We start from the raw sequence: 72,089 nt of genomic DNA on the forward strand, positions 1-72,089 counted from the left end.
AAGTTTGCCCAGAAGAGATCCTACAGCCAAGCGGTACGGAGAGGGTGGGTACCGCAAATAGTGTCGATCTGAACTCAGGTCCAAGTAGAGGACCTAGTGTCGGCATTGCAGCCCTCACGTAGAGAGCCGGGAGGTGCACAATGTGCATCTCCCATTTGAGGCCTCGAAGTCTCCGCTGCTGCTGGTACTAGCCAGCGTAGCGCGGGGACCACACAAACCTTACTAATGGTGCTAATCTGTTCAGATTATATTCCGCCTCATGAACATGTAACCCTCCAAAAACTCCATGACTTAACAGCGCAGCTACCAGAACCATTCCTTTAATTTCGTGATTTTAATGCTCCCTGTACAATCTGGGGCAGTGACAAAACAAACAGAGGGCAAGTCATAGAAGATTTCATCCTATCAACCAACACGTCTTTTAAACTCTGGTTCGCCTACGCATTTTCCACAAACCTCACAAAAGTTGAGTTGCCTTGATTTAGACTTATGCTCACCATGCATTTTTATTGATTTTAAATGGGAATTCTACGACGCCTCATATGAAAGTGGTGAATTCCCCGCCATCGCCAAAAGGACATCCATCATTCCTACCATAAGCTCTAAACCGCACCGCCGGAGGCTACAACATGCGGATTGGCCTCTGTTTAGAGCACACAGGAAATGGATGAAAAACTCACAGCGCTGCTAATCGCAGCGGCAGAAAAAGCAATACCACGATAATCGAACATTGTGCGAAAGAAACTAAACCCTTGGTGGACACCAGAACGTGCACAGGCAAAGAAACAGCAAAATAAGGCATGGGGTAACTTTCAAAGATACCCAACCTACACTAGCTTGATAATCTTCAAAGAGGCCAAGGCGAAAGGACGTTATGTCCGGAGGCAGGCGGTAATGTCCTCATGGCAAAATATGTGTCCTCAATCAACCACACCCAAAACGTTGTGGGGTCTTGTGAAGAAGTTTAGGGGTCATTATTCACCATACGATATTCATTTACTCACAGCTGCAGGCATACAAACACTGCAAGAGCAAGGTCGCATACAAGGCGAACACTTTTACAATATTTCAAGCTCAGCTGATTACCCCAATGCATTTTTGAAATACAAACAGTCCGCATAGAAATCGAGATTACCTATTCTAGGGTCATCACATGAGCCCTTCAATTCTCGCATAACGTTTCAGCAATTAAGCAGAATATTTTGTTCAGACAAAAAAAACGGCAGTTGGCCAGGACCGCATTATTCCATGCTTTCCCGCCTCTCACTTGCATAGCATGACAGCTCTACTGGAACTTTTCAACAAAATATCGGACACAGGCATTAAATCAGAATCGTGGAAAAACGCAATCATAATACCTTTCGTGAAAGCCGGGAAACCACCTACGCCTTCCAACAGCTGCCGGCCCGTCACCCTCACTACCCGTTTAACAAAATCCTATGAAGGCGTCGTAAATGCAAGGCTAACTTTCACCCTTGAAACAGAAAATCTGCTTAACATTCACCGAGCCGGTGACAAAAAGCATTGTTCAACAACAGACCATCTTGTCCGACTAGAACACGAAATACGAAACGCCTTTCTACTAAAGCAACAATGTCTGAGAGTCTTCTTTAACCGCAATAAGGTGTACGACACTACATGGATATTTAGCATATTGAGAGATTTGGCTGATATGGGGATCTGTGGGAAAATGCTGAAATGTCTAGCTGACTTTCTATCAAATGAAAACTTTCCATGTCCGTCTAGGAACAACGCCTTCACGTATATTCCTCCAAGAAAATCATGTGTCACAGGGATGCGTACTCAGCACAACTCTGTTGGTCGTGAAAATGAACTCTGTAAATAAAATATAACCTCCATCTTTGATGCATTGATTATATGTCGATAATCTTCAAATCCACAACGGTTTAATCATGATTATGGGCGTTAGTCGTCGCGATAGAGACATGCCGTCAACATGGGTGCATACACGTCAAAATGGTGCTGTAGCTGCCAAACACGAACAGACATTGCAAATCAGTTCTGCGGAATCCCGCAAGGTGGCGGAAGGGTTAAGAAAGGGAAAATAGACAACCACCCGTTTTGTAGCGCGAAGCCACAAGGAAAAAACACGAAGCCACAAGGTTTTCCTTGTGGCTTCGTGCTACAAAACGGGTGGTTGTCTATTTTCCCTTTCTTAACGAATAGACATTGTACAAGCTCTCATATATCACTGCACAATAAGCACTACTTCTGCGAAGACACGTTTCACTTTCGTAATATACCGATTCCTATGACGGAGGGATCAGCCATGTTTTTTTTTCTAAGATTATAACATTTTTTTGGCTGTACCGATTTACGAAGTGTCATTCTTACTATATCACCATATGTTGGCGTTACACAATCGTGCATTACAGTCAATAACTTCTTCCTTGCCCAGTAAAGAGTGGGCGGTTACATTTTAAACCAATTTCTAAATGCTCTAACATCAGAAAACAGCAATTCCCGGAAATTTATTTGCAGAAATTTGCAGAAATTTGCGCGCACACGCGCAACACGCAGCAAACTGGAGAATATTACGAGAAACCTTCGTCCACCAGTGGAGATAAATTGTGCGGATGAGCGTGACGACGATAGTGATTACAGATTTTTACGCGATAGCGCTAAAGAGCTCGTTTCGCAGAAATTCTGGTGTCGGCGACAGCGTCGTTGGTTGGGAGCGAAAAATCGGCGTCTTCCGTGAGTGCAAATTCAAGGTTATAGCAAGTACATCAATAGAAAAAAGATATTCGGTCTGAGTGATACTCAAACCCTGGTCTTCTGCGGAACCACGCCATTACTAAAAAATGATTCATCACAAAGCGCAATAAGTCCGAATGTTCTGTAGTGGGGGCAGTCTGGTTAACGCATGTAATATTACGTGGTAGAATCGTAGAGGATCGCACCAGGCGTCAGAACATGTGAATTGCGCAACGAGTGGGTGGTTTAGAGCTGCCCACCTATTTATTACAAAGTGTGAAACTGCGCAGTTGCGCATGGCACCTTACAGACGCGTAGTGGATACTTCGCCAATTTGGAAAAGCAATAATTATGGCACAGTGAGCACTTTGCAACTGTACTTGCAGTAGGCATTCTGGGATAGCCTTAAAGGGTGAATATTACGCGCACGAACGTTCCTTTGCTGGCGGCGCCCTTGAAGGCGATGCCCACGGGACCCGATTACGCTATCGTATTCTAGACTTAAATGCGAAACTCAAGCGTCCTCCAAGTAATATTTTTAGAAAAATGGCATATCAATTAAGCCCCTGTTGTCTTCTCAGACGAACTCTGGGGCGAAGTTGGCTAACATTGCCATTGTTACTTTTAACTTTAAACGACTAATTTTAAAATTGTTACATAATTTCTGAGTTATGAACTTGAGAGCTGCTCGTAAACAATTTGTCAGGTACGTACCACAATTTTTGGTAACCCAGTTCTCTAGCAGTAGTGGAATTGTACGCAGCCTTAGATGTCACAGAATCTACATGTACTGCAAACTTTATTCCAGCATGGAAGAGTGCGAGGTCTCTTGTGACCGGATATGCATTATGGTGCAAGGCACCATGGTCTGCTTGGGAACACTGCAACACCTCAAGGATAAGTTTGGCGAAGGCTGCAGCATCCAGTTCCTGCTTCGCGACAATGCAAAGTTCACGCCGGAGAAAGTAACAGAGGCTGTCGCCAAGGTATTCCCAGGCATGACGGTCACGAACAGCACACAAGTGAGTGCTTGCATTGCTTTAATATGGCTTATCAGTAACTGGAGTGCCCATGTGTCATGCCGTGGCGGCGACTGCACGGCGTTGCTGCAGTTCGTGGAGAAGATGATCTGCACATTGGAATAGCGCGGGTAGTCTGTGGGGAAGTAGATGCTGTTCTAACGATGCGGTATACTATTCAATGTTTCCATGCAAATTTCGCCTGCTCAGAACTATATTTAGCTAACTTGCATTTGCAGTGACGGACACGATGCCGACACTGTGAAGCCGTCCGCATGGCGCATTCACCATGCCGACTGGTCGGCAGATTCAGCCGTCTGGTCAGCCGTCTGGTCGGCAGAGTATTCAGCCTACTGGCCGGCAGACTGCCACTTAGAATGTTACTATCGTTTGGAGACGACTGCGAAGTGACCGATGACAGCGATCAGTGGTAGATTCATGGGCTTCAGTGCAGACGACACCGGCAAAGTCAGTCTACCAACCAATGCACGCATTCACACCACTAACAGTCACAGTGGCTCATTTCGTGGGGTAAACACCCTTCCCACATTCCAGTGTCTGTTTAAGAGTGCTAAGAACTTCGTGCTGAACAGAGTATGCGCAATTTCCCGCGCAGAGTTCTGGTACTCTGGCTGAACGACAGTGAACAAGCTCCTTTATCCCTGTGCAGTGATGCCTCTCGTAGGGTTTATTAGGACAGCACATATACGAAAGAAACAAGACACACGCGCTGAGACAGGTAGGCGCCTACCTGTCTCTACGTATGTGTATTGGAGGCGTTTTTTTTCGAAATGGGTCAAATCCATCCAAAGAGAATTTGAGAAAACGGCAAAAATTTGCTATCCAAACTAAATACAACGCTGTCAAAGCTATTCTATGATATGTTTTACATGTCGGCTAGGGGAAGTTTCTGGCCACAATCAATTAAAAAATATGCAGCGGATTTCACCATTATTAGCATGATAACTTTGGCTTTGGCTCATTTCGAATTGAGACATGGAATTCAATGCGGTATTCTTGAAAAAACTTTATTGAAATTCGGGAGTGGCACATTCTTGCTTCGTCGGCGTCGACATTGCTTCTGTTCACGATGTCGTCGACGTCTCGGGACCGATCTCTCGCCGATCTCTTCACTTCCACCAGAATCCACGATAATCCAGCTCCGAAAGGGCAAAAAAAAAAAAAACTTGCACAAACACCCAGAAAACAGGCAGAGTAGTCAGGCTAGGCGGGAAATCACACGGAGGCTTCCACGTTCGCCGAATCACGTGATCGCCGAAGCGCTCTACTATCGGCATACTGGATTTGGCTCATTTCGATCCATACAGCGCATGGATCTGGCTCAATTTCGTTTTGAAACGGAATCTGTGAGCACACGTAGCTGTTGGTATTTGACTCATTTCGTTCCGATCCCTCTTTTAGAGGAAAGTTAAGAGAATGTACTTGCCAATGGAGCAATATTTGAGCTAGTTTCGGTTTCTGGATTTAGCCCATTTCGAAAAAAAACGCCACATTGGTTCTTTATGTGCCTCGCAGACACATTATGATTATGGATGAGCAGCTCGCCCGAGCAGCAACAGTTCTGGTGCGTCTCGTATAGGGGCGATGGAAAAAAGCGCGAACAGCGGGACACGTTAGTGCTCCGCTGTTTGCATTCGTTTTCATCGCGCTCTTAGCTCGGTGGCAATAAAATGTCGATCGACTCGTTCTCGCATGCACCATGCATCGCTCATGTGCATTGTATTAACATCCAGGCCACACCCACTTGAAAGGAATGCGAAATGCGGAGCATGTAGATGCCGCACTGTTCGTGTTCCTTTCCTTGCTGGTAGTACATACATTATCTACAAAGATTAACAGAACTCCGAAATGGTTTACGCGATATTGTACAAACGCATTGAGCCGGTAAAGTAAGTCCTGAGAATTATTTGCAGAACAATTTAGGTAGTCTGCGTCAAGTGTGCAATTTCTTACAAAACTTTTACATTCGGATAGCCACAGATCGCAGCTGCCTAGCCAAACAAGTTTTCAATTCGCCGCTTACCTTAGAATTGTGGTGACCGATCTGATTTAATATATCCAGTATACGACACTGAACCTGCGGTTGGCAGCGAACATCGTCTGATTGTGTTACAACGTGCCCCGTGTCAACGTGAGCTTCGCGACAGTGTTTGTCTCAGGGTTAATTTCCTTTATCAGACACCATAAATTGACCTTACTGCGTTGAGTGCTCCAAACCTAGCGATTCGTGAGTTGTAAAGCTGAACCGTCGTGTAAGTCATGTAAGACGACTGGCGAGCGGAGGGGCTTCAGCTCGTCGGTGCAGTGAGCTTCGGGCTCTCGCTATCCGATCAATGCCAGGATCCACGCGTCATCTGCTGTAACTTCGCTCCTGAAGACACAATCACATTGCCCAAGTTTACGCTTATAGGTGGTCGTCCTCAATTACTTCTTGTGTGTCCGCAGACGTGGCGTTGGCACATTGGCGTAGAGAAGAATAAAATGGCAACGGCTTTTAGTGTCGCGGCACCTAGCGGAGAAGACTTCATCCACTCAGTGATGTGCTCCGTCTCCATTGAGCGCGCTGCCATAGTTAGTGATGGCTGCGCCCTCGCTTAAGGAGGAAAGGCAGTCTTAGAAGGAGCGTCACATATTTTTACCCGTAGCTGTCTTTATAAAATGTGGTAGAAGGACATATCAACTTATGGCGCGAATGAGTTAATAAAGCTGTAGCCTAGCGCTGACAAGATTTCAAAAAAGCCATTACAAGACCCCTTTAAAGTGCTCGTCAAACAATATTCATGCCACACCCTTCAATAGCTTTACAATGTGTTAGGGCTAGAGTGCACACACTCCCTCCACAAATTGAAGGCATCTTGCATCTGGGACTCACCTAACAAAAAGACCGCGGAGCGTTCACTACAGTGTAGGTCGGAACATTTTGACTGAACAAGAATAGAGCTTACACTGTATAGGCAAAACGGACATTCGTACACACAAACACAAACAAGTGGGTAACACTCAACATATAAAGAACACTTTCGGTATGCACTACGCAAAGAGGAAACAGTATGCATACCCATTATGTCTTGACCTCATCATTAGCGCCGGTCGGAACACCTTTGTTCAGCTGATGTAAGCACCAAATATCCATAGAACACTTGTAAATATCTCGTGGCCCTTAGGAAGACCATAGCCACGTCCACCTGGAGTCATTACACGCCAGATGTCCCAGCCATTTTGCAGACCGTTTCAAATACATTTGGATAAAGTTCTGCTCATTCACTTCATTGGAAACAGTTAACTGCTAGAATATTACGCAGAAAAAAAATCGGCAGACCCGTCGCCTTGTGGGAACCGGTTTTATGCGAAACAGTCAGCGAGTAGTTGTCTATGCTGCATTTTTTTGGCTTTGAACAAAGCGTTACGAGGCTGATCGACGTGTTTTTGTAAGTGTAGTGGTTGTGTGCACATCGTGGGCCTACCAAGTACGTCGACTACACTGGCATTTAAGGGGTAACTTACGGTAGACTTAACATCTGCACTAACGTTAAAGCAGAGACGTCAGTTTTATCGAAACGAAGTGCACTTTACGGTGTGATTATGGGAATATCATACTTAACTTTCGTTAACGTATTCCTCCGGGGTCTGGCAACGCTTGAATATAGCTTGCTGAATCCTATTATTATCTGGAATTTAACGTCCGAAAACCACGAAATGATTATGAGGGAAGGCGTAGTGGAGGAGCTCCGGAAACTTCTACCACCTGCAGGTCTTTAACGTGCACATAAATCTAAGTACACGGGCATCAAACTTTTTCGCTCCATCGAAAATGCAGCAGCCGCGGCCAGGACTCGATCCCGCGACCTTCAGGTCAACAGTCCAGCGCCATAACCACTAGACCACAGTGCCGAGACTTCCTGGATCATAGTGATACAAATGCAATGTTTATTAGACTGCTGTAAAAGTGTAGCCAACACTGGAGCACAAATGACGTTAGCCCGACATGATGCCTGTGTCATATGAGTACATGTGTAATGTTTCTTCATTTGTTATAAAATTACATAACCAGCACTACAACGACAATTGACATTGCAGCGATATTATGGCTGCAGAGGGTCTTTTTCCAAGGCAATTTCATGACCTGGCATGGCTCTGTCGTAGGCTACCTTACTGCCACGCAGCATGCTTAGGTTCAATTCCTGCAGGGATCCTGATTTTTATTCTTTGCATTAGTCGGGTAAACGCTGCCGATGTCAGTTTTTCTTAACGCCCTCGCATTTAAATTACCAATGTACGTTCTCGCCGTTCTTGGGTAGATATAAACTGTCAAGCACATGTTGTGCATACCCGCATACCACGGCGCGTCGTATACGGGTATGTGCCGCACGTGTCTGGCGGAAAAGGTTTGACAGCGTACGTGACAGGATTTTCGCGTTATTCCTGTCATGACCAGACAGTCATACTCTTCAAACACTCTTACCTAACCGTGCGAATTTTGGTCTACACCAAGTTAAGGAGGTGATTACGAGAGCACCCATACGTAGGCGGCTAGATAGATAAATACGTAGATAGAAACGCTGAAAGTGTCTTTCGTTCGCTAACAAATGCATCGCATTTAAAATGTTTGCGGTCCCATCGAAGCCTTTTGAATTTTTATATTAAGCAACGACGTTTGTATAAGGTGCTCCAAGTTGCATAATATTACTGCAATTTTTCTGCCTTATACATTTCCACAAATCTTGCTAAAATGGGCAGTGTTTGCGTTTTCCCCCCTATAATATTGCGCTATGTTGAACACCACAGTAGTACGCTTACTCTATGGAACAAATATTTTGTGTTGAAAGTATTTCCCGACCAACGAAATTTGTAAATCTTACAGAAAAAAATCCCAAGTCTGATTAACTCTTAATATAGCTCCACATCGAGAGCCAAATTACATCATGTGGTGCGCCAAATAAAAATAAGGTTTATAACTCTATCGAAAAGCCAGAAAACAGTGCTTACTGTGTAGTAAAGTTTATCGTTACAATTTGTTTATTTTAAAGGAGTACTGACACAAAAAATTTACGTCTTTTTTATTCTGTTGCAATGAGTTGCTAATGACCCACTTATTATGGCTGTAAACCTCGTTTGCTCGAGCTTGCGATGAGTAATTATTTGGAGACGGTCTTATGGCACCGAGTCGCAGATTCAGTTTCAAAGAGAACCAAATGAGGTGGGATCTAGAATGGTTTTCATGTAAACAAAGCTGGCCGCATGAGCACACAGACTCGCGTTGACATGACCACCGCGTGCACAACTCTTTTCAAAGAAGGCTCCCTGGGTGCTGCTATAATCCCCTCTGCAGGGGTATAGCGAGAATTTCTTTCTTAGGGGGCGGTTCAAACATACTTTAATGTATGCTCGTGCGTGCGTTTGTATGTGTGCGTGTACACATGCGCAAGCAAAATTGAAAATTTTCGTGGGGGAATTGAACCCCCCATCCCCCCCCCCCTCTTGGCTACGCCCCTGCCCTTCTGGGGTGTTGCAAATATACGTGACGCGCCATAGATGCACTGTAGAGTTAAGGACATCGGACTTTATACTCACGTGCAAGTGCATAACGGAAGTGCCCCATTTTTCCGTTGAAAACATCTGCTAGGAGAGAGCGATCACAAGGATCACGGCAGCCAACACAAACTCGTGATGCAAGCGGCCGTTGGTTCTCGGCATTAAAGCCGAGTTGGTGTCGATATCCTGTGGGTGGGCATTTCAGATGCAGTTGCGCGACACATATTACAAAATTACATTTTAATTCGTGCTACGCTATATTACCCGTTCCTCTGTAGTAGGTGATGCGTGCGTGCCCACGAAAATATAAACCACAAGTTTCTTGCCATCTGAGTATTGTGTCAATCGGAACTTCATTACAGGGACCCTGAAACCATTTTGGCTATTTTGTACGAACACATTGCGCCGGTAGGGCAAGTCCTAAGGATCATTTACAGACCGATTTAAGCTCTGTGCGTATAGTGTAGTTTACAACAAGGCTTTAGAGCTGCGAATCGCCACCGATCACAGCGGGTAAGCTAAACGCGTTTTCAAACCCCTCATTTCCAGTGCGTGTCGTACTGGAAGCGCGACGTCACGCAGGCAGCTGATCTGATTGGATATGTCCAGTGCACGTCACTGAACCTCCTGTGGGCAGCGAGCGTCGCCTGCCTCTGTTACAACGTGTTCCTTGTTTACGTGAGCTGAGCGACAGTGTTTATTACGAGGTGTCTTTTCTTGGACACAATGAATTGCCCTAGCCGTGTTGTGTACCACATATCTAGCAATCGGTGACTTGTAGAGCTGCGACATCGTGCAATGTTTGTGAGGAATCTGGCGAGCGGAATCCCTTCAGCTCGTCGCTGCAAAGAGCGTCGCGCTCTCGCTATCCGTTCAACGCCACGATCCACGTGTCTACGGCTGTAACTTCTCTCCTGAAGACACAACAACACTGCCCAAGTTTACGCTTATCGGTGATCGTTCTCGAATTCTTTTTGTTTGTCCGCAATCTTTTACACGTTGTCGCCGTACAGATAATAAAATAAGATCGGCTGGTAGTGTGGCGGCACCTGCCGGAGCAGATATCAACCACTCCGTGAGCTTCGTCTGTTGACAGACGGCGTGCTGCCGGGAAGCGAGTTTGTAATATGCAGAGCGCTCAACGCATGGCAACGGCAGCGGCGCGCTATTGGCTGCGCGCACACAGGGACGCCGCTGCGGAGTTCCGCCTAGCAACGGCCGCGCCGCGCTCTCCTACTCGGGGTGCCTTCCGTGGGAATTTTAAACGGTGAACGCGGCCGCTGGGCCCCGTAGAATTTTCGTCGCCGCTTGTGAAGTGCTAACTGCTCTCGCGTTGACCGAATACGCCGTCGTCGCCGTATGCTTCGACTGTGCTTTGTGCATTTTGTTTTGTTATAACGGTGAACACGTTCGCCCATGAACATTTGTGTTGTCGCCACTGTCTTTTGTGCCTTGGCGCTGCAGCAAGACGCGATCGGCCGTTGTGTTCCACTGTGCGTTTCTTTTTTTCTTTTTTTAACAGTGAACACGCTCGCCCTTGAATATCTGTGCTGTCTGCTGTGTCTTTTGAGCCATCGCGTTGTCGCAAGACATAATCGTTGTTGTGTTGGACTGATTGCTTTTGTTTTTTTTTTACGCTGAACACGCCTTCACGTGAATATATGTGTTGTCGCCAGTGTTTTTTGTGATCTCGCGTTGTCGCAAGACGTGATCACCGTGGGTTCACAAACACATCGTGGGTTGTAGACTTCGTGAAGTCAACATCAAGGTGTGAAAGGTAATACAAAAATGGTGTTTCATAACTTCAAAAATAACTTGCGGAATCTTCTGTGGTAATTTAACTTCATGCTTTGGGGATAATGTCCAATGATCAGCCGTTCTCAATTAGGTCGTATTATGTGTGCACTTGGCCCCCCTTATACGTGGCGTAAGCGGTTGGCGAAACAAAAGCGAAAAAGTGCCGCAGCCACATAAGTAATTGTGTTCTAGTTATTTTCCTATCTTATGGCGTACGTGTCATATATATCTATAGGGTAGGGAAATAATCAGAGCGCAATGTGAACCAGAGCTACATTACGGTTGGATCTCACGAAAGTATTCCACAAACCTGCACATTTCACTTAGGTCACCAACTTAAACCTAGGAGAAATATCATACAATTACATCCAATACTTCCTAACGAATAGGAAGGTTACCTTCAACATGGGAGAACTCGAGTCTGAGGTGAGGGGCATGGACAGTTTAGTTACACCTCAGGGCTCAATGATATTGCTCATGCTCTTAATCTCATTATGACAGGATTGTCAGAAAAAACGTGAAGACATCGAAGGAATCAATCGCTCCGTATACACGGATGATGTTGCCATATGGATCCCGCAAGGCAGTGATGGGTAAATAGAACAGAAGTTACAGGAAGTCGTAGATAAAGTGGAAGTCTACCTCACAGGCACTAGGCTTGAATTTTCACCAGAGAAATCAGAACTTTACAGGCCCATACTTAACAGGAGGTGGCCCAAGCGACAGATGAAGGAGAGAGAGTGCGAGGAGATACAGACTTGCACGAAAAGGTCCCCATCATTGAACAAGTGAGGGTCCTTGTACTCAACATTGAGTCGAAGCGAACTAACAGCAATACTCTTATAAAAATAGTGACTAAGGTCACTAAGGCAACTGGCTGATCAGGAAAATCACAAACAAGTATATCACGGAATGAAGGAGGCTAGCATTCTTAGTCTTAAATGGAAAAAGACAGAAAATGACAAAATCAATATTTTCGTAAGGAAAGCTTTTAAGCAGGCCCTAGGCTTGCCCGAAAGCACCAGCATAGAGAGAATAACGCACCTGGGCATGCATAACACCTTAGAAGGATTGACTGAAGCTCAGTTGTAAAGAATTGACAGCACCGCGACTAACAGAATATAGATAAATTACAAAGAATAACCAGCAAGGACCCAAGGTTGCATCGGCCAGAGATTGGGAGCCAGATTGACGTTGCAAATTTAAAAAAGAAATACAAACAAAATTCAATTAGGGCAGTAGAACGAGCACAGCTAAATACGACCTAATTGAGACGGCTCAAGTGCACACATAATACGACCTCATTGAGACGGCTCATCATTGGACATTATCCCCAAAGCACGAATTTAAGTCACCACAGAAGATGCCGCAAGTTAATTTTGAAGTTATGAAACACCATTTTTGTATTACCTTTCACACTTTGCTGTTGACTTCACGAAGTCTACAACCCACGATGTGTTTGTCTTCAAGCCGTAATCTTTTACACAGCTGCAGGCGTCTTGTTCATCAGTGATGTTCGCCCGAACCACGTCGCGAGTTTGTAATATGCAGAGCGCTCAACGCATGGCAACGGCAGCGGCACGTCAACGTCAGGCGATGAACTGTCATTGTCTTCAACGCATTCGATCGCGCGGCGCGCCGGCGTCTCACATGCGCTGCTTTCCGTGGTCATAGCCGTACAACACCGGCGTTGCAGGGCTGCGAAATGCGTTGGCAAGACCAGCCGCGAAAAAAAAATAATAAGAAAACACAAGGCACACTCGAACCCACGGTGATCACGTCTTGTGACAACGCGAGATCACAAAAAACACTGGCGACAACACATATATTCACGTGAAGGCGTGTTCAGCGTTAAAAACAAAAGCAATCAGTCCAACACAACAACGATTATGTCTTGCGACAACGCGATGGCTCAAAAGACACAGCAGACAGCACAGATATTCAAGGGCGAGCGTGTTCACTGTTAAAAAAAGAAAAAAAGAACCGCACAGTGGAACACAACGGCCGATCGCGTCTTGCTGCAGCGCCAAGGCGCAAAAGACAGTGGCGACAACACAAATGTTCATGGGCGAACGTGTTCACCGTTATAACAAAACAAAATGCACAAAGCCCAGTCGAACCATACGGCGACGACGGCGTATTCGGTCAACGCGAGAGCAGTAGCACTTCACAAGCGGCGACGAAAATTCTACGGGGCCCAGCGGCCGCGTTCACCGTTTAAAATTCCCGCGGAAGGCACCCCGAGAAGGAGAGCGCGGCGCGGCCGTTGCTAGGCGGAATTCCGCAGCGGCGTCCCTATGTGCGCGCAGCCAATAGCGCGCCGCTGCCGTTGCCATGCGTTGAGCGCTCTGCATATTACAAACTCGCCGACCCTCCGAGATAGCGCGCTACCTGTGGGCGCGCAATATCAGAGGCCATGACTGGGCCACCGTGGACTGGGCGAAGCTAGACCGTCCAGTGGGTTCATGAGAGCGCTGCGATCGCCGGCGATGCCAGCGTGTCTGTGAGCTGAGGGTGCAACGCAGTGGTGAGGAGGAGGGTATAGATATAATTGTCCGTAGCGGCTAGGTACACGATGTGTCGCTTAATTTCTGGTGTGAATAGTTTGGGGATGCTCTTGCCCAAACGCTTGCGAAACTTGAAAAACACCGTTTCAGGGTCCCTTTAAGCATGAAAATAACATTTGAAGCCCCCATTGACGACAATGGGGTATTTTAATGGGGAAGCTACCGTATAAAGAAATGGGAGGATAGCCGTCAGCATGAAACTGTAAACGTTTTCTTGCTGTACACAAAAAAATATGTAGTGCTAAATCTTTTCGTCTGCAAAGAGCTATTTATTTGTTTCAACACAAATATGACGTTGATTTTTTATTGGGGTACCACGCGGTGTACATGGCGTCTCATTATGAAGCAATCTGAAGACTTTCTCAAACCTGTTAATTTTCATCATAATATGTACGAGGTTTGGTGCTATAGCAAAATATTTTTTACGGGAAGTATTCCTTCCGTAGTATTGTAGAGCATCAAACATCTTAAGCTGACATATTTCCTTCATATGCAAGCCAACTTTGGTATCGGCATGAGAAAACTACTCTCAGAATGACTTTTCAGACGAAGTTCAAGGTCAAGAAGGGAGCCGACAGATGGATACATCGAGTGGGATAAGTTTCAAACAGGAGAAAGTGCCTCAGAGCAGGCTGGCCGGCATTTCGATAGGTGGACCTATCTTTGTCAAAGGCGCCTTGTCATCCTTGGCGTGTTAGTTTTAAAGGGTTAGTGTGGACGTCATGTCCAGCGGTGGCGCTTGTCGCTGTTGGTGATTCCAGCCTGGAAAGACAAAACTAGAGAGAGGAGTGTAGCCCTTGCCACATCATTTCAAGAAAGTTTGCGACGGCGCTCAGGGGTCACGGGAGTTGCAAAGAGGAAAAAGAAAAAAGAAAGAAAAAGGAGAGAAAAGAAAAAAAGGGGTAGGGTCTACCAAAGCGAAAGCCGTCAAAGGGCACTACAAAGAAAAGAGCGGAGTATGAAAGTTACCTAGGAAGGCCGCAGGGCGGCGCGGCTAGGAAAGAGCGGAGTATGCAAGCTACCTGGAAAAGCAGCAGAAGGGCGGCGCGTCTAGCCATCACAAAAGGCTGCAGAAGATGGTGGGGAAGGAACTACAGGCGGGGAAAGCGGGCGGCGTACTTTTAAAAACCCACAGGTCGAGTTTAAGTGATATTGAGAGGGGTGTCTGAAATAGAGGTGTGCACGGGCTCCGGGTAGCCCGAAAGCCCGAGCCCGACCCGGCCCGCGGGCCGGGCTCGGGCGGGCCGACGTATTTTCACCTCGGGTCCGGGCCGGGCTCGGGCAACTTGGAGTTTTATCGGGCCGGGCTCGGGCCCGGCGCAAAGCCCGACTCAAGCCCGAAATATAGAGAATGAGCGGGAATTGTTTTCCAGCACGCATGCAGCGCCTTTTACGGAACCGCACTTTACCGCTTTTCCTTTCCATTCGCTACTTTAAGCAGAAGGGGAGCAGGTAAAGCACTGCCTCTGTTGCACTCCGACAAACAGAGAACACCACCTGAGCTAGTGACGGCGTCACGGGACCGTTCGCGTTAGATTTAATAATAATAATATCTGGGGTTTAACGTCCCAAAACCACCATATGATTATGAGAGACGCCGTAGTGGAGGGCTCCGGAAATTTTGACCACCTGGGGTTCTTTAACGTGCACCTAAATCTAAGTACACGGGCCTCGAACATTTTCGCCTCCATCGAAAATGCAGCCGCCGCGGCCGGGATTCGATCCCGCGACCTTCGGGTCAGCAGTCGAGTGTCATAACCACTAGACCACCGTGGCGGGGTGCGTTAGATTTACGGCCAAATCCCATATTGAGTGAAAATGCACGTGACAGCGACGAGCGACCCGACGTAGATCGCCTTCGTGCAAGCTGACGCTTGCATGGGCATACGCCATACACGTGACGGCTTTGGCATGAGACCGCCTACTTGTATAGCAAAAGTGCCGCGCTGTCGCAGGTATGGTGCCATAGTCGCAGGTATGCAATGCAAATAAAATATTTGTTGCATGTTGGTACGTAAAACGTTTACCGTTGTCTCGCGGTATTTTTTATATCCACGTGAATGATTATTACGGTATTACGTTAATTATTACGTTAACCTTCAAAAAGCCGGGCCGGGCCGGGCCCGGGATTGTGTTTTCGTACGTCGGGCCGGGCGGGCTCGCAGCCCTTTGCCGTCGGGCTCGGGCGGGCCTTCGACAAAGTCAGCGGGCCCGGGCCGGGCTCGGGCTCGGAAATACGGCCCGTGCACAGCTCTAGTCTGAAAACCACGTGCTTAATGGGTGAGGTCATTGGCAGATATACGCATACAGTGTCATTGATGGCCTCAAAAGTTGGGCGGCTGTCCAGTAAGGAGAAGGGAAAAAAAGGAAAAACGGCCGTGGGAACAATCGGAATAATGCGCGGAGAACTTCCTGGGAAGGAATGCGGGGCAGGAGCTGTCGTAGAAGCGCGTAAATGGAAAAGGGAACCGTCGTCCGAAGGGTCTAGAAGGCGGAGGCTTCTTAAGAGTAGTATGTGTATATATAATATAATATGCCCCCTATACATACAGATTTATATATGTAAAATTGAAATAATTAAAAAAGGGAGAAAAAAGAACATTGTTGGTGTATTATGGAGGCTAGTAGGAATTTTATGTTGCGAATATAATATTGGTCAAGGTTATTTGAAGGCTGAGCGTACTTTATGCTTCCTAATATTTTGTGAAGATATAATGCTATGGCTTTTAGTGATTCCAAATTACCACGTGCTAGATTTATTCCTGATGGGTGTTGGGTTTGAAATTTGTGTATGAAATACGATTCCATGTATTTCCTCTCACGTGGTGACCGGAAATTTGTTTGTAGAATGTAAAGTTTCGCTTGATCGAAATTGTGGTCTTGTTAGTTGAAGTGGCTGGCTACTGCTTTTGGTAAATTGTGCTTTGTGTCTGCGCGGTGGCCGTTCAGTCTCACATGCATTGGTTGTCCAGTTTCGCCTATGTATTGTTTTTTACAGGTGGTACATTCAATGCAGTAGATCAGGTTGTTTGATGTACACGTGAAGTTCGATGTTACCTTGTGAATGTAATCTGATGCTGTGCTTCTTACGTTGGTGGCTGGCTGTATATCTTTGAAAATAGAACATCTCGAGCGCCCACAGGGACCAGATGTTAGTGTAGTTCTTGTTGCGAGTTTTGCATGAACGAGCATATCTTTAAAATTGGTGTTGCGTCTGTAGGCGAACTTAGGCGGTTCGGGGAAGATTTTTTTAAAGTTTCTGGTTGTTTGTTAGGCTTGGATAGTATTTTGGGAGGATGTTGCTTATGTTCGGAAGTGCGCTTGAAAATTTTGTAGTGAGAAGGGGCGTTGTTGTTGCTGTGGTTTTAGGGCGTGGTTTGAGTGTCTCAGTGCGGTCTAGTTTTAGTGCGTCCGTGTCAGCCTTATCAAGGAACGCGTTGGTATGGCTTCTGTTTGCTAGTGTTCCTTTTAGGGTGGTAAGTCTGTTTACGTAATCCTCATTTTCTACGCATATGCGACGTAACCTTGTTGCCTGGCTCTTGAATACGCGCTGTTTACAATGTTTCGGGAGGTAGCTTGTATAATTTAAGTATTGCTGCTTGTCAAATGGTTTCTTATACAGCGTTGTCTTTAATATGCCATTCTCAAAATAAATGATTTTGTCAAGAACGTTGATGCGCTCAGCTGAGGTCTCGGACGTGAACTTTATTGTTGGATGAAAGGAGTTTAGGAATGATGTAAATTTAGTCAGATTGTCCCTGCCATGACCCCATATTATAAGTATGTCATCAATGTACCGAAGGTATGTGTGGAGTTTATACGCGCAGCGAGACAGGAAGTCTGTTTCCAGTATTCCCATGAATATGTTTGCATAAGTGGGTGCGAATGGGGTACCCTTGCTTGTTCCTTGCATTTCAATGTAGTAATTTTCTACAGATTCAAAATGATTGTGTGATAGTACTAGTTCGAGTAATTATAAATATACTTCAGCAGAATGTTGTAGGTTATGTTGGGATAAGGTTTGTTTTATTGAAGTTAGGCGCTCCGGGATCGGAATATTCGTGTACAAAAGCGGTAACGTCTAGTGCGGCGAGAATGGCGTTTTGTGGTAGTGTGCCTTTGCTATTAATATATTCTATTATTCGCAGGTGGTGTGGGGTACCCTGTACATATGACGGAAATGTCTTCGGAATGTCAACGAGAAAGTGGTTAAGGAATTCGGAGAGGCTTTCGGTTGGGGTGTTGTTAATACTATTGGGCGCCCTGGAATATTGACAGCGTATAATTTGGTGATGGTACTTTGTGCATTTTTGGGAGGAGGTAAAACTGCCCTGCTGCTTTGTTGTTTGGTTTCAGAAACTTAAATTCTGAAGGAGTTATTAATTCATCAGCGAGGAGAGATCGAAGTGTGTTGTTGGTTGTGAGTGAGTATTGTACTGTTAGATCGTTGTCTAGTTTCCGGTAGTGTTCCGGGTTATTCAGTTGTATGTAAGCCTCGTGCTTGTACTTCTGTATTGGCCAAATGACCATGCTTCCTCACTTATGGGCTTCCTTGATAATAATGTCTTCGCGCGACTTGATGTTAGAAAAAATGCGGCTCTCCGAATAAGTGAAGTTCTTAGGCTTCTTAGATGATTTAGATTGATTAATGATTTCTGTAGTGATAGCAAACTACATCCAACGCAAGGTCCACAGCCGAATCCTCCACACAAACTAGATCCAGCGTGAGGCCCACAGCCGAAGCTTCCACACAAATTACATGCCCACCTCAACACTACCACCAGGAACCCGACACAACCGACACCGACGAAACTAAATCCGCAACCGAAGTTGTCACACAGACGCCCACCCTCATACCTCCACACACAGACACCCAAACCGTAACAGTCGCCGAATCTAACGAACCAGTAGTTCAAACAGCTCCCAAACTGGAGCGCGCGGACACACGCCGGCCCAACCGCACAAAGAAAAACAAGTGACCAACCCTTGAAATCACCACAGCCCAGACACGCCGCATTGAATTCTTACAAGCTAGAAAACTAAACCAAAAAAAAAATTGGGGGACGCTTAAGCTTCACCTTTAAGAGTTGAACGCGATAGCGATATCCTGCCCCTAGTGAGCACTTCGAACACTACGTGTTCGAAGTGCTCACTAGGGGCATGCATGCTTTAAACCAGGAGCAATTATGCACGAGAAACTTTTTCGGAGTTGCGATGCACCCACTACGTGGTCTTAAGAGAATACGCGCAGTAGTGTGTGTGCCTTTTGTAATGGGTGGCTGTCTTTAAACCACCAAGTCCTTATGATATCGACATTGTGTGACGCCCCATGGCAATGTACGCTTGTACCACGCAATATTATTCAAGGCCATATTCAAGGCACATGTATATATGTGCTGGTTTTAGTGCTACTGTTGCCATGTGAGGGCCTTCAGGCACATTCAAGCTGTATTGTGCAGCTTTTCGCCTGAAGGACCCCCAACAATTTCGTTGGAAAATAAAAGCATTTCTGAATATTACTGCGATATTACATCTCGTACTGTGACACCTGTATATAGGACGCGTATTTTTGGGAAGCATGAAAGTTACTTTCAGTGCAGCTCCAAGCAAAGGCGTGGCTGTGTGGTAGAACACCTGCTTGCCACGCAGACGGCCTGGGTTCGATTCTCACTCGGATCCAACATTTTTATTATTTATTTGATTTGCAGCTTTTTCGATTTTTCGGTCACGGACAAGATGATGATTTTTCGCTCACAACCAACGGTGCCGACGCCGACGGCGGAATTTCTGCGATACGAGCTCTTTAACGCTATCGCGTTAAAATTGGCCGCGTATCTGCGTGCTTCGCTGCAAATGTCTAAAGACGATAGAAGAGGCGCTGCGTGAGATATGGACGTCATTTGGCAATACGTCGGGAAACATGAGTGCTGTGTTGCGGGTGGTAGTCCCGGCGCAGCGGCAGGCGAAGACCGGCGGTGACCAACGCGACCGGTGGGGACGCCGGCCAGCCCGAGAGAGAGAGAGAAAGAATAAGAATAAAAGAAAGGCGGGGATGTTAACCAGGGCTGAGCCCGGTAGGCTACCCTGCACTGGGGGAGGGGGGAGGGCCGAACACGCTGTTTGGCGCGATGCCTCGAAGGAGAAGAAACGTCCGCACTCAACGAGTACTCTCCACAAACTCTCTTACACGTCGCCTGGGTAAAACAGGAATGCCAGAGCGGCGCCCCCTGTCATTCGTACAAATGCAATACTGAACCGAAACCGAAACACAACATGAGCTTGTGCAGAGCGCACGGAGGAAGACAAGTTTCAGCGCAGTCGCATTTTCAGCGCACCTTAAGAAACAAGGGTTGCAACATTGTAGGGCGAGTAGGGCCAGAAGGACCGTCACGACGAAAACCTGCCTCCTCAGTCGTATTCGCCTGGAACGTTGGTGTGGCTTCGCGTTCCCTCCTCCGCTCCTGGCCTTTCCACAAAGCTACTGCCTAAGTACGAAGGCCCCTACCGCGTCCTACGTCAAGCATCCCAGTTAACTATATGATTGAGCCTGTTCAATCATCTACGGACCGCCGTCGTCGCAGCCGCGAGACTGTTCACGTCGATCGACTGAAACCGCATTACGACCCACCAGTTGTACCTGTTCATTAGGTCTCCAGGATGGCTCCTTTTCCGCGGGGGAGTGATTTGTAACATGGTAGGGCGCAGACAAGAACGCCTGCGAAAGAAGACGAAGACGGTTGTTGTTGGCGCTCGCGCTTGCTCGGCTTGGACCGCTGATCGCTTCAGCTGTGGCAATCTTTTAATAAACGCGTTACTGTCTAAACGTTAAACGCATACCATCAAGGTCTTTAAAATTGCGTATCCATGTATTTTCTATTAAAGGAACACACCACCTAATACTTAGCTAATGATGTCACGCCTCAGATATGCGTAATATTTACTTTTTGATCGACAACGTTCGCAAGTATGAACAGCCGTACCAGTTCAAGATGGGTGGGCGGTAAGCAAGTGGTTCAACTTTGACCGGTTGGCTGAATCGGGTGACGTGCCGACAAACAGAAAGACAGACCAAAATTTCTGCGTTTAAGTTCCCCAAGAAAGACTATCGTCTTTAAAACACTCCAAGTACACCTGCCACCTCAACGCGTACAGGCACTGTATAAAGAACAACACAATCCCCAAAGGACTAAAACTGAAAGCGACACACGCTTTAGGCACTCTCTCCACACACTATCAAGATAACTGGCAAACAGCACTAGACAACGCTTCATTTTCGCTCTTAAATATACTCAAGAGCCACTGCATGGAACAAATTGAAGAATTTTCTCAAAAACTCCAGAACATAATCCTAACAACCGAGGAAAAAAGGGACCTAGAACAGTACAAAGAAAAACAGAATAAAAAATTGAGGCAGAAGCAGAATAAGAAATTGAGTTCTGGTCAAGGCACAATCCCCCAAACAACCACCCTCGTCCCGCCAACAGCTGACAATATAAACAGAGAAATGCCAAGCACAGCTGACTTCACCACACAAATTGAGCAGTCCAATGTTCTAGACATTTCAAGATCATTACGTCTAGAGGAAACAAGGGTCCTTAGCAAGGGCCTAAAACTTTTGTCCAACAAACAACACCATAAATGACGTCGAGCTTCACAGAGACCTCACAGAATTTTCACGAGGAATGTGCATTAGACATTTTTTCGCAGATAACGGTGGAACAGAAACAGGTGCTACAACGCTTAGGGCTCAGTCTACTTGGACTCCTGAACCAGAACAGGCAATTGAACTTGACCTATATATTAAACCTATCACTACAGAAATCATTATTCAATCTAAATTATCTAAGAAGCCTAAGAACTTGACTTATTCGGAGAGGCGCATTATTTCTAACCTGAAGCCGCGTGAAGACATTATCATCAAGGAAGCCGATCAGGGAGGAAGCATAGTCATTTGGCCAATACAGAGGTACGAGCACGAGGCTTACAGACAAATAATAACCCAGAACACTACCGGAAACTAGACATCGATCCAACAGAACACTACACACTCATAATCACCAACACACTTAGATCCCTCCTTGCTGATGAATTAATAACTCCATCAGAATTTAAGTTTCTGACCCCAAACAACAAAGCAGCAGGGCGGTTTTACCTACTCCCAAAAATTCACAAAGTATCATCCACCGAATTATACACTGTCAATATTCCAGGGCGCCCAATAGTATCAAACAACAACACCCCAACCGAAAGCCTCTCTGAATTCCTTAACCACTTCTCGTTGACATTCCGAAGACATTTCCATCATTTGTGCAGGATACCCCACACCTCCTGCGAATAATAGAGGAGATTAATAGCAAAGGCACACATAGCTGCTTTTAGAAAGAAAATATGATCGTCCTGTAAAATTTAACTGAGAATTCTGAAAAGAATGCCTAGCGAAATTAAATATTTTAGGGAGGAGCAACCAACTCTTCATTCCTGATATGTGTGGTGTATACATGAGCATAGAGAAAATACTTAAGCTGCGCATGCGCAGACCCTCTCCACACACCTCCTCTCCATCCCACCCCCTCTCCACTTCCCCGCTTCCCCTCTCCACTCCCGCTCTCGTGCGCCTCATTCACTCCTGCGACGAGTAGGCAGCAGCGACGCCTCCGGCGTCTTGACGTGGCACGAGGCCGATGGCCGCCTCTCCTTCTGTAGCTCTAGACCCGGGGCGCTCGTGCTCTCCTTCCTCCTGCGACAAGTAGGCACCAGCGACGACTCCGGCGTTTTGACGTGGCACGAGCGGCCCATGGCCGCCTCTGCTTCTGTGGCTCTAGACGCGGGGCGCTCGTGCTCTCCTTCCATCGCTGAAGAATCCCACGACGACACCAATGGCATGGACTGCAGAGAGGCAGACGCACATGATCTTGCGACTTCGCGGGAGTCGAATACCTTGGACGCCAGCAGTTCCACGCAGCGGGAGGTGGATGGAGACTGGAAGACAGTGCTATTTTTACGCCAGAGGAAGGCACAGGCTCGAGAATGCAAGAAAAAAAAATTACACAATCTCCCCGCTGCTTCGCATCCACACATGGTTCCCTTTAGCGAGAGATGGTGTAATTTTTAACGACGATAGTCTTTCTTGGGGAACTTAAACGCAGAAATTTTGGTCTGTCTGTTTTTCTTTCTATTTGTCTGTCTGTCACCCGATTCAGCCACCCGGCCAAAGTTTAACCATTTTCTCCACGCCCAGCCATCTTGAACCGGTATGGCCGTTCATACTTGTGAGCATTGTCGATCAAAAAGCAAATAATATGCATATCTGATGTGGACCATCAATACGCAGGTATTAGGAGGTGTGTTCCTTTACTATAAAATACATGGATAAGTAATTCTAAAGACTCTAATGTTTCTTAGGCTGCGCTGAAAATGCTAGTGTTTCTTGGGCTGCGCTGAAAATGCGACGCTATGAGCCAGATGTGGCGGTTCAACATAGAGGAGAACTCGTGTAGTACGGCCGGCACAAGACTGTCGTCTTTAGACGACATTTGCAGTGAAGCGCGCAGATACGTGGCGAATTTTTCTCTACATTAATGACCTTTTTTTCCATATTTATGTCACCGGCCCGTTATTCGTGTAATAACTGCCATGCGAAAACCACGCCCGCATGTGTGGGAACCTTCCCAAATATTTTAGAATCTTCCGACAATATTAAGCGCACAACGCGTACAATAGAGTTTATTCTGTAACAAATGTGACCACCAACAATAACGCATGGAATCTTCGATACCACATGTATAAATGCCGACTCACCTTACCCCTGATCAGATTACCAACGATGGCGCCCGAGGCTATCGTTGGCTGAGTGTGTCACTTCGTTTTTTTCTGGCCACAAGTTCGCCCATTAAAATGTTCCATTCTTGCCTGCTGCAGTTCTGCTTGCTTGACTATCATAACCGGGTCACACGCGGCTCACTGCGTTTTGTGTTCCGACGATACTACTATTTCCCTTGCTAGATTATAGACGCATTAACACTGTCACTAATAAAGGAAATGCTGTATTTTGTAGCGTGCCCGAGAGGTACCGCGCCAATTATTTACTTGTTAAACCAAATTAATCTAACTTCCTTGCTTTCAAATCAATTCAACGCAAGTTCACCTCTTTACCAAGCGTAACAATCGGCTCGCATTTCATTAGTGTCAATGATAGCGTATCATTTCTTGGCGGTCGCCACGATGCTAACCTCAAATTCGCTAACCATATTGCTCACATTAAAGTGGCAGCACTCTGCATTCGTGGTTCGCTTAAGTATCGCTCATATTTTTTTTCTTAACCGGCATTTCTTGCTCTTCGCTTTCATATATTCTAATATCACTTATGGCATCGCATCATCGGGCAATACTTATGAGTGTCATTTTTCATCTCTATTGTATGTATAAAATCGAGCTTTTCGCATTATTTTTAACTGTTTTTGCGACAATAGCACCACCTTCGTTGCAAGATCTTCAGTGTTAGCAAGCTGTTTCGGTTTAGTCTAATTATCTTGCTGCACAAGCAATTAACAAGACAACCTTCTAGCAACTCTGTTGATCCTTAGTTTTATGTAACTACTACCACTACGAATAACGCCGCGGCTAACCATAATTTCTTGCTTCGTAAGGTTCACATCCTTTGCGGTAAATCGTATTCGAACTTGTGTGCGATCTCAATATGGCGTAACTTACCCATATCACTACAATCTAAAGTTACCTTATGTCATTCAAGAATTGAATAAAGAGTATTTGCTAAATATTTCATCTGCATTCTTCTTTAGTTGTAGTACATTTGTATTTCTATATACTGCATTTATACTTACAAAATCGTTTGTTTTTTGGTTTCATGCGCATTTTTTTTTATGGTGGTATACGTATGGCTCGATTGCTTTACAGATGTTTTATTGTTCAATCTGCTGCTAATCCTTCTGTTATTTATATGTAACCTGCACCCAGGGTCCCATTGCAGTAGTGATTTAGGACCTTCGCATGTATACTTTATGGCTCGTATAATTAATACGTAATGCAATAATAAAATTGATTGTATTATTGATTTGCAGTAGTGTACCTGACAAAGGAATGGGAATGAACTTCTTGAAAAAGTGTCACGTGTTATGAGATGTTATACGTGTTATGGCACGTGTTCCCAGGGATTTGTTCTTTTCGGCACTTGAGATGAAAGTACTGCTGCTCAACGAGACGCAGCGAGACATCGTGCACGAAACCATACAACGTTTACGATTCTCTATGCTCAACCATCCAATTCCGCCTGGCAGCGTTGCAATGCGATACTGCCAGTTGCTTTTCTATGCCGCCAAAACCTGTGATACCTACGGGCACTCTCGCGCTGCGTTCCAATCAGAGCCAGCGTGCTTCGCTGGGCAGTGCAGATTGAGGGTAAACACAGCAACATTCAATAAGGAGGCGCGTTTTCACATTCTGTTGCACCGAGAGAATAAAACATGTACGTTATCGTATACTATCGTAACGTTTAATAAACGGATACGATTTTAGATTTTTGTGCACCTTTACATGATGTCGCCATAACCTTTCTCAAGTCTTATTGCATTAAAAAGAGCCAATTACGTAATGTTCGAGCATGCCGCAATTGTGAACATCAATAGTGCGAAATAGTTCACATCCTTACTGTCTTTCGCCCCTTGCACTACCTAGCACACAAGAGTCACTGTCATTTTTTAATGTGCAGGGTTCAATGTGTGGTTTCAATGTGGCAACGCGTGTGCATTACACACGATACTTCTTTTCTTCGAACATATCCTATGTCGTCAGTTTATTGAAACTATCGAGGCAGAACTTGAAAGTTATTGTTCATACGGCTTATCTGCTTCTTGAGGCTGAAAAACCTGGAGCCGGTTAAGGAACGGTAAAGTCTGCAGTGCGGTATTCCATACCTATTTACTGTACCCAGTTGTTATTATAGATACAATCGTTTACTAAAATTCTGTGTGCTGTTTGCTACTATAAGATCAGGCTGCACGAAAGCGGTTTTCAGCCTAAGTCACAGTACTCAAGGACGGTATGGTTTGAAACACTGTGTCACGGTTTTATGTATAGTCACCATGTTTATCTGGATGTTTTCGCTAATACCCATCAAAATTGTTCTGTATCTTTTGTTCTAAACAGCCGCATAGTAATATTCTTTTTTTTTTTCGTGAATCTCGACCGCGTTTTTCTTTCTCTTCGTTCAACTATTCTTTCAGATTGGGTGCTGCTTCTAGGTGCCTAACTTGCGGTGTTCCATTTTTCTTCGCAGGAACAAATCGAAATCCGGACCAGTAAAAAGCTTCCATGGAGCGTTCTTTTTAGCAAACTTGAATCTTTGGACAAGGAAATCGGTTTCGAGCACGTCCTCGCATCGGATATCACCTTGGAGCAGCTGTTTATCCACTTTGCTGAGAAAGGGGAAAAGAAAGAACAGCAGGCCCCGATTAAATCATCAACGGCGTCAGCATCCTCAGTGTCAGCAGGAAAACCAACCGCCGCGGTATCGACATGAACTGCAGCAAATAAACCTGAGTGTTACCATTTGGAAGTCATCAACGGGTATCTCGCTTTAATCAGTCTGATGGAGACCTATGCACAAAGATAAATCCGGCAACATTCTTATTTTTCTGACCTGAAATGTCGGTGTCACTCGATATGCGTTATACGTCTCTATTTCACGTGAAACATTGGTTTCCTACTTTCGATGCTTTTTCGTGGCTATACTGCTGCTGTCTTCTTCTGTGTCGGTCGGTTTCGTGGCAGGCGTAAATAATAAATGTGTGACCTTCCCGTACTTTCCGCATGAAAGTGCAAGGAAGCGAGTTTTTCTAGCTCCTGTATCTATGCCGGCAGAGTGAAACACGCAGGATGAATCCTACTTAAACAACCGAACAGCGAGTACCGGCTGACATATATTTGTAAAAGATACCAATCTATCAATGCATAGCCATTTATTTTCAATGCTAATGATATGTAGACACCACTATATCACGAGGTGTATGGAGGCCCCTACTACTGATATTGATTAGATGAATTTGTGCGTAAACATTGTTTAGCCGTTATTCTCTCCACAAGCATCAATAATCAGCTTCGTTCTCGTCACATCGCCGCATTACGGACTCACCCTTCTGCATTAATCTGATTTCGTCGCGGTGCTTCAGCACAGTTTGCGACTAATATGGAGCTAAAACAGATACATTGAGCGAGTATACGGCTGTAACCCACGTGTTACAAAAACGCAAACATGGCAGATGCCTACCAATTACCTAACATAAAAGTCAACATCATTTACATAGTGCTCAAATAAGTACTCTATTTTAGTTTCGTTCTATATCGATGTCCATGCAAGCGCTTCACCGGCATAATTTTCTTTCTGTTGACACCTTTAGTGGCAAAAGACAACAATCGCGTTGTTTCCTAGCACACCTACCGAATTCTCATAAGGCAAAGAAAGCGGCAAACTGTCTGTCATGCAAAGTCATGCCCTGTGCGTGACAAGATGATTGTGGTGCAAAATGACGTAATTATTTACAGTCAGCTTTTGTGGCCATCGCCGTCATACAGCTTGCGGTGTTTGCTCAGTCGTGGTATCGCTGAAAAGTTACTAGGATTACAGTCACTATTGTAGAAGAAGAAAGAGATGTCGACAAAACATTTTCTAAACATATTTGTAATATGTACGTAAAAACAATCGACAGATCCCACTCCTTGTGGGAATCGGTTTCATGCGAAGCAGGCAGCGAGTATTTTTATATGCTGAATTTTTTGGCTTTGAGCCAAGCGGTACGAGGTGGGTCGATGTGTTTTTATAAGTGTAGTACTCAAGTGCACATCGTGGGCTTACCAGGCATGTCGACTACACTTGCGTTTAATGGGTAACTTATAGTCTGACGTAACGTCAGCACTCACGTTAGAGCACAGATGCCAGTATTATCGAAACGAATTTATTTACTGTGCAATGGTGTGAATATCACGCGTAACTTTCGTTGCCGTATTTATCCAGGCCCCGGCAACGCTTGTATATAATGTGATGAATCATACGGATACAAATGTAATCTTTATTAGACTGCTATAAAAGTGGAGCCAACACTGTAGCCATAACTGACGTTAACACAACATGACGCCTGTATCATTGGAGTACATAGTTTATTGCTTTGTTATGAAATTATATAACCAACACTACAACCACAACTGACGTTGCACCGACATTACGCATGCGCAGGGTCTCTGCGAGTGCGCATGCGTCCTCCACTTAGCCGTAAGCGGGCTAGCGGAGCGAGGCCCATGCTCCGCTTATAGGGAGCCTAAGCGGAGCGCGGACCGTCGCTGCCGTTCCCGCTAGCGAGGGGCATCGATGTGCGCGCCCTCCCTGACGCGTGCGTCGATTTCCCGCATATTCTAAGATGGCTGACTCCGGTGCTCAACGTGCTTCCCACGTGCACGGCCGCTTCACGTTCGTCTGCGCAGCGGAAGCCACGAAAGCGCTTGAGATTAGGCGAACATTTGTGCTTACTTCGAGTCGCCGAATTAAGGAAAGTGAGGCGAACTAGACAAGATGGCACAGATGACGCAAACATCGCTGCCGTGTTGGCGTCCAAACGGATTGTAGTGGATCTGGAATGCTACAGCGCTGACTGTACGTGACTTGTACGTGTGAATACTGCGTGAACAAGTGAGTAATACATATTTGTGTTACTTTGTAAAAGTGACAAAACAGGTTTTCATTTTTAACGAGGCTGAATTTGGCCAGAGGGCGTTGCAACTGCGAAAGATCCGCTCGGCAGCGGAGAACGAATAACTAAAACCAAAAAGTCGACCGCCGCTCCGCTACAGCTAAGCGGGCCAACTCGGAGCGGTGCGGACCGTAAAAACGTCAAAATAAATGCTCTATTCCTTGCATGTGTCGGGATCAACGGTGCTTATGTCGGTTTTTCTTAACGTCCTCGCATTTAAATTACCGATACCTGTTCTTGCCTTTCGTGGCTAGATAAGAGCTGTCAATCACCTATGGTGCTTACTCGTATTCCGCGGCCCGTGTTATACGGGCATGTGCCACACGTGTCCGGAGGAAAGGGTTTGACGACGTACGCGACAGGATTGTCGTGTTATTCGTGTCATCACCAGACAGTCATATTCGTCGAACCCTGTTACCCTCCCACTCCAATTTTGGTCGACACGAAATTAAGGAGGTGATCACGAGAGCACCCATACGTAGGCGGCTAGATTAGATAGATAGATAGATAGATAGATAGATAGATAGATAGATAGATAGATAGATAGATAGATAGATAGATAGATAGATAGATAGATAGATAGATAGATAGATAGATAGATAGATAGATAGATAGATAGATAGATAGATAGATAGATAGATAGATAGATAGATAGATAGACTCTACGGCAAAAAGGTGTTAAAAGGGTGTGTAGTTCATCCCTTTGGGGACTAATGGGGCTGCCACAACCATTAATTCCTCTAAGGACTAACGACACCGGGTCTAACAGTTAGTCCCCACAATGAACTAACACTTAGTCCTCACATTTACACCTTACCGGGCAACTGTTAGTCCCCACAGATCACGTCAATGGATTAACAACTGGTCCTCACATTTACACCTTACCGGGCAACCGTTAGTCCTCGCAGTTGCACCTCGCCGGACTAACGGTCGGTCGACTGAAACGCTCCATTCGGATGAACTTTTTATCCCAGGGATGATTTTCTACAGTTACTCTCCGCAAGACTCAATACTTTTTTCGCGTGTTTCTTTCAGCGGGGAGCAACAAATGCCGCGGAAAGAACAAACAAAAGAATATTTAGTCCTGCGTGTGTCACTGCTTTCGCATTCGATGGACAACGAAAGACAACAGTGAGACAATGAAAGTTTTATTTTTTTTTCTATACATATGAAGTTTCTGCTTTCTTTCATTGAATTCACTACAAAATGCCCAACACATGTGCAGCCGCGTTGTCATATCTCATACAGTCCTTTCTGTGAAGCTGCTCTAACGGAAGCCATAGATGGCAGGCCTTGTACGCGCCAGGGCACACAGCATTCTGCAAAGCACAAAAATATTGCAAATATTTAGTCACGTGACAGCAAGGGTGAAGACGCACGCACTGTGCAAACACGTGCAAGGTGAACTAAAACACGTCTAAAACATCGCACGCAAATAATTTCACCCCTGCGAAGCGCAAAAATATTGCAAGTAGTCTGCGACACGTCACAGAGGGGATGAAGACGCACGTACATGGCAAATACGTGCAAGGTGAAATAAAAACACACGTCCAAAATAGTGGCATGTAAATAATTTCACCGTGATGTCATACGTCATCAAAGATGCATTTCAAGTCACACAGCACAACAAACACTTCAAGAGCGGCAGCCGCAGCCATCACGCCGAGGCGCCGCCAACCACCGTGCCCCAACGAGCCGGCGAGGTTTTTCCGAGCGGCGTCGTACAGCTCGAGCAAGCCCGTCAACCGCAGCAGCCGTCAGCAAAAATCGAGCAGAACAGCACGCGAACGCGAAGCCGACGCCACGAACGGCGCCAGGCTGCTATCGAGCGAGCGAAGGGGAAGCCGGCGGTAACGGCGTCCAATTTCCACCAAGTTCCTCGAGCGAGCACCAGTACAGCGAGCGAAAGCGGGGTCGACGCCACGAACGGCGGCGAACTGCTTGCGAGTGAGCGTCGAGGAAGCCGAAGGTAAGGGCGACCAATTTCCGCAGAGTTCCGATGCGCAGCTAAAGTCGGCTAGCTGAAGCAACCGCCAACCCATGCCGGTGCATTTCAAGCACGCGGCATACAATCGAGCTCGTTGCTCCCGCACAGCGTTTTGGACAAGTCGCAAAACAGCGCCGAGGCCTCTGCCTAATATTGCTAATATCGCGAGCTCGCAGCTCATCACCACGGCGAATCATCGGTGAGCGAACATCCGGGCAGGCGACGACAATGGCGGCCAATATCCAGGCGGTCAAGCCGGCCCTCGCTGTACATTTCGTGCGCGCGATATACAACACGATCTAGTCCATTACCGATAATCGCGATCAGTTTCGCGCACGCGATAGGTACGGCAGAATAAAGAGCGATCACTTACTTGTGAAAGAATCAGGCGCCGATTTGTGCCCTGAGTCAGAGTGAAGTCAAGGATCCGATAGGCCTACTGTCTTCTCGGCCGCCATTCCCTGCCGGTGCCGAAGCAGTGCCGTGACTACGCCGGAGATATACAGCGCCGCGTGGCGACGTGTCGAGAGCAGCTCCAGAATTCATAGGTGCGGCGAAACGTAAAAGCAGCATGACACACTCATCCACGCATACGTGTATATCAAAGGCACCGAGCCGTAGTTCCTAGATCGGCGAACTCTCCGAGCGCGACACAAGCGGCAACACGCCAGCTCCAACACAAGTTGGAAGAATGACCCGAGCGAGGAGGACGGTTAGTGGGTTTGTTCCCTTGACAGCCGTTTGCACACGGAACGTATCCATGCACACGGCCTGCATCTGCCGCATGGTTCATACCTTTGCAGACTAACTGGTTTGAACACGACACGCATCTCTATCCGCTTGCTCCTACGACGGTCTAGCCGTTCATCGCACGCGCCTATTGGGCTTCGTTACTCCCCGTTCGGTAATTTTGCCTTAGATAGATAGATAGATAGATAGATAGATAGATAGATAGATAGATAGATAGATAGATAGATAGATAGATAGATAGATAGATAGATAGATAGATAGATAGATAGATAGATAGATAGATAGATAGATAGATAGATAGATAGATAGATAGATAGATAGATAGATAGATAGATAGATAGATAGATAGATAGATAGATAGATAGATAGAAACGGTGTAAGTGCTTGGTGTCTGCTAAGAAACGCTTCGCATCTAGAAAATCGCCGATGATTACGATACGGCCTAATGGGAATTCTTAGCGCAGCTTCATGTTGAGGCAAGGCCAACTGTATTTGAAGTTTTAGCTTTCCGAAAGGTATCGACTACGCCATGAATCATAGTTTTTGTGAAGTAGGACAGCACCCAATACGTCATTTTTCGTCTTTCTGCAGATAATCGAGGTACGTGCTGCACATCTGTAAGGCATTATGTACAGTTCGTTGATGCTGCATGTGGCTGATCACGATGAATTAAGTCTCAGCCCTTTGCAGTGGGTGGGAAGCGTTAAACCACACACTCGTTACGCAATTAGCATTTTGTGATGACTGGTTGTTATTGTACTCTTCTGCTACGCTATATTAAATAGCTTAACGTGATTCCTTGCCCGACATGACGCCTGTATAAGGTCTTTTTGTAAATGAGTTTCACGCACCAGCGTGGCTCTGTAGTAGAGCACTACACTGCCACGCAGAGGGCCCGTGTTCAAATCCCATTCGATCCTGGGGATTTCTTTCTAATTTTATTTCTTCATGCTTGTTGGTTACTTTTTTATGTCTATCAATTACGCCGCCAACGGCGACGGCGATGCCGGTCAACGCAGGAACGGGCACCTAAGAGCTGCGCTCTAAAAACATGAAGTAATGCCCATAACAGTGTGTGAGAAAGCAATATATTCACTTAAGCCAATGACTCTAATGATGTCGTGAAGGAATTACGTGAACGTGCATTCACAGCGCTACAATGCCACACAGACGCGGTTCGAAACCACACTGCCGACAATGTATCGCATTGTATCGGCAATGTGGCTGTGAACCGCTGGTAAGTGACACATCGGTGTTGCACCTGAACCGTAACAAAGGGTCTAGAGAGTAGAGCACTGCACGGGCCGTGATTCTGTGCCTGGCCCGGCCTAAGCCTAGAACTCCTTCACGTTTAATCGCCCGAACCCGACCCGCTGACTCAAAAGCCAGACCCGGGCCCGGCCCGAACCCGAGAAAAACTTTAACCTACCCGGCCCAGCCCGACCCAGACGCAGATTGGGCCCGACAAGGGCCCGAGCCAATAATCTAGGTAGTGATTCCCGCACATGGCATCGGCAGCAAGGCGTTTTAAATAGCAAATATCGGCGTTTTGTTGGCGCATGCTACGCTAACAAGTACGCTTTAATCTAACGTAATTCCTTGTACGAAAGGGCGTCCGCCATGGTGGATTAGTGGCTATGGTGATCGGGTGCTGACCCGAAGGTCGCGGGTTCGATCCCCGCCGCGGCGGGCGCATTTCGGTGGAAGCAGAATGGTATAGGCCCGTGTGCTGTTCGTTGCCAGTGTACGTTAAAGAACAGCAGAATGTCAAAATTTACGCAGCCGTCCACTACGGCGTCTCTCATAATCATATAGTGGTTGTGGGGCGTCACACGCCAGATGTTATTATTATTGTACAAAAGAGCCTGACTGTGGTAACAGTTGACCGGAACATACTGGGTACGATGATGGGTTATTCAGCAATGGTATACGGTGCATGTTTTTTTTTCTAAAAATACAATGGGAATAATGAAGAGCGTTTGGTAGCCAATGTTGTAGCAAGAAGCGTGATTTGCAGCGTGAGTGCAGTTTCAACAGGGAGCGTAATAAGAACAGAGGAGGCAAAGAACACAGCACTCTCATCACTTTGTTTTTATTGAGCTCTCTATTGAAATTTAAACTATGCTCTACCACGAAACCCAATCGCGCACCTTTCTCGACATGCAGCACATGTTTTGAGCATAGTATCACTTTGCCACGGCAAGAGAAAGGGAGAAAAAAAGCCAAATTTATTACTTTTCTTATATATACGCTAACGTAGACAAAACTTATACTGAACTCCGCGGTGCACCACGTCTACTTTTCCAAATACATATAAACAGCCGAAAGGACGAAAAAAAAAACTATTTGTAATAGCATTGCTTCGATATATCACACCAGTGTTAGTGTACACAGATTATAGCGCCGATGAACATGTGTCGCTATTTATTGTTTGCTGGGTTTCTTGTTTAATTTTACTTCCATTTTTTACTCACTCCCCTCCGTAATGCCTTTGGCCTTGAGGGTATGAGTAAATGAAAATGAAATCTAATACGTTTTTGTGGCACAGTTTACAGTTCATTTCTCCACATGTTATTGTGCGAAGTCAAATTATCAAGAGATTCCGGCTGTAAGCACGCCATGCCCTGTTTCATCAGAAATCTTGCCGCGCTACAGTTTCTTGAATTGCTTGCGCTAGCCGCAGGGGTGCTCGAAATCTGCCTTCCGAATTGTGAAGGCGTCGGTGAGAACGACCTTACTCGGTCCGGCCCGGGCCGGGCCCGGGTTTTCGGCTACGCCCGAGCCCAAGCCCGTGCAGTGCTCTACTAGAGAGGTCGTGGAAGCGTTTTTCATCAAAAAGAAAGGTCTCGCGTGTGTCAGCCAGCCTTCATTGAACCTTCGCCCAAGTGAATCAGCTTTTCTTGCAGCTAACATGGCGCCTTCGCTTTCCTCGCTACAAAGACTTGAGACTGAGCATGCGCTATGTAATCCCAAGCTTTTAGTTTCGAGCGTTTTGAACTGCGCGCTTATGTTTGTGTGGGGTTTCGTTGTAGGGGCGATCAAGATAGTGTGCCGTTTTGTTATTATATTGTGGGACCGGGATGAGGGGTTCTTCGGTGACAATGTGGTGTCTGATCTTAGTTGAACGATAAATAGGCGTCCGAGAATAAACTCATTCCGAGAATAAACTAAAGTTTATTCTCGGAATGAGTTTATTCTCGGACGGAGTTTATTCTCGTAGTAGGCCCAGCGATAGTTGATGTATAGTTATTTCATATCTTTGCTTAGGTTTTCACCTTCTGTTACCGATTGTTTTTCTGTTCACCCGGGTATATATTAGAGCATTCTTGTCAATAAAAATTCAGTTGGAAGTCAGCGCTTGTCTCGTCTTTTTCCTGTCCGCCGTGTGTTATTTTTGCGCTGTTAACCCTAAGTATGCACAACCAACTAGCCCAGTCAGCCACTTTATTTAGTTTCAAGTTAGCGCTGGTGTCGTCTCTTTGTTCTTTACTTGTGTTCTCGTATTTTGCGCTACTTGCTCAAAAGAATGCATCCTTACAAACCCACTCAAATTCCAGTTCTCAAAATCTTGAGAGGGGTTCAACAGAGTGCTCATAGCTTCGTACGTGTTGTGGTTTAATCGCACAGTTTGCATGCACTGAAGCCATGTACCGCACGAATGTCACTTCGCTCGCTACGGCAGCCGTGTTTGCTAAAGGAGTGAGCTGCTAGCCTTTCGGTTATCGCTGCGATGGGCAGCTACTCAAGTCGTCATGTTTGTCTTCATAACGCCGACTTGTGCTGCCGTTTTGTAAAACTAATTAATTTAGACAAAAAAATAACAGTTTCGCCGCAAAGGCGACGCAATGAATGCGATAGCAACAAATTACAAAGCCACAAGAAGAACACCAAGCCGCTCGATACTTGCAGCGCGCCCATCAAGCGCAAAAGACTCACGATAACAACACACACAGAATGGCCATGAACTAATAACGGCAACAGCTCGACGCTTACAGCGCGCTGCGCTGCTCAAGCACAACGAAGGACGTTCGAATAGAATGCACGGGTACACACAGGACAAGGGTGAACTAACAACTATTCAAGTTACTTATTCGTGTTTGAGTGGCGCGCTACAACCCAAATCTCTTAGATAATAGAGGGTTTGAGAATTGGGGACCCAAGGAGCTTGGGGACCCAAGAAGCTTCCGAGCCGCCGGGCTCACGCGCAGAACCCAAGCCACTCTTGGGCTCTTGCGCTCGCGTTGACCCGAGACGCAAAAATTCAAAACTAGCGTGGGGCCCCAAGGCGTCTTGGGTCACCAGCGAGAAGACACAGACGCAGCCCGGGCCATGGCGCAGTGTGGCCCGCGTCACGCATGATTTTAAATTTCGTCACGCGTGGCTCTCCGTGCGCTTGACCCAACGCATCCTGCGTTGGCCCAATTCTCAAACTCTGCTGATCGTCCGAACGCAAGAGCAGGCTGCCCAACGCATCTGGAGGGGGGGGGGGGGGGGGGGGGGCAGCGTCTTGGGTCCCTAATTCTCGAACTCTCTATTTTAGGAGGAAACGCGGTTGAGCTCTCGCGGGGTACGGACGCATCTCGCATGCGCTCTGTACCTTTTCGATAATATCTCCGCAACCGGCCCAAGTAGCCTGATCAATTTTGCCAGGGACCTTCGCTAAGTGGTCCGACACGCACACGGACCTTTGGATGAACCGGCAAAGCAAGATTGTTCGGCTTTTAGCCGATTTCTGCAAGCGCCACGCTGCTCCGACGCTGGGTCCAGCGCTACCGACGCGAAGCCCGGCCTAACGACGCTTCGCTTCACCAGCCTGGATCGAGCAGTCAAGAATGGAATGCACCGTCGAAGGCGAGGATATTGACCCTGCTGAGCTGAATGATGGGACGTGGCAGCACCCAAAAGGATCGACCAACCCGCTGGACCCGCTAGACCTGCAAAAGCGTTTCGGACGCAAGAAAACTGACCTTTCCGAGCCTACCGCAGAGGTGGGCCTCACGGGCGCATCGGCCCCCGCCAAGCGCAAGGTGCGTCCGCCGCGACTGCCGCGACGGAAACCTATGCCCCGCCTGCCTGAAGAAGATTACAAGATTGTGCTTCGACCCAAGTGTGCTGTGGACTTAACCAACATTGGCCTCGCTGCGCTCTTGGAATCGATTCACTCGACCATCACAATCGATGTCATGCAAGCCGAACAACCCGATCAGGTGAGAGTGCACCCTATTAAGAACACTATCACCATTGGCACGCCAGACCGAGCGCGGGCGGACGCATACAGGACTATCGGACAACTACGCAGTGAAAAATATAACATCGACATGCCGGTGTCGGCATATGTGCCGGCCCCCGATGATTCCGTACGTGGGGTAGTGTACAAAGCCTACACAGATGAGACAGACCAGGCGATCCAATCTGAGCTTGCGAAGAAGAACCCACAGCTACCAATAGTGAACGCGAGAAGACTGGGCAGCTCCAAACATCTCGTGATTACTTTCGCCGAAAAGGACCTACCGAGACTCGTTCGGTACCGATATTTTACCTTGAATGTGTACCCATTCAGGGAGAGGCCGGAGGCATGCTTCAACTGCCGGAAGCTGGGGCACCGCGCAGACGTATGCCCACTACCACGACCGCTTGCCCCAAGATGCCGAAGGTGTGGGGAGGAGCATTCATCGCCACCAGAGGGAGAAAAGCCAAACTGCACTCCGCTATGCGTAGTTTGCCACGGTAAACACCTGACCGGCAGTCGTCAACGTCGTTGTTCAGTCCAAACATACTAGCAAGGATACAACCAGCATCGCAAATAGCCAGACAGAAACTCCAACCGCTATAGTGGACAGGCCATCCCGCTCCAAAGAGAGAACCCAGGAGACCTTTCGAGACCGATCAGAATCTTTCCCTCCACTGTCGGGCCGGAGCCAGAGTCGGGGAAGATCGTCTAGGCATGGCAGCACCCAGCAAGAAGAGACCAGCAAGCGGTTAGCCTGGGACAACGACACATCGGGTTACCAAGCCGATACAACACCACAAGGAAACCCCCAGCTGGGGGTTTCCTTGTGAGCCCGGTCACGGAGAGAACGATCGGCATCACGACCACGAGCGGGCCAATCAGGCTCCAGAGCCACTCAAGGAGCCTGTGGGGGCAGCAAGTCTGCAGCGCAGTCCCTGCCCAAGTCACCACAAGATCCACAGGTGAGGGAGCTGGTGGAACAGGTAAAATTGCTTCAACAACAATTGGCAGCGGCCAATTACAAAATTCTACGGCTGGAAAACAAACAAAAACCTACCAGTACTTCACATATTCAAAACGCGAGCGAAACTGTGACCTGCGTTGAACGTGAGGCAGCAGCGAATGCTAGCATGGAAACTGATCATGTCCGGATTGCAAAACGAAAGTCAGTTAGCCCGGTAGAGTCAATTGTTGAAAAGAGAGAAAAAGTAGAAATGCCAGACTCGCGAATAACAAAGCTTGAAGCTATGTTGGAAAATTTAATGACTAATATGACTATATGGCCAGCCAGGTTATGCAAATCAAACAACAGACAGATAGTATTTCTGCTTTACGTATGACAGTAAAAGCACTTGTGATTCACACTGGACTAGAACGGGCACAAGAAGCACTTCCGGCCCATCCGCAATTTAAAAATCTTGAGGCCACAGATTTTCCGGAAGCGATAGCGACAACTACCACGCGCAACCTCGAGGCTCGACGCCCTGCAGGAGGCCCAATTAGATCACACAGTGCTAGCTCAGCGCGAGTGAAACCTCACAAGCGTTCGTGATGGCTGGCGCAACCATAACAATATGGCGATGGAATGGCAGAGGCTTCGGTCGAAAACGCCGAGCTCTGGAATACGTAATCCAAAATCACCAAACTAAACCTGATATCCTGGCCCTCCAGGAAACGAGAGTTGAGGCTAAACTATCTGGCTTTACAGCCTATAATGAAATCCCACCCGCAGGCGTCTCTCCGGCCACAGCACTCATGATCCACAGAAATTTAACGGCTAATCTAATAGACTTAGAATGCGACGCATTATCTTATACCTTTGTCGAAATTCTACCAAAGCGCCGGTCCGATCAAAGCTTATACATTCTAAACGTATATAGCCCCCCAAAAGACAAGAGCCAAGCTGCGTCCAAACTAATGGATAAAGCCTATAAATAAGCTAACAGAGCCCCACGTGTAGTGCTCGGCGATTTTAATGCCCAACACTCGGCTTGGGGCTATCAAAAATGTGAAAAGAAGGGTACACAGATCTGGCAGACCGCTCAAAATCTCGGCTTTACCCTGCTAAACGACCCGGAACGCCCTACGCGCATAGGTAATAGTGTTAGCCATAACACTTCACCCGATTTAACTTTCGTGAGAAACATTGAACATGTCACATGGGAGAATACGGAGGCAAATGTGGGAAGCGATCACTACATTTTGACCACCACAATTTCCTCTAAGGGCTATAAAAGATATAGTCCTAAAGTTAAGCACACGAGGTGAGACTCTTTTCGTTATATCCGCAGTAAACATAAACCTGCGTCGATCACCAACCTCGAAGAGTGGGTGTCCACCCTCGTGCAAGATGCACATAGTGCAACCACAGAGGTGGAAACTGAGGAAGACGGTCCGATCCCAGACGCTAGGCTAGTCCACCTGTGGCAAGCACAGAAAAGCCTTCAAAAACGATGGCTCATGCACAAACACAACAGAAATCTTCGTAAGCGAATCGCTCACATCGAAAGAGAGATTGAGCAATACTCCCAACAGCTCAGTAAAGAGCACTGGCATCAAATGTGTGATCGTTTAAACGGGCAGCTAGGATGCAAGAATACGTGGTTCCTCCTCAAACACCTAATCGATCCTAATCAGACCAAAACAACATCGCAGAAAAACCTACAGAGGGTAGTGCACTCCTTTCCAGGAGACAATGATTCGCTTATTAAAGAGCTCAAGGAACGTTACTTTAACACTACCACGGATCTCCCAACAATAGATACCTATACCGGGGAAAACAACGAGGTACTCGATAGAGATATTACAGAATCTGAGGTTAGGGCAGTCCTAAACGAAATCAAAAGCACGGCAGCAGCCGGTGAAGAAAGAATCACTAATAAAATGCTGCGCAATTTAGACGACAACTCTGTAAAGCAGGTCACCGAGCTCTTCAACAACCACTGGAAAGAGGGAACAATACCGACCAGTTGGAAGCACGCTAAAGTAATTTTCATACCCAAGCCAGGCAAAAAGCTAGATCTGGAAAACCTCCGTCCTATTTCTCTAACTTCGTGTCTCGGTAAAGTTATGGAGCACGTTATCTTAAACAGACTCAATGAATACGTAGAAAGAGAGAAGCTCTTTCCGGATACCATGATCGGTTTTAGGCCAAATCTATCCACACAGGATAGCATGTGGCAAATTCAAAACGACATTCTCCATCCAGGTCCCATTAGAGCTACACGCACTATTCTTGGACTGGACGTTAGCAAAGCCTTTGACAACGTGTCCCACGAATCGATCCTAGCCAATTTATCCGAAATGAATGTAGGACAGCGAATGCATAGCTACATTGCGGATTTCCTTAAAGAAAGGACAGCCGAGTTTCACCTAGGGGAAGTTACGAGTGGAAAGTTCCTTTTAGGGACCAGGGGCACTCCTCAGGGTGCGGTCCTCTCGCCCTTCTTGTTCAATGTCACCATGCGAACTCTCCCCTCCCTCCTAGGGAAAATACCGCTTATCAAGCACTCTATATACGCGGATGATATCACCATTTGGACTAACAGTGGATCGGATGGGGAAATCACAGATGCACTCCAAAAAGCAGCTGACACGGTGCAGAGCTTCGTCCGGCGTAACGGACTTGCGTGCTCTCCTAAAAAATCTGAATTACTAATTATTAGAAACAAATCTGCCAAAACTGGGACGGCGGGAGATGCGGTTACCCCCATACAGGTGATTATGGAGGATGGACCAGTCCCGCCAGTCTTAACGATACGAGTCCTAGGAATGCTGGTGCAGCACAATACGCACAATTCTGAGGCGATAGCGAGGCTGCAAGCCACGGCCCGCCAGATATGCGGCCTGCTTAGGCGCGTAGCCACGCGACATCACGGAATGAAGGAGGGAGACCTATGCCGGCTGACTGAAGCCTTCCTGGTCAGCCGCATTGTATACTCCTTCCCATACTACCACCTACGCCTTTCGGATAAAGCAAAAATCAACAGCATAATACGTACTGCATATAAGGCGGCTCTAGGACTCCCTAAGTGTGCCAGCACTGAACAAATGCTCAACTTGGGCATCTACAATACCCTTGAAGATCTTATTGAGGCTCACAAAATAGCACAGCAGGCCCGTTTATCTCGCACGGAGGTGGGTAGGGAAATATTACACAATCTGGGGTTGAACCCCCTCATGGAATCAACGGGAAGAATTCCATTGCGGCAGGCTATTAGGCGTCGTTTGGTAGTGAAGCCAATTCCAAAGAACATGTTAGCAGGTAGACATGAGGGAAGGCGGTCTGCCAGAGCTAGGGCCCTGCAGGACAAGTATTACAACGACAAAACTGCAGTGTACGTAGATGCAGCAAAACAGAACGAACAGCTCTACGTAGTGAGTGTAGTGACCGGAGAGAGGCGAATCTTAAACGCTGCTTCTGTTAAAGTCCCATCCGCTCTGGAGGCGGAAGAAACTGTCATCGCGCTGGCCATCACGAGCACTTCCGCTCGGACGGTCATAAGCGATTCTAAACGAGCAATAACGAATTTTGCTAAAGGCAGCGTAGCCGTCCCTGCGGCAAGGATCCTTAAAAAAGACCGGGGAGAAGCAACCGTCGAGCTTGTGTGGGTCCCTGCCCACTCGGGGAACCCGGGGAATGAGGAGGCGCATCGTGTATCCCGAGGTCTCACTAACCGGGAGGTGCGGCCCTCGGACCCGGTTTTCCCGGGTGAGGCACTGTTTTCTTATAATGACGTCACTAAGTACTACGCAAACGAACGGAGGCTTTACCCTCCGCCAGATGACGACCTCACGAGAGCGCAGGCCACAATCCTACGCCGCATACAAACGCACTCTTTCACCAGTCCTCATATACTGGCAATTATCACGAACGGAGAATTCGAACCAAACTGTCAAAATTGTACTCAAAATGCACTAGCTACCCAAGATCACATCTTGTGGGGATGCGGCGGTTTTCCCCCTCCAAAATCGCTCCTACCAGCTCCCTCAAAATTAACATGGGATGAACTTATCAGAACTCCCGACCGGGAGAAACAGCTGGCCATCGTTTCCTGGGCCGAAAGAGTCGCTTCCCGCGTGGAGCCACCCTGAGGCGTCAGTTGACTCTTAGTCAAACAAAGTTGATACCACCACCACCACCACCTATTTTAGGAGCTTCCTCCTTGTGCTCGGGGCTTGCAAACGCCGTAGTAGCCAGGCTAACACAGGTCAAGTATAACCGTCTAAGCGCACGCTCGCGCGAAAGAGGTCTTCTTCCTCTTGTTCTTCGAGCGCCTTGATGATGATATTAACGAAGGCAAAACCACATATAGCATAGCCAACTGTAGCATGCGGCGCTCGCTCCACTGCGGCGCGTGCTCTAGTTTGATAGGAGACCGCTGGAAGGCCACAACTGCGCGCTTCCTCTCTCTTTCGGCAGTCTTCAGTCAGTGCGCTTCGATACTCCTCTCCCCTCACTCATTTCTTGCCTTGACACTCCATTACCTTACTATGGTTTCCTCTCTCCCTTACACATCATCCCTCCCTCGCTTCCCTTTCCCGTTTACCTCCATCCTCCTTTCCCCTGGCCTCACTCATTCCTTGCCTTGACACTACATTACTTTTCTATGCTTTTCTCTGCCTTCCTCCTCGCGTTCACGCTTCACTTAGCTTCCCTTTCACCACTCTGTTATGCTGGGCTTTCAGTCTCGCCTATGCTTGGCTTATCCTACGCTCTCCCTCTCATTGTGCGCTTGTCCCCTCTCCCGACTTGGCTATACTGCGAACGACATCGCTCTGTTCGGACACAGCCCGACTATAATAACTCCGCTGCAGAAAAAAAGGCCGTCTCGAAGCAGGCCACAAAAAAAAACTTCGGCCGTCTTAGTCTGCTGAAGGACCTAAAATAGGTACTAGTGTTCTTTTTTAAATTATAACTATCGCACCTCTAATGTGTTCGCAATAATTTTATTTGCATTCACAATGTATATTCCGCTAAAGTCCATAGCTGCTTCAGGATCTTCTTTAGTTACTTTTAAGTGCGAATGCACTTTATAAGCGACCCTGAATCCGCCGTCCCATAGCAACGGCGCGAGGAGCGGAGAGGAGCGTCTGTAGCAACGGCGCAGCGACGTCACGCCCCACGTGACTGCGCGCGCTCCGCCCTCCGCTTCGTGGCTGCGCGCGCCCCGCGCATTGCCTGTGGTGATGAAGGCCGGCGGCGAGACGCCGAACGAAAGCGTGCGAAGCGAGCCGAGCACCCCGAAGCCGATCTGGCGCGGGGACGCGCGATGCGTGAGCGAGCGCGGGCCCTCGAATTCGATCGGCCGGACGCGCACTTCCAGCGAGACTTCCTGGACCACAGCTTCGGATATAGCTGCGCGGTGTGCGATCGACTGTGGTTCGACAACAACCTGAGCCCCATCTCGGGCGTGCGCAACGCCGCCAACAAGTTGAACGCGTTGCGGGTTCTTTGGAGCGAGTTCGGAAGACAGATCATCATCATCAGTAAAAGTGCTTTGCACTTAAAAACGGCCAGACCTCCGTGGGTCGGCTGGCGCGTGCTCTCTCGCTGCCGTCTCGTTCGCTCGGCTGTGCAGTTTAGTCGCGCGCGCCCCCTCATAGCATCACCCCGTGCTTCGCACTTCCTCATACTCCCCTTCGGGGAAATGTGGGTTTTTTTCTGAAGGCGCAAGCTTATAACGACTACCTGAATACCATGGGATATTTCGCGGCCTTCTTGAGAACTTGTTGGGATATCATCGATGCAACAAACACATGAGATCACGATAATAGTTCCTTTCTTAATACCAATTTTCGCGTGATACATTTCCCGAATTTTGTGATTTGTTCTCTCAAAAGTAAAGTGCACGTTCTTGCCACGCTATCGCCCGCATCAGCCGCATTCTAGACGGCATCCATGTTCAAAGGACTGGTTGAAAACAATGTGTGTCCATGCCGAAGACAATGCACTGAATGCTTTTTTCGCTGGATGTGATCCGTTTCACAAGTCCATAAATAATGTACCAGGATTTCGAGGACCCTCTGATAATTCTCAAATACAGAGTTTCTGCCCGACTTTATTTGAATGTTTTTTTCTAATAACAACATTATTAATAAATCAATTCAGGAAACAAACCTTCGTTATCTCTGGCGCATTAATTTGTTCTCGTCCAGAGTACTTGTAATGGCGGCATACGTAGTTGCTGTCTAATGTAGGCTTCGTTCCAAGTCCCTTAAAGAAATAGGGCCGCGTAAATCACTGCAAACCCTGTAGGGTATAATGGCTTAGGGACCCCATAACACTTAGAAATGCTCGTACGCTCATAGGTTGGAAGTGCTTTTGGCAAATGAGGTGAACAGTGTTGTAATCGCGTCAAATGTGTCTGTGATGAGTATCTGCCCTCTGCCGTTCAGTGCGTAGAGCCTGCGCGCGCATCATTTGTTGGCGCTGTTATCGTGTTAAAAGCGCGGCGACCAAGCTGTGTCCTGTGATATGTGTTTCTGCCATGAGCTGCAATAAACGGCTTTCGCATATCGGTGTCTTCATTGCAACATTGGCTACGAAGATGGGATAAAGCAGCACTGAAGCTATGGCCACCACTTACGGAAAGCTGCCGGAGTTCTGCCCGGACTCGGGAAACATCGACGTCTACCTAGAAAGGTTTGAACTATTTGCGAAAGCAAATGGAATAGACGACGGAAAGAAGCTTGAAGTCTTCCTGACCATAATAGGAGAGAAGGCCTACGTGACACTGCGTAGCTTACTGCTGCCGAAAACGCCCACCGAAGTAAAGTACGAAGACGCCAAGAAAGTGCTGCAACAGCACTACGCCCTGAAGCGGTCTGTGGTCACCGAGCGATACCACTTCTACCGGCGGAACCAGGAGTCAAATGAAACCATCGCACAGTTTCTTGTGGAATTGAAGAGGCTCGCTGCGACATGCTCTTTCAGAAATTTCTTCCAAGAAGCGCTACGGGACCGCCTAATTGCCGGACTACGGAGCGACACCATCCGATGCCGTCTTCTCGCGTTGCCCGACGACGAGGTCACCTGGGAACGGGTGTGCAAGGTAGCCACCGCCATGGACACCCAGGACATGCTGTGCGACGGCGCCGGGGCCAGCAACGCTCAACTACACTGGCAAGGAAGCCAAGGGAAGCCTAATGCAACAAGCAAGGTACTGGAAAAAAACTATACGCGAAAAACTGCAGTAGAGTGTCATAGGTGTGGTGGTCAGCACACTCCTACAAGGTGTCCATTTTTAAAAAGTGCTTGTTTTAAGTGTTCTAAACTTGGTCATGTCGCAAAAATGTGCAAAACGCAAGTTGTTCATGCTGTAGAAGTATCGACAACAGAGCAGGATTTGCAGGATTTGCTGACTATATGCCAAACAAACAGAGCAGGCAGTCCGCCTCCCATATTAGTAAATGTAATCATAAACGATCACGAAGTACCGATGGAATTGGACACAGGGGCTGCCGTTACAATCATGTCTGAAAAAGACTTTGCAGAGAACTTCCCTGACCTATCGTACAACTGTCAGGACGTAAAACTCGGAGTGTACAACGGCACTGCAATCAATGTAAAGGGCGTTGCCCAAGTCGATGTGAAGTGCGGCAAGCAAAGCCACCGCCTACCACTTCTCATTGCCAAGTATGCAGAAGGGGTGCGCATGCCGGTGCTTCTCGGTCGCGACTGGCTCGCAAAAATAAAAGTGAACTTGCCTGGTGCCTTGCAGAAACTGCATGAGGTTGCGCTTAAAGTACAAGCAGTCGCGCCTCTTAAAACTCGAGAAGCTGTAGAATCATTGAAACAACAGCAGGGTGTGTCCAGATAAGACCGAACACGAGGTCCCGGTCACCATTCCCGATTGTGATGAAATTTACTGTAGGTCTAGGCATTACACCCAGAACAATGGTTTCGCAGTTAGTTTTGCGAAAAAAAATTTCGTTCGCCTGAAAAAAAAAATATATGAATTTTGGCCGCAAAAAACGCTTTTCCGCCAATTTCGCGATTTCTGAAATTTGAGCGCACCTAGGGAAAAAACGGTGCACTTCTTCGTCACAATATTTATTCCCCTTAAAGAACAAGTAAAATACAATCTTATGAGTCTATTATTTCCCTTGCTTGTCGAAGCACGTTTGAAGAAAAAAATCACAAACTTCGCAAATCGCACAAAATACCTCTATTTCAGGAATTTATTGCTGCAAGCAAGTTAAAGTGAGGATAATAAAAATCGGTACATAGTAACTTTGATACCTTCGCTCTTTTTAAAAATAATTTGCGTGGTTTTATCGCGCTCCGTTTTACTTGATAATTGGGCTGAAACGTAAGTGATTTACCAAAAACGCCGAAATTTGAAAATGATTTTCTCAAAAAGGCCATTTTTAATTTTTTTTTTAAATCCCTCTGATTGAAGTCAAGGACGTCATCTACCATTGTGCAGAAAAAAACGTTGCATTATTTTGGTTGCTAACAAGTTATAGTGCGTCAAATGTGACCATGCCAGCCTAGCGGCCGGGTCGTTCGTTTTTGGGCTGAAACTCGGATATAAGTTGCTAAAAATACTTGTACGTGACATAATCACAAATCAGCAGCTCCACACCAATAAATGCGCAGCCCGGTGTCATGGTTCAGCAAGCTTTGTCTTGCGATCAGCCGCTTGACAAACCCGCAGCAGCGGCCGCTCGATGCTGCGGGCGCTGACATTACATGAGTGCCGCTTCGACTGCGGATGAGCTCCGCTTGAGCGCCAAACTACGCTCAGAGGACAAACGAGAGAAGGAATGCATCACTGTGAAAGTTAAAGGCCGTTAAGTGCCAACAAATGTCATAGTATGCAACGAAAAATCTGCCGGCGATTTCCCAGTGAGCGCCTCCAGTAGTGCGCTCATGTATTGCTTTCTCTCTTCGGATGGCCTAAATTGAATTACATTCATTCTATGAGCAACATATGGCACAAAAGAAAGCCATTGACATCTGAAGAAAGCTGTCATATGTGCTTCCGATGGTCGAGCAACTCAAACTGCAGTTGTTCATCTCGTGCCAGAACACTTGTGTCAGCCGGCTGTGAAAAGAAGTGTGTCCAAGTCATTTACTTCATTAAAGAACCGTTTTTACAATACTGTATTGTTGGGCGTCCGCAGATAGAATATTCAACGCAAGTCGAGCGTTTATCACGATATTATGCGGCTTCGGGCGTAACAGCAGGGAAAAAAATACATCCGTGCTGTATTGAAGGCGCTCACTGGGAAATTGCCGGCAGAGTTTTCGTTGCATATTATGACATTTGGTGGCACTTAACGGCCTTTAACTTTCACAGTGATGCATTCCTTCTCTCGTTTGTCGTCTGAGCGTAGTTTGGCGCGCAAGCGGAGCTCATCCGCAGTCGAAGCGGCACTCATGTAATGTCAGCGCCCGCAGCATCGAGCGGCCGCTGCTGCGGGTTTGTCAAGCGGCTGATCGCAAGACAAAGCTTGCTGAACCATGACACCGGGCTGCGCATTTGGTCGTGTGGAGCTGCTGATTTGTGATTATGTCACGTACAAGTATTTTTAGCAACTTATATCCGAGTTTCAGTCCATAACGAACGACGCGGCCGCTAGGCTGGCATGGTCACATTTGACGCACCATTACTTGTTAGCAACCAAAATAATGCAAAGTTTTTTTCTGCACAATGGTAGATGACGTCTTGTACTTCAATCAGAGGGATTTTTAAAAAAATTAAAAATGGCCTTTTTGAGAAAATCATTTTCAAATTTCGGCGTTTTTCGTAAATCACTTACGTTTCAGCCCAATTATCGAGTAAAAAAAAGCGCGATAAAACCACGCAAATTATTTTAAAAGAGAGCGAAAGTATCAAAGGTAATATGTACCGATTTTCATTATCCTCACTTTAACTTGTTTGCCGCAATAAATTCCTGAAATAGAGGTACTTTGTGCGATTTGCCAAGTTTGTGATTTTTTTGTTCAAAAGTGCTTCGACAAGCAAGGAAAGTAATAGACTCATAAGATTGTATTTTACTTGTTCTTTAAGGAGAATAAATATTGTGACGAAGAAGTGCACCATTTTTTCCCTAGGTGCGCTCAAAATTCAGAAATCGCGAAATTACCAGAAAAGCGTTTTTTGCGGCCAAAAGTTGTATATTTTTTTTTCAGGCGAACAAAATTTTTTTCCTCAAAACTAACTGCGAAACCATTGTTCTGGGTGTAATGCCTTGACATACAGTAAATTTCATCACAATCGGGAATGGTGACCGGGACCTCGTGTTCGATCTTATCTGGACACACCCAGCACGCTGATGTTTTCCAAGCAGGCTATGGTGCTATAAAAGGATACAAGGGTAGCATTCTCACGAAAGAGAATGCAGTTCCAGTTTTTTGTAAGGCGAGGCCTGTACCGCATGCCTTGCGAGAACAAGTGGAAAAAGAACTGGCAGAACTAGAGAAGGCTGAAGTAATTTACCGGGTGCGGCACAGCACCTGGGCAACGCCTCTAGTAATTGTGCCCAAGAAAAATGGATCAGAAATAAGGATATGTGGGGACTATAGAGTCAGTGTGAACAAGTGCATCGAGGTAGATCGCTATCCCTCGCCACTTCCTGAGGATATCTTTGCGTCCCTGGTGGGATGAACCGTGTTTACTGTGTTAGACTTGGCAAAGGCTTATTTACAGCTGGAGTTAGACGAGCATGCCGAAGAGCTTCTAACGGTTAACACACACATGGGTTTCTTTAGATACAGGCGGTTGCCGTACGGCGTTGCGAGTGCACCTGCTATGTTTCAAGCAGTCATGGATCAGGTTTTGCAGGGCATACCTGGCACAGCCTGTTACTTAGACGACGTGCTGATTGCTGGGAAATACGTACCAGAGTGCCACAAACGAACGAAGGAAGTGCTAAATGCTCTGGGTAAGCACGGGATCAGAGTAAACGTGGCGAAATGCGTTTTCTTTCAAGAAAGAGTACAATACCTAGGGCACGAAATACACCAACACGGTCTGCATCCCACGGCGATTAAAGTAAAAGCAATCCTTGAAGCACCGAGACCGAGCAATGTCACCCAGTTGAGGGCATTTTTGGGCCTAGTGAACTTCTATGCAAAAGGTTTGCCCAATTTGGCCGGACAACTAGAACCGCTTCACCAACTTCTACGCAAGGGAAGCATATGGCAGTGGTCGCGTGAGTGCGATGAGTGTTTCAGGCGATGTAAGCAGTTGCTAACTAAAGAAACAGTCTTGGAGCTGTATGACGTAAAAAAGGAAATCCAGCTGACATGTGATGCTTCTGCTTACGGGCTGGGCGCGGTGTTATCGCACGTAGTGAATGGCGTTGAGCGTCCGGTCGCATTCGCTTCCAGATCGATGTCACAGGCGGACATAAGCTATGCCCACATTCAGAAAGAAGCACTCGCCATCATTTTCGGCGTAAAGAAATTTCATAAGTATCTTTACGGCCGCAGCTTCGTTATTATCACTGACCATCAACCACTCACGATAATTTTTGAAGCTAGACATCACAGCAGTGCTGTGGCAGCGGCGCGAGTCCACCGCTGGGCCATTTTTCTGTCAAACTACCGTTTCCGCATTGTGCACAAACCAGGGGCAAAGATTAGCAATGCTGACGGCTTGTCGCGTCTACCATTGTCTGAAAACACTGATGATGTAGATAAGATTTTTTACTTTTCTCCTGCCAGAGAATTGCCCTTAACAGCAAAGGACATCGCACATGAAACATCTAAGGACTCTGTCTTGAGTGCTGTGCGTGAAATGACATGGCATGGCAGGCCGCGGTCTGTAGATGCGCAGTATCAACCGTTCTTTGTAAGACGGTTTGAACTTTCGGTAGATGATGCCTGCTTAATTTGGGAGAACCGAGTGGTTATACCGCGCACTCTTCAACAGGAAGTACTGTTGCTGTTACATGAACAACACATGGGAATCAGTAAAATGAAGGCCCTAGCGAGATCAATGGTATGGTGGCCCGGAATCGACAGCAGCCTCGACCAAACTGTAAAACAATGTCACATCTGTCAGAGTGTAAGGCCAGTGGGCCAGCCAGCGCCACTGACCCCATGGAGGTGGTGTACTAACAGTTGGGAGCGAGTGCACCTCGACTTTGCAGAAAAAAAAAAACAAGATGTTTCTCGTCGCAGTCGATTCACACTCCAAGTGGGTAGATGTCAAAATAATTAATTCAACTATGGCGCAAAAGACCATTGAAACAGTAAGGTCATTGTTTGCAAGCTATGGGTTGCCTCAGGAGATAGTTACGGACAATGGGCCACAGTTTCGAGCGAACGAGTTTGATGATTTCTTGCAGGCAAACGGGGTCAAGCATACTTTGACTCGGCCTTATCATCCTCTGTCTAATGGCGCAGCAGAACGAGCAGTGCAGACTGTTAAGCAGTCATTGCTAAAGCAACTGCTAGAGGATGAACGGAGCCACAGTTCCAGATCCTTGCAACACAGAGTTGAAAACTTCCTTTTCGCGTACAGAACTACGCCGCACACATTCACTGGTAAAGCACCAGCAGAATAAAAGACGTTGCGGGTCTAGTTGGTGATACATTCTTATTTAAAAATTGTAGCGCTATATTAGACGAGGACAAGAAGAAAGGTACATGACAGGACGGGCGCTAACTCCAACTATTTTTATTGAAACAACCGACCTTGAAGCAACCTTGTCCTCGTCTAATATAGCGCTACAATTTTTAAATAAGAAAGCACCAGCAGAGTTGTTTTTAGAGAGAAAGCTGCGCACAAGACTTTCTCTGCTCAAACCAGACATGGAAGCTACGATCAATTCGACGTCCGAGAGGGAAGTGCGCCGTGCAAATGAACGTAGGGGAAAGCCTAGAGCATTTTCTGTGGGCGATCGCGTGCTCGTGCGTACTGTTCGTGGTGAACTTCTGAAGTGGCGACCTGGAAACATTGTGAGTGTGAAATCGCCGGTAACGTACCGGGTGAATGTTGACAAACAAACGCGCTTTGTGCATGCCGATCACCTACGCTGCAGTTCTTTGAAACATGAAGAGTACGTGGAAGACTGTGGTGATGAAATGTCTTTGCCGCATGCCAGTGATATTTTGGAAGGGGGAAATTGCTCAGCACAACCACCAGTGTCGTCACCGCAACCGCCGCCCACCCCTCCTGTACTTAGACGTAGCACACGGGTGACACGTCCACCAGATCGACTGATGTACTACTGAATGCGATTTTGTTTGTGGGAGAGTGTTGTAATCGCGTCAAACGTGGCTGTGATGATTATCTGCCCTCTGCCGTTCAGTGCGTAGAGCCTGCGCGCGCATCCTTTGTTGGCGCTGTTATCGTGTTAAAAGCGCGGCGACCAAGCTGTGTCGTGTCATTTGTGTTTCTGCCATGAGCTGCAATAAACGGCTTTCGCATATCGGCGTCTTCATTGCAACAAACAGCACCACGCTTTAGCACTATATTTTCACCCACAGATGCATGCATTCTAAAGCTGATGCAAAGCAACTCCGCTAAACGCATATAAAGCTTGCATAATAATAATATCTGGGGTTTGACGTCCCTAAACCACGATATGATTATGAGAGACGCCGTAGCGGAGGACTCCGCAAATTTCGACCACCTGAGGTTCTTTAAGTACACGGGCCCCCAACATTTTCGCCTCCATCGAAAAGGCAGCCGTCACGGCCGGAATTCGATCCCGCGACCTTCGGGTCAGCTGCCAAGCGCCATAACCACTAGACCACAGTGACGGGGCAAAGCTTGCGTCAACCAGCACTGTGGTAGCGGTACAAAAATACAAAGCCCGTGCCCGCAGAAGACAGTGTTTCTATTGTTTGTTCACTTAGTTTTCAACCAAGCAAAGCTGGTCACTCCTGAATACTGTGCAATATCACACTATCGGCAAGGTCAATTTAAATAGGTCGCGAAAGTCGGAACGAAAAGTGGTTGGGAACCTATTGCGACAAACATCAACACCCGCGTGACGATTAAAGCGCTACTAGGTGAGGGGGGGACAAATAATGAAAACAAAAAATTAATGAAATGTTTATTTTCATTATTTTTAATTTTATTTGTCACGAATTAAATTAGTAGATTACTTCAATCAAACTTTAGTCTTGAGTATGTGGTTGAGTGGCCAATTTTTTTCGTTTATTTTCAGAAACAGCGGGCACATGCAGTCAGTCTGGTAACATGGGCCAACGGTTTTGCGCATTTTCAGATGCAAATGGCGTCGCTCGTTTTTGCGCAGTAGGTTTGTGCCTGTCGTCCGTAGGTGATTTCCTCGCATAAGCGTTGTTTTCTAGTCGTGGTACTTGGCAGAAGGTAATATAGCCCATCGCAGCCACCGGGAACCGTTTCAGTGACTGTTTTGCCAGCGCACGGCCGGCGTGCTGTCGCCCTTCGGGACGATGAGTCAGCCACGCTACGCGAAGAAACGCTGCGCTGTCTACGGATGCAAGAGCAACACTTTAACGCCAGGCGTCTCACTACATCGGTTTCCCCTCGATTCTGAAAGGTGTGCACGTTGAATTGTTATGCTACTTCTGATTTCTGTGTTATACATTTTGGGGTAATATCCTGTTCAACTGCAATATTTCGCCAATAAAATACACCTTATTTATCAAATCTGTCTTTTTCGTCTTCCCGTTATCTTGCAGGCTTCCATTAAGGAGCCGTCATAGTGATAAGAAAAAGAATGTGCAGCTATAAAAAAAAAGTAAGAAGCGGCGCCCTGTCAAAAAATTTCATAATTTCGCCCCCATCTCGTTAAAACGTGACGTCATTTCCGCTTTCGGTTGTGACGTCATCTTTTTTTTAAATTCTGTTTGTCCCCTCCTCGCATAGATGGCGACTGTTGCAACAACTAGCCACCGGCTTGACACGTGGGCTTCTACGGAAGTTACGCTACCAGTTTACATATACCTTGCTATCGGCGCGATCGATACACGCTACAAGGAAAGAAGCGCACCTAATGGACCTGTCCTAGGTTATAAAAGAAAGCTTCAAAACTATACACTACATTGGGTAACTTATTAGCATGACGCTTTATGTTTGTTCCACAGAAGATGTTCTGGCGTTGGTTTTCATTTTGCTGTGTGATTTTATAGAGAACCTAACCTACAGGTAGCAGGTCTGTCGAAGTGGTTAAAAAAGTAAAGCCAAGTTCATGTAGCGAAAGCTGTCGAAACAGCGAAGCGTTCTCATGCCAACTCCTGCTGTCGCTTGTGACGAGCGGCTTCTTCCTCGGGAGTTCGTGAAGTCTTGACCACCTTCGGAAAGGGTGCGGCGCATATAAACCCCCGCTATTAAGGCTCTTTTACACTACTACTTTCCCGACACGCGCGCGAGGTGGTTACGTTTCGTCACGTCAAGCCGGCGATGCTACGCCAGAAGCAAATGGGCCTCCCCTGCAGTCGAACCGGTTTCAACGCGACGACGCAATCGCACCAGAAAAAGGGCATGCGCAGTAATGCGAAGAACACGCAGCGTCGCCTGTCGGGTACCCACGAAACCGCCCGCGAAACAGGTTCCTGTACATGCGAGTCCGTCGTGGTCGCGCGCGCCCGGCGCGAAATGCAGAAGGAGCTATTCAAAGCCGGGTGACGTCCGAGCGCGCGAGGAGCCGTTGGTGCGTCGGCGGTCAGGCGCCGCATGACTGTTGGCCGCGAGGCCGAACAGAGTCGGCACCTAGTGGCGAGTGGACGAAACCCTATGGTGTGGACGGCTCTTTGCGTCGTCTGCTGCCATACCATGTTCGCATGTGTGCGTACGTCTTGCACGCCCACAGAGGGCACCTTATTCCATTGTGCTGGCACAGTATCAAATGCTTGTACGTTTGCCTACACTATATACACACGCATTTCATATTCCGAGACTTGTATGCGCTCCAATCAGTGCGTGCGTGCACGTGTCAGTATGGCGCTAGGTGCAATCATCGTACCGTTCATTCGCCAAAACCAATGTGGGTGCCACTTTGTCGTTCAGGCATATCGCATAGTGCATTCGGCGTCGTCGTAAACGAAATAAGCACTGAATGTTGAGTTATGAAGGTAGAGCTTTAGCGATAACGTCTCATAAAGTGTTGGCAATATTGAAATCCTTGTGATACCGCAAAGCATGAACCAGCGTCTACAAAGGCCAGTTAGCAGTAAAAAAAGGACCTCAAATCACGCATTTCTTAGCGGTACACATTTTCATGCAAACAGAAAAGCAGAGTGCACGAAGTTCTACTACGTCTAATTACGCAGGAATACAGGCTTTCTTCTTTTGTAGTTGCTAGAGCAAGAAGTAAATACTTAATAGGCTCAGGCGCGCAACACTACTTATATTGGTATATAGACAGAACACAAGTTAAACGCGCACATGTAACGCAAGTAAAAAACATCGAGCACAGTGCAAAACACGACTGTGACCGAAGGCCAGCACCTCACTGATTGCCTGATTGCGTTTATCTGACACGTAATATGATCTTTAGGCCTGCTTCGTGAATAAATGTGGGAATGGTAGGCGTATACAATGAAACCTGGGTGATACGATCACAGCTCATACGAATTTCGGGGTGATACGAATTTTTCGTTGGTCCCGGCCAAGGCCCATTGCCTGCAATGTAATGGAGTACGGTTGCTGCGAACCGATTTTCACCCAGCGACGTTTGATACGAACGACCGCTACCGCCCAGGCACGAATAGGTGCTGTCCGCGCTGTCCCGGAAGACGCACCAAGCACGTGCGAGCGCGGGAACGCAAGCGTGGGCATGCGCGACGCACCGCCAAATCGTCAGAATTACGGTGTAAGAAAAATACTTTTCTAAAGGTGGACGAGGACCGAAAGAAGGCGAGGACGGTCTTGGCGAAGGAGTCAGGCCTCACAACGTCAACATACGTGACCGTTGAGGTCACACCTGTGCGGGCACGGTCGTAAATCTCCCAAAAAACATCCCCAACACTTACGCGATAACAAAATCAGAACACAGGACCGTGGTTCTGTAATCTTGTGGCATTGATCCATCGCGTCAAAGCGCTTCTTTTGTTACTTGCGTTGTAGTACTCCGCTGTCATGCAAGAAAGCATACTAAAATTTGGAAGGGGCTACTGCTGTCACGGGTCACAATGCACCTGGTTCATTAATTAAATACGCGCGTACGGACCATATATTTACGAGTGCTGGTATGATTGCCGACATCTAAAAACTGAACTGACAATCATTCAGGGTTCTTCCTCACGTTGCCGCGGCCCTCAAAAACAATAAACGAAAATGTACGCCAGCTTTCTTTTGTCGCATGGTAATTTTCCATGCTTTCTGGTGATACGTATTTCGGATGATACGAATATTTTTGGTGGTCCCGTGAGATTCGTATCACCGAGGATTCACTGTATAACACCGTTCGGGTGCAGTCAACACGCTTTATTCGCCGACATTCGACTCAAACTGCCTACAAGGAAGTGACGCTGACTACCTTCGTGCGCTGCCGGTGCTGCCACCTATAGCCCGTTCTCGTGTCGAATAGAGGGCTGCGTTTTGCAATGACGTCGCCGTGATGCGCGCCTTATGTTGGAGTATAGACAACGAAAACTAGGTCAGAGGGCGCTGCCGCGAACTAGAGTCACTGTATATGCTACCTTAAGGTAGCGTATACAGTAACTCTACCGCGCCTTACTCACAAGCGCCCCCTTTATTGGAACTCATAGTATGCCGTCGCGCACGGCGTCCATGAACCGTTTCTTTACATTGTGGCTGCGTGCATCCTCTCTCGCTGTACGTGAGGCCTGCGCGCTCTGACAGTGCCCCTGCTTTCTCTCGCTCTCTCTCGTTCTCTGCACATGCTACGCAGGCGCTCTACAAATCGCTCGTGCGCGCGTTCTCGCCTCGCGCCGTGCTGAACGGAAAACATGCGTGCTCATGCTCGCGGCGCTCATGCGAGTGTGCTTGCGCGCTAACCCCGCGCTGTGCTGGCTCGCGCTTTATATTTAATTGCTGGACTTGCAGAGCCGGTGTAGATGATGTGCACAAGCTTTGCCAAGAGAGTGGCCAACAAAGACACCCTTTGGCTATGGTAATGCGCAGAAAGTCCAGAAAATAAAAGCTTGAAAATAATTTACTGCACCATGCTATCGGAATGATAAAAAGGATGGCACCATGATCGCGCAGGGCACTAATGACGAGATCTTCTGCAACTTCGATCTGAAAATAAACGCAACACAAAAGTAAACTAAGTCGCCCAGCTTAAAAACGTGTGTGCATATGAGAGAGAGAAGCATTTATAAGTGAAACAACCATAATGGACTAATGCATGCCAGCAGGAGTCGGCATGAATCCACGCGAAACCACCCAAACACGGGTGAGACCTCCTGAAAACGGGCTTACAGCTTGACTTGTTGGTAAACGTTATTTTTTTGGTGAACTGCACAAGGGCAGGTGATGAAGCACCCCGACGATAACAAGGACAACAATGGAAGGAAGACACCGCAGGACATATGCTTCGTTCCATTGTTGTCCTTGTTCTCGTCGCGCTGTTTCATCGTCTGCTCTAATTGTTAATCAACTAGTTACTAATGTTGTTACTGATGTAAAGAGCGGGACAAGAAGGGTGTATTCACGTCGGCTATCTTCACTATTTTGGTTTTTGGCATAAGTTCTTTCTCTGGTTCAAGTGGGCTGTTTTCCTGGTCCTGCGTTTTTTGGAAATAGAATGCTGCGAGAAAAAACGAGGGTATATATGTGTGTGTGTGTGTGTGTGTGTGTGTGTGTGTGTGTGTGTGTGTGTGTGTGTGTGTGTGTGTGTGTGTGTGTGTGTGTGTGTGTGTGTGTGTGTGTGTGTGTGTGTGTGTGTGTGTGTGTGTGTGTGTGTGTGTGTGTGTGTGTGTGTGTTTTAAAAGCTCGTTAGTTCGAACTCGAAGGCCCAAGGACTATAAAACTGTTCGAAATAAGCGGAGTTTTAATCAGAGGACAGGCGCTAGAATGAAGACATCGCACCACACTGTGCGAGCAGAACCCAATGACGTCACCTCTGGACTCGTCATCGCAAACCACGCGCTAATACATGGTTGTGGCTGATGATTTCGTGAATCAAGTTCATGCAGCTTTAACAGCGAACACAATCAATTGATCAGTCAGTGCTACGCGAGAAACAAGCACCGACATGCATTCACGTGAGCAGTGAGCCTTCATGTGAAATATATGACGCTATATATGCTACAAAACACGTTTTTTTTACATGGCATAGTTAACTCACTCACAAATAAAAGTAATAAGTAATTTGCATTTCCTTGCGTTTCTTCTGTCACGACTCCATGATGTTTCCCAAGAGCGATGAAAAGCAGGGCCTCCCAGTTTGAACTAACCGTTGCGGATGCCGACGCGTTTGAAGTCTCGGGAGTTTTCTCCCTTAGAATGAACCGTAAGTTCCAATTAACCAAGTTTCAATTTACAAGCTTTTACAGTGTATATATTGTAGGTATTATATATATATATATTCAGCCCACAGTACCAACTCATCCGGTCCAACCGCCCGCCGCCGCCCCCACCACTGCAAACAACCCCCATCGCGACCCCGCAATCTTCTCCGGTCTGCCTCGAGAAGATGTCGAAGACTGGCTAGACAACTATGACCGTGTAAGCGTTTACAACTGGAACGAGGCGTAGAAGTTAGCCCGCATACAGTTTTACGTATCCCAAGTAGCCAAGACATGGTTCCTAAATCACGACAGCGACTTCCGCGATTGGTCTTACTTCAAGGACCAGCTGCGGCGGATTTTCGGTACACCGACAATTCGTTCGGAAGTTGCGAGAAAGAAACTGGCTGAACGCGTCCAGCATTACGGCGAGTCTTATACCTGGTACATTGAAGACGTTTTTGCGCTTTGCCGCCCTATCGATGATGCCATGCGCGAAACTGATCGCGTACGACATCTCTTGAAGGGTATAGGACCTACCGCTTTCAATGCCCTCGCCGCGAACAACCCTTCGACGGTATCGGATGTCATCTCTGTGTGCCAGCGGCTTGATGCCCTACAATCCATCCGCCTACGACCCGACTTTTCCGGAAACCCCTTGGCAAACGGTATGGAGTTCCGATCCATCATTCGAGCCATAATCCGTGAGGAATTGCAAGCCTATGATTCACCACCTTGCACCAACGCTCCCGCACAAGCCGCCTCCAATGATCTGCGAAGTATTATCAAAGAGGAAATGACAGCCTTTCAGAGCACCCACCATCCCAACGCTCCACCTTGCCCCCAACCGGTTTCGTACGCACACATGGCTGCAATGCAGCCTTCACCGCCTCCAGACACACCACCTGTGCCTGCTCACGACCATCTAGAACCTCTTGTTGCCCGAGCATCGAACCCGCCATACCATTCCGCCTGGCGTACTCCACGGCCTATCTGCTATCACTGCGGCATTCCGGGACACATCTCCCAGGTTTGTCGACGCCGCCAGCAAGACGAACGTCGTGGTTATGTTGCTTTCGAACGTGACGAGCCATCTCCTGGATTTTACCACTGTTATGCCGACAATGTTTTCACTCGCGATCGCCATCGCCGGTAGACTTTTCGTATACGACTATCCATGCACGTGCCTCAGACGACGCTCCCCATCGGCACTCCGGCGTTCTGTTTCGCCGCTTCGGCCTCTCTCTTACCTTTCTGTCCAGTGATCGGAAAACTCAACAGTGCAGTTTCTGGAGGGAAAACTGCATCGCCGCGAAATGATTCAAGTCCTCCTGAAAGGCCGTCAAACATGTTATTGGTGATTGTGCAAGGTGTGCGGGTGTCGGCTTTGATAGACACGGGAGCAACAATTTCTGTTATGCGTGCGGACTTGTGTTCTCATTTGCGGAAAGTGAAGACGCCCTACCTTGGATCATCCTTGATTGGGGCCAATGGAGCAATGGAGCAATGAAGATGCGTGCTGTGCTCAATGCACAGCACGCATCTTCATTGAAGGTATCCGTCATCACATCATTTTCGCAGTTTTAATTTCCTGTGCTCATGAACTAATTTTAGGCTGGGACTTGCTCTCGTCAGCGTCTGCTTTAGTTTCTTGCCGCCAACGTGTACGTCAGATGACCGAGACCGATCATTGCAGCGGGCGTATCGACGAGAAACGACTGCGTTTTTTTACAGCTGCCGATTCCGTACTGCCTCCGGGTCAGGAGGAACTGATCACAATCACTTCTACGCATATTGCCAATGGTGACGTGTTTATCACCCCTTATGGACACTGGATTCTCCGATTACAAGCATATGACTTTGCCGTCATTTACAAGACCGGAAGGAAGCACCAAGATGCCGATGCTCTGTCACGATGCCCAATGCCGCCCTCATCGGAGCACGTCACGTCACCTTGTCAAATTTGCCGCACTGAGGACGCATCGTCGATTACATCCATTTCATCCCTGCTTTCATCCACCCGACCTTCAGTGCTTTCCACTCACTAGCGTGCCGATTCTTATTGCAGTGCCATCATCAGTCGCCTAAGTGGTGCTTCGGCTTCTAACGCCAGGCTACGGAAACAGCTCAAGCTATTCAAGTTTGAAGACGATGTACTCTATCGGTATATTTTAGGGGCGAAGCTCCTTAAGGCGGCACCCGTTCGTCCCTCGTCGTGCTCGTAGTAGTGAGTAACAAGTCTTACCCTTTGACATCCAAGGTGGTGCCGGTGGGAGATTTCTCCTGTGCGTTGTTGAACAATAAAAAATTCGCAGCGTGCGCGTTAACTAAAAGCCGAATTCTTCTGTCTCTGTAGAAGTGTAAGTGTTAGCTAAAAGCCGACTTCTTCTGTCTCTCATTCCCATTAGCAGCCATTGTTTACCTCCAAGGTAGTGCCTGGTGAGATTTCTCCTGTGCGTGATTAAACAATAAAAATTTTGTTCAAAACGCCGTTGATTGATGAAATAAACCAACGAAAGACGCCAGATGTTTTGTAAAAACAAAACGAAAGAACGCCAGATGTTTCTAAAGCAAAACGAAAAAGACGCCAGCTGCTTAACGAAAGACGCAAGGTGTTTTCTAAAGCAATGGTTTTCTAAACAATGAAAATTCACAGCGTACATGTAAAATTAAAGTGAGCTGCAAGTCGTCATAACTCATCGAACCTTTAGTATAAACGCGCCCGATCTCACGTCGGTGATGATGTACTGGGCAGAATTCACGGAAGATTCACGGTTTACCGATGAACCTCCGCAGCTTCGCCCACTCATCATCATTCACTCCGTGGATATGCTGTGATTTTTTTCCCCCGGAAGGCCATGGATGGGTTCCCGCTCTTTGCGGTGAAGTTCTGCGGGCTTCACGTGCCGACCCAACGTCAGGCCACTTTAGCTACCACAAAACCCACACGCGCGTCTACAGCCGATCCTTCTCACCAGGTGTTTCCACGAGCGTAGCTAAATATATTGTCTCATGCGCGCTTTGCCAACACCGCAAGCGGCCTACTACACTGCAAACGGGTTCGAGCCTTTTAGGGAGTTTCGGGCTCGACGCATAACGTGCATCCAAAAGGTACTACGCAAAACCCCCTTCAAAACGAGGTTCAAAAGGAGGTTTTATTTATATCCTTTAAGGGAGTGATTAGACGGAACTAAGGAGGTAAATTTATGTTTTTATTGAACTCATTTTGAGGGCTTGAACGGAGTGCATTGGAAGTTTTTCTGGTTCTTTTGAGAGCTTTTAATGCCTCCTTTTGGAGCTAAAGTTGGTGTTTTTATGTAAGCCATTTTGGGGGCTTGAACAGAGCGCATTGAGAGTTTTTCTGCTTATTTTGAGAGCTGTTAAAGCCTCCTTTTATACGAGGCCCTAGAGCGGTCGCGAAATGAAAAAAAAAATATTTTAGGCAGTATATTACGTTTACCGGCCAATTTCCGCTACTATTCATCACTAGGACATAATAGAAAATGGACATCAAAGTATTTATGCACAATCATGACATTTGCATACAAGTACGCACGACACAAGAATCGAACTCGCGACCACAAGCACTCAAAGCAAGCACTATATATAACCATTACACCACAGCGCCGCCACTTGCAAGCTTGCTTTTTTTCGTGGGCTTATATATGTACCAATGTATGTACAAAGCGGCTGGTAACCCGTCGGCATAACTTCGAACTTCTGTTCTTGTACCATCGGCGTGTGTTTGCTCTTGCGGAAGGTCAATACATAATTTGTGGGGCGTCATGCAGGCCGAGCCGATCGACGTAAACACCCTCGGCTACGAATTCACCGGTTCACCGTGTCGTGCCGCTAGAAAAATTATAAACGTGTGCCCTCTTCGCTCGCGCTAAATTCGTGAATACCAGCGTGACAAAGGTATCTTCAGATGAGCGAACGTATGTGCATTCCATGAGCGTATGCTGTGGAGCAATTTTCGTTATTTCTGCAGCCGCGAACTGCGCGCGTCCGGATGCGGCAGCGTGTTATGAGCGGTTCGAAGACCGCCTACGTTCTCATATGAAAGTTACACACGCAGAGGCCCGACTTAGAAGAACATTGTAACGCGCCTACATTAAGTGCGTTTAATGCGCGCGTACTGCCGCGAGCTGCACGCAGGGCAGCAGCGCGCTCTGAGCAGCTGAATAAACATCTGTTTCCGCAATTAGCGCTTATTCGCAATGCACCCTTTAGCGCGGACCGCCTGCGTTCGCATATGAAAATTACACACGCAGAAAATTCCAGAGTTACAAGGACATTGTAGCGCGCCTACATAAAGTGCGTTGAATGCGCCCGTACAGCCGCGAGCAGCACCTTCTGAGCAGCTGAACGCTTATCTATTTCCGCAATTAGCGCTTATTGGCAATGCACGCTTTAGCACGGCATTCAGTGATTCTCTATAACGCATATTCAGTATTTATTTGCTTTCATACTCGGATACTACCTACATTTTTTGCTAATTAGCTTTTATCGGTAAGCATCACGCCACCGCGTTAAAGCGAAACAAAAAAGTTAATGTACTTGCACTTCTCTCTTGTGAACGTCCATGTGTACTTGGCCCTCCCCTCAGACAGATGATGCAGTACCCATTAAAAAAAGCATTACCCTCTTCCTCAATGGAACAGCTGTTCTTGAGAAAATATGGTTCTGTTGAATTACTTCACCACAGCAGCAGAGAGGTTGGCTTGTTTGCAATTCAGAATTTCACAATTGTAACACAGAAACGCGAGGACTGTAGCAAACATGCAGAAAACTGGAAAAACTATCATATGTGCACTCCCTAGTCCACCTGCACACTACGTTAAACTTTATTTATACAACAGCAACCTTCAATTATGCTACTATTGATAAAAGATCACCCAATCTACGTTAGAACACAGTGATGACTTTCTGTCTTTCTGTTGCCTATCTTCTACAATGTGTCATAATCTGTGAATCATTTGTTCAATGTGTTTGGTAATAAAACACAAGCAGTTACATTGAGCAGGCAGTGTTTCAGCAAATTCTTTTGCAAGCACAAATTCATTTCTTCATAATTTGCATGCACGACAAGTAGTCATACTTCAATTGATACAAAACCAGTGGTTGCAACATTTTATTGCAATCAAAACAGCAGCACTCCTCGTGTCAATGTAAGGGTATAGGTATATATTTCCATCGTCGTGCACAGAACCTACTCCCAAAACTGAACACGTGGAACAACACATACAGTACAGCCTAAGCACTATACATAATTCACAGCAGTAAAGCAATACGAAAGTAGGGTGTAAAATCTCATCATGATGCGCACTAACGTGTGCACTTCACCGTGCCAGTATGTAAGCAGAATCCAAAAAAATAAGCTACCCAAGGAACTTGGTGTCAGCCTACACACGAAGGCAACTAATTAGTACAATAAGGCTAGCATCACTTTTAGGAAATATGAAACCGTGTAGACAGGCAGTTGTACAGTTTTTTATTGCACCAGTTTGCCCTATGGCATCAAAACATGTCGCACATGATTTTGGAGTTGAGTTTCCTACAAAAAAGCCCAAAATAGACCTGTGGTGTTGACTGTAGGTCCACTTACCAAGGTGCATAAAAGCATTCAGCAATGCCCACAAAATTACAAGGTTGCCTTCATATGTTGCTGTACATATTTACTCACAGATACCTGGAAGCCATCGTAAATTTCTGGAAGTGTGCTTGGGAACTTGTCGGCATAATCACATGACTGCAATGTACCAATACTTCTAATATGCATAACAAGTACAGCCATGCTTCAATGTTTTTATGCCAGCTAGTGCCATCTGTAACTCAAAAGTTCATCCTTAATTCCTCATTTGATGGCTTACGCATAATTACCACATTGAAAATAATCCAAGCACCATGGCTGCAACGTCAACTTGCAATTAGGCAATCACAGGCACTAAATAAAAAAATTCCTGTAAATAGTGACTGGTTGCTTTGCACATTAGATCCTAGGACTTGATATGCCATGAGGATGAATCAAAATTGACCACACATATATAGAGACTGTGAAACAGTCAGGAGTTCATTTCATAGGTAAGGAAAACGTGAAAACGAAATCAGAACACACAGCAACAAAGGGGACGGAACGACACACTACTAACAACTGAAGTTGAACATTTGCGGCTTTTTTAGTCATGTGTGTTTATATCTTTCTGTGGTTTTGATTACACTTCAGTTACTAGTAGCGCACTGTCCTGTCTGCCCCCTTCATTCCTCTGTGGATGTGTGATTGTTTAGTCTTGTCATTTTTTCGTACTGTGTGTTTACATCTTTCTGTGGTTTCGATTAAACTTCAGTCGCTAGTAGCGCGTCATCCTGTCCCCTTCATTTCTCTGTGCTGTGATTTTTCTGCACCCTCTTTAACTATGAATATACACCAACTCGCCCAACTGTCCCTGTTAAGACTTATGTTTGCTGAATAACACTGGGCCCACTCAGCGTCTTTTTAAACAATGCGAAATTTTCAAATGCACACGATATCAGAAAGGTTGCACGCAGTATTGCGCATAACACACTGCATCAATACCAGTGTTGGCCTAAATGTGGTAAGATGTACGATCTGTTCGACATAGTGTAAAGTGAGGCACATCAGGGTGTTCCCACAATCATGGGTGTCGGCAGGGGTTTGCACAAAGGGCACCTGCCGCCATCAAGACACACCAGCACTTGACCCCACCCAAGCTACACCAATGCTCTCCTGCTCAACAGGCCGACACGTTACACCGCCTTGCACCCCCAAGACAAAATCCTGCCGACACTCATGCCCACAATACACTTGACTTGAACACAGACTGGTGGGCAAGCAAAACTTGCTGCTTTGCCAGAAGTGTATTCCTGAAAATTACACAAAAAAGAAGTCCACTGAGATTTCTGTATACATAAAAATGAATGTCTTACCGAAGATTCGCGCTTCACTATCCTTATTGAAGACATTTTGTCAAAACACGAAATAAATACAAAATTGAGATGCTGCTATGTATTTCCTTGTGAGTGTTTCACTTCGTGTGCACAGGGCAAAAAACTAACGGATGTGTACTCTTGCCATGTTTACCATTATGTGGGTAGTTTTTGATGTCAGTAAAGTTATCATTATAAGTACACTTTAAAAGGGTTGTGAATGTTAGCAAGGTCTTGATTAACCGCACTTACTCTGTTTAGGAGTGAAAATTGGGCAACTTGGCACTGAACCATGGCAAAAATAAACAGCGCACTTCTAGTGAGGATAAACTAAGGCCTGGGCACAATAACAGCGCTTTCACCTTGTCAGATTGTGTCAACAGTCATGATACTATGTATTGACCTTGAAAACTATGGCAACATAATGCAAAACAGCAAATGAACGAGAGGGAATAAACAAGATGATTCAACAATCTGGTTCAACAGACTCAACAGCTGACTTATATCAATGCGATTAAATTAGCCTTGCACATCTTCTAATGGCTAAGAATATGCACATGTAGACTTGGCAAATTCCACTGTTGATACGTGACCAATGAAGTTGCATTCCTTCCATGCCGTTGAATGGCCGTTCCTTCTTTTCTGTTTTCACTGTTTTCTGATTTTCATTGTTTTCACTAGCGTAAATGTTCACCATTTTTTATTTTGTCACTTTGCAGATGGCATAGGTGTTTTGCCTTTGAATGTGCACGTTTCTTCTGCTTTGTCTTTCCTGCTTCTTTTTTATGCGTATATGTTTTGCCTTTGAACGTGCACAAGTTTCTGCTGCTCTGTCTCTATTTTTGCTCTACTGGGCCTTGTGCACTTCTCAAGCTACCATTGTCGCTTTTCACTTGCGGCCCATTTCCTGTATTTTGCTGGAATAAACATTTATCCATTCATTCAATACCATAAAACGCATGTGCTTCACAATACACACTGCACTTAGCAGATGTCTGACACATGATATGGCCGTCATTGTATAGCTTTAACATGATTTATTCGTTCTAGCTAAATTAATCCAAGCTAATGATGTTAATGTACCTTGATATGCTATTTCGCTGTTCCTTGATGCATATGTATGAAGGTACAGTGCTTATGTACCTATGCTATTTCAGGAGACGGGCAATGCAAAGTTGTTGCCGAAAAGTCTTTTCACTTCCTGACAATCTGTGCTTCGGTGGGTTCCCACAGTTGCCTGGCGGGAGAAAGATGTCCAAGGTAGTTGACTGCATCCAAGGTAGATGCTGCAAAATGAGAGCGCACCGTCTTGTCACATGTCAATGTGCGCAAATTGACACGATGACGAAGGATTAAAACAAACAAATGAAGTTGGAGAAAAGAATAAATCGAAAACAAAGTTGTCCTTTATGCACATTCCATTATGTGACAATGTGATAACCGTGGCCTTTGCTCTAATGTATATTCCCTGAAAGCATCATGCCTCATTCATGCTTTATCGCAGGCAAGAAAATTATATCGTGCAAACAACTTTATCAGGGTGCACTCCTGGGTCGATTGACTGGTCGTATGAAGCATGAGTGATATTCACAGAAGTTCCAAAACATGCATCACACATCACTGCTATCTGAGTTTAACGACTTAAATGCGAAGCATTTGTTAAACACTTCTACGACTTTGAACGGATCTATCTACCTATCTATCTAGCCGCCTACGACTCATAGCTCGTGTGAGTGTTTCGTTAATGGGATGTATGCCAAAATTCATGTGGCATGACACGAGTGCATGAAGAACATGAATGATGGGTCTTAACTTGAAAATCATGATATGCATTTCATTGACAACATGATTTACACGTCACTCTCTTAGTTCTCTTGCAACTGTTTCGTTAACTTGATATTTACCAAAATAGGTATGGCGTCACAAGAGTGTATGACGCACATAAACGACAGTTTCTAACGTGCAAATCATGACACGCTTGTCATGTATGGCGTTATTTTTACAACATGGTCTCGGGGGCGCTAGTGGCCGTTTCGCCTGCTTCATATAAACCAAAATTGGTATTCTGCAGTGTGACTGTACGTCCAACATAAATGACAGCTGGCAACATAAAAATAATGACATGCATGTCATGTACACACGCCACGCTCATGGTGCGCTCGCGGCCGGTTCGCTAGCTTGACATACACCTAAATTGATATAGCGTGACGTGATTGTGCGACGAACATAAATGACATATAATAACATGAAAATAACGACATGTATGTCATTTACGGCATGGAGACTGGTGCACTCGCGTCCGGTTCTCTAACTTGATATCATACCAAGACTGGTATAGCGTGACGTGACTGTATCACGTACATAAATGACAGCTGGTAACATGGAAACAATGAATGACATGCGTGTAATGTACAGCATCATGGGTTACATGCCACGCTCATGGTGCGCTGGCGGGCATTTCGCAAGCTTGACACGCCGATTTTCTTTTCTTTCTTTTTTTTTGCTTTTCATAGCACTTTTCAAGCGACGCAATGTGCAGAAGGTCATCTACAGGTGCATAAGCGACGATAAGGGCTCGCAAAGAGAGAGAACATCAGTATTACTTACCATTTTTGTTCCTGACTGTGCCGAGCCATTTGCCGAGCACGCAGGGTGCCCATCATCTGCTTGGTAATGCACAGCGACACGCTCGCTTGAGTCGACGGGCCGTCGCGATTATCGCACTCGCAGCGCAGCATGTCGCACTGTCGTCAAACCACGCATATCACATCCAGCGGTGAGAACACAGTGAGGCTGCAGGCACAAAACGCGCACACACGACCGACACAGCTGATCACTTGAGAAGTGGCGTTCACAAGGCCTAGCCGGCTTAGCTACGACGATCGCGCCGCCGCGGGAACGACTCCCTCCTCAAGTTTCTTTCTTTTTTTCTGTTTTTTTTTCTTCGCGCGCGCGTGCGGCGCGAAGCTTTTTTCCATTCGGTAGCGCCTCGTCTGGCTTGCTTTTGACCTGGCGGGGGCGGGCCGCAGTAGGCTGCAGCCGGCAAGGCCAAAGGGCTTCCTCGCTTCCTCTCCAGCCGTTCGGAGGGTCTCGTATATCTCTTTCTCTGGGCTATCTGTGCAAGGGATTTTTAGTGCGCTGAAGCATGCCTCCTCTTTCTTTTACTTCTTTCCCCCGCACAGCTGCATACATGCCCGCCAGCACTGAAGGCGTTATGGAAAGCTTCGGAAAAAAAAAAGAGAAAACATGCCAGAGGAAATGAGATGGGAGTTTTTTGTTCATCTAACTCCATTCGACGAATGGCGTCAGATAGTGAATTTACCTCCTTTCTTCCACATAATTTCTTAACGAAGTAAAATTGAGGACGCAGAACTTTATTACACCCACCTCATTACACCCTAAGGTAGTACTGTCCAGATGAAGGTAGTATTAAGGAGGATTGTAGCCCTTAAAACGCCCAATTCGGCTAGTTTGCGTTTGCAGTGTACTGACCCAGTCGGGACCCTACAACCACTTTCTTGCCCAGAACAGCCGTTCTCTGTCGTTGGAATTGACCTCGTCGGGCCCCTCTCAACTACCCCAGACGGCAAGAGATGGATCGTCACTGCTGTTGATCACTTGACCCGGTACGCTGAGACGGCCTCGATCACTTCAGTAACTACTTCCGAAGTAGCAACCTTCTTCTTGCAAGCTATTTACCTACAGCACGGGGTCCCTCACGTTCTTTTGAGCGACCGAGCCAAGGCATTTTTCTCAAGCACGCTCAGTGAAGTTCCCAAGCGTCAAACACAATACACAAGACAACGTCTAGCTACCACCGACAAACAAATGGTTTGACGGAGAGATTTAAACCGCACGCTGTGCGAAATGTTGTCCATGTATATCCAACCTGACCATGTATGCGTCCACACATATTTATTTTTTATTTCACAATACTGCAGGCCCTTCACGGGCTCATACAGGAGTGGGTTGAACGTAAATACAGTTCACAAAAGTTGGAAAAAAATGAGACCATATATACAGATCAAAGAGTATGAGCACATACAAAATGAACAAGGAATACGAACATTATGCAGTAAATAAGGTGTTCATATAAACAGTAAAACAGCAGTATAATAACTGTGCAGGCTAAAGGGATACTATATGAAATACTAATGACACCAATCATTTTTACCACTTTAATTCTAAATTCTGAATGCTGCTAATGAATTCATCAACAGATGAGCAGTTTACAACATCAGCAGGCAGTGTATTCCAATGGGAAATGGTGTGTGGAAATAAAGAATATCTATAAGTGTTATTATGTTTGTTGACGTATTGTTTTATTATGATTCGTCCGAGTTGAATGCCTGAATGGCGCACGAATGTATGTCGCTTGGGGTATTCGATAAGAGCCCTTATAAAGGAGGTATAAAAATTTCAGTCTAGAAACCATTCTGCGTTGTACAAGTGGATGGATGTTAGCCCTGACACGCAAGTTCGTAATGGACGTTTGTCGCGAATACTGTGAATATATAAACCGCAATGCTAGGTTCTGTATGCGTTCCAATTTATCGGTTAAATATTGCTGGTGTGGGGCCCATACTATGTCCGCATACTCTAAAGCTGCCTAATAAGAGTTTTATATGCATTTAATTTAACGCTGGGAGGTGTGTTTTTTAGTTTCCTTCTCAAAAAGTGCACCTTGCTTAGAGCCTTTTGATATACGTTATTTATATGAAGGAAAGGAGTGTTAATTTCAAGGGCTCGTTTTCTTTGTTATACACATTAATGAGCACTAACAGACAATAATGCCAAGGAAAATATAGGGGATGTTTTTAGTAGTAAATGTGAGGTAAATGTGAAAAAAGAAAAGTGGACGAAAAGATAGCTTGCCGCGGGCAGGGACCGAACCTGCGACCTTCGAATAACGCGTCCGATGCTCTACTAACTGAGCTACCGCGGCGGCCATCCCCCCGTCCACTTTCTAGGGTATATATATACATTTAGACGTGGGAGCGTCAGTCAGCGCCGCCAGTAGCCATGATGGCGAATGTGGAACACTCCTTTTCGGCCTGTTGGCGTCACGTAGCACGTGAACTTATAACGAGCTGGCAGCTGACCAATAATCCCTCGCATACTACCTGAAAGCATCAAGTCTGCCAGTTTTGGCATTATTTTCCTTGGCATTATTGTCTGTTAGTGCTCATTAACGTTATTTATACGACATTCCCAGTTTAATTTCGTCGTAAAAGTGACCCCGAGATATTTGACGTCATCACACTTCTTCAGCGGGACGTTGTTGATTGTGTACTGAAACTGAAGAGGGTTTTTGTCTGCGTGAAGGAAATACTAGCTGTTTTAGTTGCATTTAGTTTCATCCCCCATCTGCTGCACCAGTTTTGTATTGAAGCTAAGGAATTGTTTAATTCAATTTGATCGTCCCTGCTATTTTTTGTGTACACTACGCAATCATCAGCGAATAATCGCATCTGTACAGGTGGATAAACGCATGATTGAATATCATTGATGTAGATCAGAAATAGTAGGGGCGCAAGCACTGAACCCTGCGGCACACCAGAGTAAACATCAAGGTAATCAGACAAACATTTATTCAGAGCTGTGCACTGCATTCTGTTTTCCAAGTAGCTCTTTATCCATGAAACTGCTTTTTCGTGTATTCCAATGGTATTTAATTTAGTAACTAGGTCAAGATGGGGGACGACATCAAATGCCTTTGAGAAATCTAAAAAAAAATTACAGCATATCCACGGGTGAATGATGAATAGCTTCGGCGAAGCTCCTGAAGCAATCATGGTCTCGGGATCGGCTTCTCGTTGAGCCCGTTTCGCAGCGGCGTCCTTGGCGCGCACCGTCTCGAAATCCGCCTAGCTGCCGCCAAGCGAGCGCCCGCCGCTGCGCATCGTCCATGCTCCACCAACGATCCGACACGTACGGCGATGATCCAGGAGAGTGAGAGAGGCGCTCGCTTCCCGCGCATCCCCGCGCAGCAGCCAATCGGAGAGCAGTGGCACTTCTAGCGCCGTCTAGTGTCGATTCACACAAGCGCCATATTGCACACAATTCTATTGGACCAACGCCATCTAGGAAATGAGACGAGAAATGGTGATGACGACACAGATTGTGTACAGCGCCATCTAGAATATCGTCCCTGAACTGCAGTTTGTATGTACTTCTATGAGACAGCTCCATCTGCCGTTTACGCCGGACAGAGATACTGGCGTTTACGCCAGACAACGGAGACGTGACAAGGTTAGACTAAGAGGAGCTACGCCCCTAATAGCATCAATTTGGCTTCTATCATTTATTGCGTCAGCTATATCATGGCTTATCTCAGATAGCTGAGTAAGTGTTGACAATCCTGAACGAAAACCATGCTGTCGGTTGTATAGTAGGTTATTATGCTCTAAATGTAGTATTATGGCTTTATAAATAATATGTTCAAACAATTTACTGCATGCACATGTTAATGAAGATGGTCTGTAATTATTAACTTCTAGTTTAGAGCCAGATTTATGCACAGGTACTATTTTCGCCAGTCACCAGTCATCCGGTATTACCGAAGTTTCCAATGGTCGCTTGTAAATTACGTATAAATATCCTGACATCCAAGCTGAATTTTTCTGCAGAAATGCATTCGTTATAAGGTCAGGACCTCAAGGTTTTTTTACATCCAGTTTTTGCAAGAGGCGATAAATTCCTTCTTGAGTGATGTCTATTTCGGGCATTGGATTGTCGTATTGACAATGGGGCGAGGGGCCGTTAAAGGCAGTTCTGGTAAATACTGATTGAAAAAACGTATTAAACTTATTTGCTATGACGTCAGGCTGTACAATAGTTTCGTTTGAAACAGTAATCTGCGAGACATCATATTGCTCCTTCGATAGATAACGCCAAAATTTTTGTGGTTTTTCCGTCATGTAAGAAGGCAGAGTGACCGTGAAAAAACGTTCCTTGGCCGCTTGAATCTTATCTTGCAGTGTGCGTGCAAGTTCTTGTAGACCACATGTGTTTTTATTCTTGCGTTTCTTTTTAATTTTCCGTTTTAGGTGAATGATTTCACGCGATACCCAAGGGTTTTCTCTATTAACTCGTTATTTCCGGGAGGGAATGTAGTTTTCTTCACAAAAATATACAATTTGTTTAAAACGTAACCATAACGTATTTACATCCTGTATCAATGAAAACTGTGGAAAGCAGGTGCCTAAATATTGTGAGATGGCATTTTCATTTGATCTATAGTAATCTTTGATAACAGTTATTGACGGCTTTACGCGTTCACGGTTACCTGAAATGGGGCAGGAGAATACGATCATTTTGTGGTCCGAAATACCATTTTCAATATTCACAGTATTAATTTGAAATAGACTGCTAACTCTTATCAGATCAAGCACAGAACATGATGGACCAACTATTCTGGTCGGCTCAGAAACTAGTTGATCTAAAGAGAAAGTAAATGACACATACAGCAATGATTCAGCACGTTTCGTGTCGGAATTGTCGTGCGAATGGTTAGTCCAGTTAATTCCTGGTAAATTGAAATCACCTGTGATGATAATATTTGAACGTGAGTTGGTGTGCTATGCAAAGTAATCGTGCATGGTATCGAGGTATTCTGCCGGAGCATTCGGAGGCCGGTATACTCCACCCAGGAATATACTTTTCACGTGAAACGTAAGTTTACACCAGACGCTTTCATGTCCAGGTATGCTATCTAATTTAATGTTCGATTTAATTGCAACAAGCACTCCTCTGCCGCGTGATTCTCTGTCTTTGCGGATCAGCCGATAATAAGAGGGTAATACTTCTGAATCCTGGATACCTTCATGAAGCCAAGTTTCCGTCATAACTATAACGTGAGGTTGATGGGCTGCAACTGCGCATTCGAGTAGGCTGAACTTATTTACTACACTGCGCGCATTCAGCGATAAAACTCTGATAGTTTTAGCACTTTGTTGTCACCTGTTATCATGAGTTGTCGGGCCAACACGTGTGGAGGGCGTTGGTTTTTGTTCAATTCTTCGACCCTCGTGTTCACTCCAGATAAACGTTTTGCCGTTTATTTTCAGCTTATCAAATGCCAATGATACGTTTGCGCATTTTGCTCTATCGTTTACTGCAGAACCCCATAGTTTAGCACGTGTATCGCGTATCTTCTTTGAGAAATCCTCCGATATTGAAATCAGGGTGTTTTTCAGCTTGAAGCAACTCGACAAAATTTTATTTTTCTCAGCGAAGTTAAATAGTCCAATGATCACGTGCCGTGTCCTATTGCCTTGCTTGTTGCCGATTCTGTGAACTCGTTCTATGGAAGTAACTTGTAATCCTAGAATATTTTTCAATATATCATCTCACACTTTTCCTTCGAGCGTTTTAATATCTTCATCAGCGGCCTC

The sequence above is a fragment of the Rhipicephalus sanguineus genome, chromosome 5 (genome assembly GCF_013339695.2).
Source record: "Rhipicephalus sanguineus isolate Rsan-2018 chromosome 5, BIME_Rsan_1.4, whole genome shotgun sequence".
Lineage (NCBI taxonomy): Eukaryota > Metazoa > Arthropoda > Arachnida > Ixodida > Ixodidae > Rhipicephalus > Rhipicephalus sanguineus.